Source organism: Hyaena hyaena, unplaced genomic scaffold (genome assembly GCF_003009895.1).
Source record: "Hyaena hyaena isolate Hyena2069 unplaced genomic scaffold, ASM300989v1 scaffold_986, whole genome shotgun sequence".
NCBI lineage: Eukaryota > Metazoa > Chordata > Mammalia > Carnivora > Hyaenidae > Hyaena > Hyaena hyaena.
Genome location: NW_024081620.1, coordinates 25,589 through 97,677, shown reverse-complemented (window position 1 = coordinate 97,677; position 72,089 = coordinate 25,589). Strand labels below are relative to the sequence as shown.

The 72,089-nt window shown below is 38.6% G+C and overlaps 2 pseudogenes; both read right to left on the bottom strand.

Moving 5' to 3' along the window:
• Window positions 1-14,923: 14,923 nt before the first annotated feature.
• On the bottom strand, window positions 14,924-41,262 carry LOC120223381 (annotated as a pseudogene).
• Window positions 41,263-42,595: 1,333 nt separating this feature from the next.
• LOC120223377 lies at window positions 42,596-50,227 on the bottom strand (annotated as a pseudogene).
• Between the last annotated feature and the right edge of the window lie 21,862 nt (window positions 50,228-72,089).

Sequence of the window (72,089 nt, the reverse complement as noted above, 5' to 3'; positions counted from 1 at the left end):
TCTGATGCAGGTGGCTACACTTTCTTAGTAGCTAATGGGCTAAGGCCAAAGCTCCTTAATATGGGACATCATCCATAGTCTTGACCTATTTGCCTCCTTATTTTTCAACATAGATCGTCCATTCTAGCCATTGTTTCTCAAGCATGCTTTACACTTTCTGACTCTATAGAACCTTTGATCCCGTTTCCCCATCTGGCTGAAATGCCCTTTCTTTCCTAACTGCCTCTCTAAACCTTAGCCATTCCTGAAGTTCTAATTCAGGTTTAGTCTCTTTCTCGGTGGCTTCTCTGACCCAACAGCCCATAGCCTTCACACTCCCAGAGTACTCATCAGCAACCTTGTCATGTTTATTGCATTAATATACTTCTTAGATCTGTTAGCTCAACCAGGCCATAAACTCAGTGTAGGGCCCATTCCTTTACTTTTTTGTATCTCCCAAGGGCCTTGCCCGAGCAGGCAGAAGAACAAAAGGAGGAGGCAGGAAAGAGTGTTTATGCTCATAATGGAGCATATTTCTTGTCCTTTATATTCTCATTTAGTAGAGCATAACAAATGCCCAAACAACTACTTTTCAATGAACAACACAGATTTGGTTCATAAATACAGGTTCCAAAAATACATTGAATATAAAAACCTCTTTGGCTCAGATTCTCCTGTCGCAGGAAGGTATTCAGTGATATACTACTGGATACTGGCTGCTATTTTAGTAAATATTTCAGGAATCAATTTATTCTGTGCTATGATTTTTAAATTTTTACCCAAGGTTGTATTTCATGTTTTGTTGCTCTTGAAGGAGTTTATCTGCATGCTGAAATAGTGTACTCCTAGGCTATTGGAAAAGAAACTCCACCACCAACGTATAGCTCGAGGTTGCATTGAGGTTTACTAATGATTATGACATTATACTTATCAAAGTTTAAGAGGAGCATTCCAGAGTCACTCTCTCATTAGCATGTTCACACAAGATAAGTATAATATCTACATTTTTTAAAGGAGGGCAAACAGGCAGAGGTTTAATAAGACATGGTCAGATGGGGCGCCTGGGTTGCTCAGTCAGTGAAACTTCCAACTCTTGATTTTGGTTCAGGTCATGATCTCACAGTTTGTGAGATTAAGTCCCATGTTAGGCTCTGTGCTACAGCAGGGAGCCTGCTTAGGATTCTCTGTCTCCCTCTCTCTCTCCGCCCCTTCCCCCCCTCAAAATAAATAAATAAACATTAAACAAAAGAAAAGAAAAAGCCATGATCAGGCAGTGAGATTAATCTTGCTGAAAATTGTGTTTATGGAGTCTTGGTTTTTCTATTTCTATTGTTTAGTATATTGAGTTTCAAACTGTTTTCCAGAGTCTTAGGGTTCTACAGAGTTACTCTGATGGCCACTGAGAGCTAGGGTCTGGTGGTTAGTGCTGATATTGTTGTAAGAGACAGAGAAGTTTTCAAATTCCATTTGGCTTCTGCCTTCATCCCAAAGGGTAGAACTCTGCATGGTAAGAGTGAATCCAATATCAAGATAAAAGTTGAGCCTGTGACCTTAAGTCTCTTGGCACAGTTTATATCCCAGGGGACTGATCATAGATGGGATTATAGCACTGGTGTTTAGAAATCTCTAAGGAATCGTGAAAATGGACTAGGTCTGTAAACAAACTGGGAGAGTAACAGATATTGTTCTGATTTTCAAAATGGAAGACGGTAGATTCTGTGAACTATAGACTCATAAACTCAACATTTTTTTTTTCATACGTGAACTCTACACCTAACGTGGGGCTTGAACTCACAACCCTAAGATCAAGGGTCACATGCTCTACCCACTGAGCCAGCCAGGTGCCCCAAGACTGATAAACTTAACTTCTTTTATTTCTGTTTTCAATGTCATTGACTTCCACTATTTATTTCCTTCTCTTTGCTTGCTTTGAGTTTTAGTTTCTTTCCTTTTTTTTTTTTTATTACTTGTTTTTGAGAGGGACAGTGTGAACAGAGGAGGGTAAGAGTGAGAGGGAAATAGAGGATCTGAAGTGGGCTTTGTGCTGTCAGCAGAGAGCCCCAACCATGCTGGGCTCAAACTCACAAACTGAGATCATGACCTGGGCCAAAATCAGACACTTTGAACCAACTGAGCCATCCAGGTGCCCCTGTTTTTAGTTTCTTAATTTAGGCCTTTATGTTATTGAGACTTTTTCTCTTTTTTTTCTAAATTTTAATTAATTTATTATTGTTTAAAATTTTTGACAGAGAGAAAGCAAGAGAGAGAGCACGAGTAGGGGAAGGGCAGAGAGAGAGAGAATCTTAAGCAGGCTCCACACCCAGAAAAGAGCCCAATCTCACAACTGACCATGAGATCATGACCTGAGCCAAAATCAAGAGTCAGAGGGCTTAACCAACTGAGCCACCCAGGTTCCCCTTCTCTTTTATAATATAAGCATTTAATCCTATAAATTTCTTGTTAGCACTTCTTTAGCTATATCCCTCAAAGTTTAATGTTTATTTTTATTTTCATTCAATTCAGTGTATTATTTTAATTTCTTTGAGACCTATTCTTTGCCTTAAGGATTATTTAGATTTTTATTTGTTTCCAAATGTTTGGAGATTTTCCTGTTATCTCTCTGTTATTGATTTTGTTTATCTTGGTATATGTTCCATGGACATGTGAAAAGAATGTGTGTCCTGCTATTGTGGACTGGTGTGTTCTATAAATGCCAATTAGACCCTGCTGGTTGATGGTATTGTTGAGTGCTCTATGCTTGCTGATTTTCTGCCTAGTTCTGTCAGTTTTTGAAACAAGAGTTTTGTAGTCTTCCATTACAATTTTTTGTCTGTTTCTCCTTTCATTCTGTCAGTATTTGCTTCATATATTTTGCAGTCTGCTGTTGGGGGCATAAATATTGGGAATGTGTTATGTCACCTTAGTGGACTGACACTTTTATTATGTAATGTCCTCTCTCTCTTTATCTCTGATAATTTTCATTGCTCTGGTCTACTTTATTTGATATTAATATAGCCACACTTGCTTTCCTTTGTTTAATATGTGCACGATGTAACTTTTTCTAGCCTTTTACTTCCAACATACATATATTCTGTTATTTGAAGTGAGTTTCTTTTATAAGCATATCACTGTGTCATATTTGGAAACTATTCTACTTTGTCTTTTAACTTGTGTATGTAGACTGTATACATTTAATGTAATTATTGATATGTTAGGGCTTATGTGTAGCATTTTTTGTTTTCTGTTCTGTTTTTCACTTTTGTGTTTATTTTTCCTTCGTTCTTTTGCTTTACTCATACCTTCTTTAGAATTCCATTTTGATTTATCTATGTTATTTTCCACCTTTATTGAGCCATAATTCACATATTAAACAATTTGGTCATTTTAAGTACACAATTCGATGGTTTTTAGTATATTAACTGTGTAATCTCACCACATATATAGTGAGAGAGCCTATTTTGGATATTTCATGGATGGAATCATATAATATGTGGTCTTTTGTGACTGCCTTTACTTAGCATGTTTTCAAGGTTCATCTATGTTGTAACTCATTCTTCTTATGATTGGCAACATTCCATTAGACCGAGATACAATACTTGTTTATCCCTTCATCATTTGATGGGTATTTGAGTTAATTCTGCTATTTGGCTATGACGAATCATGCTGCTATGAACTTTTCTGTGCAAGTTTTTGTGTGGATGTGTTTTCATTTCTCTTGGGCATATACCTAGGAGGAATAGAATTGCTTGGTCAAATGGTAACTCTATGCTTAACTTTCTGAGGAATTTCCAGATTGTTTTCCAAAGTGGCTGTACAGTTTGATATTCCCACCAGTAGTATATGAGGGTTATGGCTTTATATTCTCACCAAACTCAGTCTAATTATCCTTTTCCTTTTTGTGTAGCCATCCCAGTAGGTATGAAGTGGTACCTCATTGTGACTTTTATTTATATTTCCCTGATAATGAATGACATTGAACATTGTTTCTTGTGCTTATTGTCTGTATCTTTGGAGAAATGTCTGTTTAGATCACTTGCTGATTTTAAAAATTAGGTTGTCATTTTATTATTGTGTTTTAATTGTTGTTTATATATTCTAGGTATGAGTCCCTTATTAGGTTTATGATTTGTTAAAATGTTCTCCCTCTCTGTGAGCTGTCTCCACTTTCTTCATAGAGTTATAAGAAACAAAAGTTTCTTAAAAATTTTTATGAAGTTTAAATTACTTTTTTTTCTTTTGTTGCTTGCATTTTTGGCATCATATCTAAGATTCCACTGAAAAATCCAAGGTCATGAATATTTCCTTCTATTTCTAAGAGTTTTATAGTTTTGGCTCTTTAAAACATGTTTTTAAGTTTATTTTGAGAGCGAGAAAATGAGAGAGAGTATGTGAGCAAGGGGGTTGGGGCAGAGAGAGAGGGAGAGACAGAATCCCAAGCAGGCTCCTTACTGTCAGCACAGAGCCCAATGTGGGACTCGATCACACGACCCTGAGATCATGACCTGAGCTGTAATCAAGAGTCAGCCGCTTTAACCACCTGAGCCACCCAGGCACCTCTATGGTTTTGACTCTTATATTTAGGCCTTTGATTCATTTTGAATTTTTGTATGTTGTGTGTTATACAGATCCAACTCCATTTTTTTATATATGGCTATCAAGTTGTCCATGCACCATTTGTTGAAAAGACTGTTCTTTCCCACTGAATTATATTGGTAACTTTATTGAAAATCAACTGACCATAGATACATGGGCTTTTTTCTACATTCTCAATTATATTCCACCGATCTATGAATCTGTTCTTATGCCAGTACCATGCTGTCTTGATTACTGTTGTTTTGTAGTAGATTTTGAACTCAGGAAATTTTAAGTCCAATTTTTGTTCTTTTCTAAGATTATTTTGGCTATTATGGGTTCCCTGAGTTTCCATAGGAATTTTAGGATCGGTTTGTTAATGTCTACAAAATAGCCAGTTGATATTTTGATATAGGTTAAATGGAATCTTTAGGTCAATTGGGGGAGTACTACTATCTTAACAATATTATGTCTTCCAGTCTGTGATGACTAATTTTATGCATCAATTTGGCTAGGCCATAGTACCCAAATGTTTGGTCAAATATAAGTGTGGATGTTGCTGGGAATATATTTTTCGATGCCCTTCATAATGTAATGGACTTCATCTAATCAGTTGGAAGGTTTAAGAGAGAAAAGACTGACCTCCCCATAAGAAAGGATTCTGTCTGCCGACTGTCTTCACACTCAAGCATCACTTCTTCCCTGGGTGCCCGGCGAGTTTTGAATTTCTTTTATTAACTTTATTCCTAAATGTTGTGCTCTTTTTGATGGTATTATAAATGGAATTGTTTTAATTTCATTTTCATATTGTTTATTGCAAAAGTATAGAAAGACAACTGATTTTTACATATTTGTCTTCTATTTTGCAACTTTGCTTAACTTGTTTATTAATTCTTATAGTTTTTCAAAAGTGGATACTTTTGGGGGGGCACCTGGACGGCTCAGTTGGTTAAGTGTTGGGCTCTTGATCTCACAGCTCAGGTATACTTAAAAAAATGGGTTCTTTGGGGGTGCCTGGCTTGCTTATTCAGGAGAGCATGTGACTCATGATCATAGGGTTGTGAGTTCAAGCCCCACCCATGTTGGGTGTGGAGCCTACTAAAAAAAATGGATTGTTTAGGATTTTCTACATACTACATGATGTCATGTGCAAATAGAGATAGTTTTACTTCATCCTTTCCAATCTAGATATGTTTTGTTTCATTTTCTAGACTAGGTGTCCTGGTTAGAACTTCTGGTAAAAATTTTGAATAGAAGTGGTGAGAGCCGAGATTCTTGGCCTTGTTACTAGTTTTAGAGGGAAAACACCCATCTCTCACCGTTAAGTAGGATGTTACCTATAGAAGTTTTGTAGATGCTTTTTATCAGACTGAGGGTTTCTATTCATAGTTTGAGTATTACTGATATGAAAAGGTGCTGGAGTTTGTCAGATGTTTTATCTGCATCTATTGAGAAAATCCATGTGTTCTTTGTTTTTTAATTCTGTTTACATGATATATTATATTCATTGATTTTTTTCAAGTCAGTATACCCTCATGTTCATGGGATAAGTCCCAGCTAGCCGTGGTATAGAATTCTTTCTATATGTTGATGGATTTGGTTTGCTAATATTTTGTAGAAGATTTTTGAATCTATATTCTTAAGAGATATTGGTATGTAGACTTTTTTTTTCACATCATGTCATCATCTGATTTTAGTATCAGTGTAACAAGGGAGTCATAGAATGAATTGGGAAATGTTCCCTCTTCAATTTTGGGGGAAAAGTTTTCAAGAATCAACATGAATTCTTTAAGTATTTGGCACAATTTACCTGTAAAGTCACATGGTCCTGGGCTTTTCTTTGTTGGGAAGGGTTTGATTACTGATTCAATTTCTTGTTAAAAGTCTACCCATATTTTTTGTTTGTTATTGAATCAGTTTTGGTCATTTGTGTTTCCTAGAAATGTATCCATTTCATTTGTTATCTAATTTATTGACCTGCAACTTTTTTCTAATTGTTTTTATTTCTATAATGTCTCTTAGCTTGGGCTGCTCTAGCAAAGTACCACAGACTGGGTGGCTTATGAACAACGGACAGTTATTTCTCACAGTTCTGGAGGTGAGAAGTCTGAGATAAGGAGGCTGAGCACAGTTGAATTCTGGAGAGGCCCTCTTCTTGGTTGTGGACTGCTGACTTCTCATGGTGATCTCACATGGCAGCAGTGGTCAGGGAACCTCTCTGGGGTCTCTTTTATAGGGACACTCATTCCATTCATGAGAGCTCCCGATCACCCCACCTCCAAATACCATCATGTTGGGGATTAGGTCTCAGAATAGGAATCTGGAGGGGAACACAAACACAGTCTCTAGCAGCCCCCTTTTTTATTTCTGATTCTAGTAATTTGGGTCTTCTCTCTCTTTCTTGATCCGTCTAGCTAAAAGTTTGTCAATTTTGTTGATCTTGTCAGAGAACCAAATCTTGGCTTTATTGATTTTTCTTTATTGTTTTTCTATTTTCTATTTTACCTTTGATCTAATCTTTATTATTTTTTAAACCTCTGTTTGCTTTAGGTTTAGTTTGCTCTTCTTTTCCCAGTGCCTGAAGGTGGAAGGTTAGCTTATTGATCTGAGATCCTTCTTTAAAAAAAAAGAAAAAAGGCATTTATAGCTATAAAATCCTGTTAAGCACTGTTTTTACTGGATCATATAAGGTTTGGTATTTGTGTTATCATTTTCATTTATCTCAGAGTATTTTCTAATTTCCCTTATGATTTCTTATTTGACCTATTGATTATTTAGGAGTGTGGTGTTTAATTGTACATGTTTGTGAACATACCAAATTTACTTCTGTTAGGGATTTACAATTTTGTTCTATTGTAGTTGGAGAAGGTACTTTGTATGATTTCTGTTTCTTAAAGGTATTGACGCTTGTTTTATGGCCACCATGTGGTTTACTGTGGGGAATATTCCATGTGCACTTGAGAAGAATGTGTACCTTGCTGTTCTTGGGAGGCGTGTCCTATATATATCCATTAGGTATAGATATTTTGTACTGTTATTCAGTTCTTCTATTTCCTTGTTAATATTCTGTCTTGTTGTTCTCTCCATTATTGAAAATGCATTTTTTAGTCCCTAAGTATTATTGTAGAATTGATTGTTTATTAATTTCTGTCTGATTTTGCTTCATGTAATTTGGTGCTCTATAATTGGGTGTGTATGTTTATAATTGTTATAAAATCCTGATGGAGTGTCCCTTTTATCATTGTAAAATATCTCCCTTTCTCTCTAAAAGCACTTTTTCATTTTAAAGTATATTTTGTCCAATATTAGCAGAGCCATTCCAGCTTTCTTACTGTTGCTGTTTGCATGATAGAATTTTTCCCATCCTTTTACTGTCAGTCTATTTATGTTTTTTTTTAATGTTTTATTTATTTTTGAGAGAGAGATAGAGACAGCATAAGCAGTGGACGGTCAGAGAGAGAGGGAGACACAGAATATGAAGACAGGCTCCAGGATCTGAACTAGCTGTCAGCACAACGCCCGACGCAGAGCTCAAACCCACGAACCTTGAGATCATGACCTGAGCCGAAGTTGGACGCTTAAACAACTGAGCCACCCAGGCGCCCCTGTGTTTTTTTAATTAAAATTTTTTTGTTTTATTTTTTATATGCGAGAGAAAGAGACACAGAGCACAAGCAGGGGAGGGGCAGAGAGACAGAGACAGAATCTGAAGCAGGCTCCAGGCTTTGAGCTGTCAGCACAGAGCCTGACATGAGGCTTGAACTCATGAGCAGTGAGTTCATGACCTGAGCCGAAGTCAGTGGCTTAACTGATTGAGCCACCCAGGTGCTCCAGTCTATTTACATCTTTGAATGTTAAGTGTGCCCTATAGACAACACAGAGTTAGAGCTTGGTTTTTATCCATTTTGATAAACTCTGCCTTTTAATATGTTGTTATTGATGTGATTTTGTTTATACTATTTTTACTTTGTTTTCTATATGTCCCTTGCCTCTTTGTTACTCTCTCATGTACTGCTTTCTTTTACATAAGTGAATATTTTCTAATGTAAAATGTTAACTTCTTTAATTTTTTCCATGATAGTTTTGAATTATTTCCTTTGTGGTTCCTTTGTGGTCCCTTAGGCTTACCATATACATCTCATCAGAATCTGCTTTAGGGGGCGCCTGGGTAGTTCGGTTGGTTAAGTGTCTGACTTCGTTTCAGGTCATGATCTCAGGGTTCGTGGGTTCGAGCCCCGCATCGGGCTCTGTGCTGAGAGCTCAGAGCCTGGAGCCTGCTTCGGATTCTGTGTCTCCCTCTCTCTCTGCCCCTCCCTCACTCGTGCTCCATCTCTCTCTGTCTCAAAACTGAATAAACTACAAACAAAAAATTTAAAAAGAAAGAAAGAAAGAAAAAATTTAGAGAATCTGCTTCAGATGTATGCTAATTTGTTTCCAGCAAGGCATAGAAAGGTTACTCCTATGTAGCTCTATTCCCTGTTTCCTCATTTTGTGCTGTTATCATTACATGTATTATATATGTTAAAAGCACAACACAGTGTATAATTATTACTTCACACAATTTTATATATTTTAAAGAAACAGGATCAAGAGAAACTTGCATATATATGTTTAGCTTTTGTTATATTGACCTAATTTCCCATTTCTGGTTTCTTCATTTATCCCTGTTGATCCATGTTACCATGTAGTACAGTTCTGACCCCTACCACCTCCTCTGCGTTATTGGCAAACCTATTACGTTTCTATGTATTGTAGTCCCTTCAGTGCAATTATACGTGTATTTTGTTAATTATTTTTTAAATTGGTTAAGACAAGAAAGGGAAGAAACATGAATTTATACTGTCTTTTATAATGACATATATTGCCTTTACAAGTACTCTTTGCTTTTTTTTTTTTCTTTTTTATTTGAAGTACTGTTTGGGTCACTTGCTTTCAGCCTAGTATTTCTTGTAAGGTAGATCTGCTAAGCCACAAATTCTCTCATGTTGCGTTGATCAAGGAATGCCTTTATTTCACATTTATTATTCAGAGATAGCTTTGAGGGATATAAGATTCTTGGTTGATAGTTTTTTGTTATTATTTTGGCACTTTGAATAAGTTTTTATCCTGCCTTCTGGCCTCCATTGTTTCTGATGACAAGGCAGCTATTCATTTTATTGGAATTTCTTTATAAATGACTCTTTTTTTCTTGTTGCTCTCATGATTTTCTCCATGTCTTTTGGCTTTCAGCATTTTTATTATGATGTATCTTTTTGTGGATCTGGTTGCTTTTATTATATTTGAAATTCATTGAGCTTTTTAGATGTATAGACAAAAGTTTTTCATCACATTTGAAAATATTCGGCCATTATTTCTTTGAATATTTTTTCTGCTCCTTTGTCTCCTTCCTTCTGCATGTTGTATACTTTGCAGGGTCTCATATTTCTCTGAAGCTATTTTTTTAAATGTAATCTTTACACCCAGATTGTGAGGCTCAACCTCACAATCCTGAGATTGAATTACATGCTCTACCAAGCTAGTCAGGCTCCCTGACACTGCAGCTTTAATTTTCTTTTTTCCTCTGTGTTATTTTGATTTTTTGATTGCATAATATCTATATTTATACTTGCTCTTTCTTTCTTTCCTTCTTTTGTTCCCTCTTTCATTCTTTTTTTTTTTTTAATATTTTTATTTTTATTTCTAGGAGAGAGAGAGACAGCATGAGCAGGGGAGGGTCAGAGAGAGAGGGAGACACAGACTCCGAAACAGGCTCCAGGCTCTGAGCTGGCTGTCAGCACAGAGCCCGACGCGGGGCTCGAACCCACGAACCGCGAGATCATGACCTAAGCCAAAGTCGGACGCTTAGCCGACTAAGCCACCCAGGCGCCCCCCCTCTTTCATTCTTTACCTCTTTCCTTCCTTCCTTCTTAATTCTTTTGGCAGTTCAAATTAACTGTGGAGCACCTCTAGTAAATTTTTCTTTTAACTTACAATTCTTTAAGCTGCAGAATTTCCATTTGGTTCTCTTTTATCGTTTTAACCTTTTTTTAAAAGTATTTATTTATTTTGAGAGAGAGAGAGAGCGAGTTGGAGAGGGGCAGAGAGAGAGGGAGAGAGAGAGAATCCCAAGCAGGCTCCACACTGTCGTCACAGAGCCCCACGTGGGGCTCAACCTCACCCACCGTGAGATCATGATCTGAGCCAAAATTATGAGTCTGGTGCTTAACTGAGTGAACTGCCCAGGCGACTCTATAGTTTCTGCCCTCTTATTGACAGTCCCTATTTGATGAGACATTGTCACCATACCTTTACTTATGTAAGCATATTTTTGTAGTGCTTTGAATATGTTTCTCCTGGCCACTTTGAAATCTTTGTCCATTAAATATGATGTCTGTCTACTCTCAGTCAATTTCTGTGGACTGCTTTCCCCCCATCTGTGGGTCAGACTTTACTGTTTCTTTGCATGTCTTATAATTTTTTGTTGGAAATAGGACATTTTAGGTAACATAGCAACTCTGGTTACAGGTCCACATTCCACCCCACCTGTGTGTACGTGGGGGTGCTTGTTATACTTATTTGTTTGTTTCTGGCTAACTGGATCATTTATTTTAACTGGATCATTTTTAACAAAATGTACTTCCTCTCTATTGTATACACTTCTGATAGGCACTTCTCGAGGACACAGCATTGGGCATGTGCACAGTCACCTTAGAATGATAGTTGTTTGGCAGGGCTCTCTTTGTCTCTTTCCCTGAACACACCCAGCTATTAAGCTCCACTAATTGCTGGCTGATTGTTCTATTATTTTCAACAATGTCCTGGAAAATAAATTGCCACACAGACTGATTCAATTAAAATCAGATCCTTTGTGGGGACAGTTTTTTTTTTAACTCTTTTTTTTCTACAGTCTTGTCACTTCAAACTTTTTCTCTTTCCTTCCTCCCTTCTTCCCTTTGTTCTTGCCTCCCTTCCTCCTTCTAATTTTTTCCTCCAGCCTTACAGAGATATAATTGACATGTAACATTGTGTAAGTTTAAAAATGATAACCACAGCAGGGTTCATTAACACTTTGACCACTTCACATAATTATCAATTTTTGGTGCGGTGAGAACATTTAAGATTTATTCGCTCAGCAACTTTCAAATATATAATGTAGTGTCGTTCACTATAGTCTTCATGCTGTACATTAGATCTCCAGAACTTATCTTAAAATTGGAAGTGTGTACCCTTTGACCAACACGGTCACATTTCTCCCACCCTGAGGACCCTGGCAAAAACCATGCTACTCTATTGTATAAGTTTGGCTTTTTTAGATTTCACATGTAAGTGATATCATTCAGTATTTGTCTTTCTCTGACTTATTTCAGTTAGCATAATGCTTTCAAGGTCCAAATGTTGTTGCAAATGGCAGGCCTTCCTCCTGTCTCATAGCTGAATAATATTCCATCATGTGTGTCTGTGTGACACATCTTAGTCCATTCATCCTTAGGCACTTAGGCAGTTTCAGTGTCGTGATTATTGTGAATCATGGTGCAATGAACGTGGGAGTCCAGATACCTCTTTGAAATCCTAATTTCATTTCCTTTGGATATACACCCAGAAGTGAGATTGCTACATCATGTGGTAGTTCTATTTTTAAGTTTTTGAACAGTCTCCATATTTTTTCCATAGTGGCAGTACCAATTTACATTCCTACCAACAGTGCATGAGGGTTCTATTTTCTCCACATTCTTACCAACACTTGTTATCTCTTGTCTTTTTGATAATAGCCATTCTAACAGGTGGTTTTCATTTGCATTTCCCTCATGATTAGTAATGTTGAGCCCCTTTTCATGTACCTATTGGCCATTTGTGTATCTTTGGGAAAATGTCTATTCAGTTCCTCTGGCCATTTTTAATTGGATTCTTAAGTTTCTTTTTGCTATTGGATTTTATGAGTTCCTTACGTGTTTTGTATATTAATCCCTTATCAGATAGTTGGTTAGAGATATTTTCTTCTATTCCACAGGCTGCCTTTTCATTTTACTGATTGATTTTTATTATTTATTTTTTTGCATTGGAGAGCTTTTTAGTTTAACTCCTGCTTGATGATTTTTTTTTTTTTTTTGCTTTTGTTGCCTGTGCTTTTGGCATTGTATCCAAACAATCATTGTCAAGACCAATGTTAAGGAGCTTTATTTCTGTGTCTTTTTCTAGGAGTTATAAGGTTTCGGGTGTTATATTTATATCCTTAAAATATTTTGAGTGGGGGTGCCTGAGTGGCTCAGTCGGTTGAGTGTCCAATTCTTGGTTTCGGCTCAGGTCTTGATCTTGCAGTTCATGAGATGGAGCCCCACATCGGGCTCTGCTCTGACAGTGCAGAGCTTGCTTGAGATTCTCTCTCTCCCTCTGTCTCTGCCCCTCCCCAACTCATGCTACATCTCTCTCAAAATAAATAAACTAAAAATAAATATTTTGAGTTAATTTTTGTTAGTGGTATAAGACTGGGGCTCATTCTTTTGCATGTGATTATCCAGTTTTCCAAACATCATTTGTTAAAGAGACTATCATTTCCCCCTTGTCTATTCTTGGCTCCCTTTTCACATATTAGTTAACCATATATGAGAGGGTTTATTTTTGGGCTTTTAACTGTGTTCCGTTGGCGTATGTGCCTGGTTTTATGCCAGTACCATACTGTTTTGATTACTATAGCTTTGTAATGTAGTTTGAAATCAGGAATGTGATTTCTCCAGCTTTGTTCATTCTCAAAATTATTTTGGCTATTCAGGGTCTTTTGTGGTTCTACATGAGTTTTGGGATTGCTTGTTCTACTTCTGTGAAAAATGGCACTTGAATTTTGGTAGAGATTGCATTGAAATACATATGGCTTTGAGTAGGATGGAAATGTTAATATCCTTCTAACCTATAAACATGGGATATCTTTCCAATTATTTGTGTTTTCTTCAATTTCTTAAATCAATGTCTTACAGTTTTCGCAGTATAAATCTTCACTTCTTTGGTTAAATCTATTCCTAAGCTTTTCTTCTTTTGATAATATAAATGTGATTTTTAAAATTTCTTTTTCAGGCAGTTCATTTTTAGTGTACAGAAACTTGAGGAAAAGGAAGGTCTATTGTATTACCAATTTTTTTTACTCTTCCCATTATATTTTATTTCTTCCTAATGTTTCAAGATTCCTTCTCTTATTATTTACTTCCTGTTTCATTAATTTCCTTTAGCTATTCTTTTAGGATAGATCTGCTGGTGACACATTCTCTTAATTTCCCATCATCTAAGATAGTCTTGCTGTCTCCTTTTCCTTAAATAATATTTTCACTGGATATGGAATTCTGGGTTGATGTTTCTTTGCTTAGCATTTAAAAATAAATGTGTGCCACTTCCTTCTGGCCTCAAGGTAGAGTCACGATGGGAGTTGTGTAGAGAAGGGAGCATAGCACCCACCTCTTGGCTGTACTCATTCTCAACTTGTATTGAGAAATCTGCTGTAATTTGCATTAGTTTCCCCTGGAAAGTAAGATGTCATTTATTTCTTGCTACTCTCTAGATTTTCTTTGTTTCTAATTTTCAGGAGTTGGATTATAATGTACTGTGGCATGAATTTCTTTGGGTCTATCCCATTTATGATTTGCTCATCTTCTTGCATTTGTAGTTTTATGTCTTTTGCCGTATTTGGGGACTTTTCAGCCATTATTTCTTTTTACTTATTTGTTTGTTTTAAAGTAAGCTCTACACCCAACGTGTGGCTTGAACTCATGACCCCAAGATTAAGACTCACATACTCTACTGACTGAGCCAGCCAGGCACCCCTCAGCCATTATTTCTTTGAATACTACTTCAGTGTCATTCTTTCTTATAACTTGATAGGAATCTAATGGCATGGATGTTAGATCTTTTGTTATAGAACCTCAGGTCCCTAAGTATTTTTTTCCATCTATTTTTTTTCCTGTTTTTCAGAATGGGTAATTTTTTCTTCTTCTAATTCTTCTTCTTCTTCCTTCTTCCTTATTCTTCTTCTTTCTTCTTCTTCATTTCCAGTTGGTTTTACTAAATGGCAGTACCACATCACATACTACACCAGTTCAGGGTGAGAATTTTTTAATAAACGTTTTCTAATATTATAACTGCTTCCTTTCATATCATCCTACGTTCTACCCCAAATTGAAGGAAGAGCAGCTGGGTAGGCCCTAAGTTTCCTGGGGGAAATCCAAATTGATATGTTCCTCTTTGTAAGGTGATAGAATAGGAAGAACAAATTCTAGCCCCCAAAGAAAGGACAATCAAGCAATAAATATGTTGCTCCATCCTTATGAGGCCTGCCTGACCTTAAAAAGGAGCTACATCCTTAACACACAAGTGTTTTTCTCTGTGACAGTAGCTCCTCTTGTTTCTTGTATCAGAGAGCGCTGGGCTGCTCCTTGAGCTTCCACCCTCTCTCTAACACCAGCAGTAGTGAACTTGGTAGGGCATGGATGGCCTCCGTCATCTTGTTCATGTCATACTTCTTGATCACAATGCCCTGGTTGTGAAAAGCCTCCAGCAGCTCAGGTGATGACTCCTCTGGTATCAGCATCTTCCAGTGCTTCTCCCTGCACTCAGGAATCATCCACTTCATGACTGGTCTGCTGGTAGTGCAGGGACCTGGTAGAAATGGCCAGCTCTGAGGATGAGGCCCAGCCCAATCAGAGGCTCACAGTTTTCCAGTGCTTGGTGGAAGATGGGGTAGGGGTTGTGTTTGATGATGGCCTGTCGCTCTGTAACAGCATGGTACTTCTCAAAATGCTTCCTTTCACAGCCTTCAGAGTTTGCATTGTGAGGGATGTGGCCAGTACTTTGTTTCTGCCTCTCATTATTGTGTTGGAGAATTTACTGATCACTGGGTCTTCAAACATAGAGCTTGTTTTAGTTGCTGGGGCAGCTTTGATAAGCTGAGTCTTCCTGAGTTCCTGCTCATATTTATTAGAATGGGTAATTTCTACTGTCCTATCTACATCTACTCATTCTTTCCCTTAGCAACTCTGTTCTGCTGTTGGCAGTTTTTCATTTTGGTTTATATTTTCAATTCTAACATTTGATTTTTCTTTATGTCTTTTATTTCTTTGCTGGGACATTATATTTATTTGATGAGAACTCTAGGACTTTCTATATTTTCATTTTCCTCAAGCTTTTACATAATGTTTCATCAAAGCATCATGATGACTAAAATCCTTGTCACATAATTCTATTATTTGTATCTTCTTGTTTTCACCTGATGATTTTCTTTTCCTCATTCATATTGAGATTTTCCTGATTCTACGATGAATGATTATTTTTAGTGTGTCCTGGCAACTAGGGCTATTATGTTATGAGATTCTGGATCTTATTAAACTTTTGTAGGACTCCTTAGTCACCACACAAGAGTCAGAAGTGGTATGTTGCCTCATTACTGCCAATTTGGGATGGAAGTCGATGTTTTCTACTAAGCCACCTTTGACATTCCATAGGGAAGAGCCTCTTGTTATTTTGGGGCAGGGATAAAATTTCAAAACTTTACTAGGTCTCTGCTGATATCACCTTGGCTGGGAGGAGAACGAATGCCTCATTACTGCACCGGACATGGCCTCCACTGTCACCATGGAAATAGGGAGGGGGGGGCTCCTTACCATTGGGTCAAAATTTAAGTTCTGGCTATCTATTCTGCCTTTTTTGTCACCACCCCGGTATAGGAGAAGAGATGACTTGTTATGGCTTTGTAAATGTAGAAGTCTAGGTTTCCTACCTGTCTTGTTCTGTCATGGGTTGAGGTACAACCACAATTTTTATCCCATAGTGTTTGGCTGGAGTAAGGTGACTATTGTCTAAAAGTTTTCTGTCTTACTAGGCTGCCTTTATCTGCTAGAGAGAACAAACTTTACTTGAAGCATGTTTAGACTGCATTCATGGGTATATCCTCATTACAAGCTTCTAATGTACCCAATCTAGGATATATTAGGAAAAAGGGAAATCCAGGGAATTTAACACTATGCCATACCTTGAGTCTCAAGGTCCCTACCTGGCTTTTCTTCTCTCCACCTTTCAGAGCTATCTTATGTTTTATATACAATGTTCAGGTTGTTAATTATACTTAGTGAAAGGAATATGGAGAAGTACATTTCCTCTTCTTTCTTATCACAGAACCAGAAGTCCAGGGAATGATTAGATATAGCCACTTTAGGTACTGGAGATATTTTGATGCAGCTATTTTGATATAACATTAGAACAATCATGTTAAAATGCAAGAATACTTTTATTGCTAGGTAATAAATATTAGTAGGTAAGAGTCATTCCTGCTTCTCACTTCATCTATCCCTGACCTCCTTGGAAGTGGGAGCTCCTTTATCTCTTTTGAAGGAAAGTGGATCTTCCTAGGATTAATGGGCTTTCTATTGTTGGTGGGAGGTTGCAGAAGACGTTTTGTGTTGGATCTCATCCTCTGACTCCTCCTGAGGTCATACCCATTAACGGCTTTTATGATTATCTCTAGAGAAAAGATCCGGCACTTTATACCAAGGTGGAAATAGAAACAGAAATTGGTAGCCTGTAGCATCTGAGTTACCCTTGCAACAAACGAAGACTTAGGTCTTGTTCTTATCCTAAAGTAGTTTTTGTTAGAGTGGAAATAGACACAGTGATTAGCTTTGAGGTCAATAATAGTAAACTGTAGTCCAAGGCTACAAAAGTTACTGAAATGTAACTGGCAGACTTTATGACCACAACAAGGTAACCTAGGGATATATGGTTTGCTACTTTCCTGGAAATGCAATCATTTTTTTTTTATTGTTCATAGAATTTTCTCACCTTCTCTTTCAACATGAAATGATGGCTTTTGCCGTAAGCATCTTAACTCCTGTTGCTCAGGATTCTCAGTTGGAAAAGGGACAGAAAAGTAAACTCTACAACCCAACTTGGGCTCAAACTCACAAATGCAAGATCAAGAATCGCATACTCTACCAACTGCCCCAGCCAGGTGCCGCAATCTATAACCCCTTTGGATAATACTGTCAAAGGAATCAGACTACATGACTTCAACTGCTAGCTTCTCTGTTTGTTACCTGTGAGCCTTTGGTAAGTTATCTAACCTTTCAAAGCCTTAGTTTCTTCAGTGGTAAAGTAAACATCATCGTAGCAACTGCCTTTTAGAGTTGTTCTGAGATTTAGATGCAATAAAAATGATAACACTTAGAAAAACCTAGTCCATTGTAAACATTCAACACCTATTAGCTAAAATAATAATCATTTTTGAGGAGAATATTTCTGGTTATGTGCATGGGTCCTAACTGCTGACAATATTTAATTTCTTCTTTTTGTCCCCTCCTTTCTGACTTCCAAGTAAAGTGTGGAGTTGGGTAGTCCTTGAGCTTTTAGGGACTTCATAGTAGTACAAGTGCCTCAAATAAATTTTGGGGTCATTGTTATTGTGAGAACTCATGGGATTATAAGGTATTTGTCCAGAAGTTCTGATCATTTGACAATTGTGGGTAATAATTTTAGAAATCTAAACCAGCATTAAAAAAAATCAGACAAATTTACTTTTATTAGTAACTTATTTCATCTTTTTAAAATATAATTTATGGTCAAATTGGCTAACATACAGTATGTAAAGTGTGCTCTTGGTTTTTGGGGTAGATTCCCATGGTTCATTGCTTACATACAACACCCAGTGCTCATCCCAATGAGTGACAAATTAACTTTTGAAAATGTGGCTGAAATGAAGTGGTCATTCCCCTCTCATTTAAGTCTGGTTTGGGACTCTTGTGAGAATATAGACTGAGAACTAACTCTCTTGTTTTAGGCTGATATGTCTATACTTAATACTCAGGCATTTAAATAAAAATTTGAAAAGAAAAACAAAACAAAAAGCAGTCAGGCAATGTCTTACTACTCAAGATCTCCCTTCACGGAATATGGATATACATTTATTGTTATTAATAACTTACTACTAATAAATAAATAGTATCTAGAGTGACTTTTATCATTTTAAGTTTATGTCCAAATAAAGTATTAGTAGTTTGACCTTTCTTAGCCTCCTTAAAGGGATTATGATATTTGGTTATCTGAAGAATAAGGCCAAAAGATACAGTTAGAAAACATCATTCTTCATCTTAAATTTCTAGGAAACTATATAATAATCTATATGTTTAAAAGGTTGGAGTGGGGAGAGATGGAACAGATCAGAGACAAATATATTATAGTTTGCTAAATATTAACTTGAAACCTAGTTATTTTTATGCCAAATATAAAAAGTATATTTTTTTCATTTTAGAGAGAGAGAGCATGAGTGGGGGCAGGGGCAAAGAGAGAGAGATAGAGAGAATCCCAAGCATGGAGCCCAATGCAGAGCTCAATCCCTCCACCCTGGGATCATGATCTGACCCAAAATCAAGAGTCAAATGCTCAATTGACTGAGCCACCCAGGTGCCCCTCTTATGCCAAATTTATAGTCACTGATTAACATCTAAGGATTGTATAAAATGTTTCCTTCTATTTATTAATTCACTAAAATTTACTGAATGCCTACAATGTGTCAGGTATTTTGCTACATTCTGGCTATAACCTGAAAATGAGACGGACAAGGTTTTTGCCCTCATTGCACTTCAGTTTAGAAGACAAACAAGATTAAAAGGCAAACAAATAAATGAAGAAGGTTAATTCCAGGACAAGTGTTCCAAAATAAACAGTATGCTGTAATAAAGAATAAATAGAGGGAAACTGTTAGCATGATTTGGAAAGGCCTCCATGAAGGAAAAACAATTACACTGGGATTTGAGGAAAAGAATAAGCCAGTTATTTATAGATTTGAGGGAAAAGGGTTCCAGGAATTGAAATGCATGGCAAGAAGAATTTTGTATATTCTTACAACTGAGAGATCAGTAATACTTGAGTAAAGAGGATACTGGTAATGTTAATTCTTTAAATGCTTAATAGAATTTTCTAGTGAATATGTCTGGTCCTGGACTTTGTTGAGAGGTTTTGATTATTGGTTTGATCTTATCACAGGTCTATTCAGATTTTCTATTTCATCTTAAGTCAATTTAGTAGTATGGTAATTTATTGATGTAAAATTTCTCATAGTATTCATTTATAATTTATGTTATTTCTCTAAGGTTTGGAATAATATTGCCTCTAGTATTTCCGATGTTTATTATTTAGGTTTTCTTAGCCTAGGTAAAGGTTTGTCAATTTTATTGATCTGTTAAATAAACCAACTTTTTGTTTTATGATTCTCTGATTTTCTATTCTATATTTCATTGATCTCTGTTCTTTGTTATTTCTTCTGCTAGCTTTGAGTTTAGTTTACTTTTCTTTTTTCTAGTTCCTTAAGGCATAAATTTAAGTTACTGGTTTGAGAGATATCTCCTGTTTTAATGTATACCTTTGGAGGAATGGATTTTTCTCTGAGTACTGCTTTCTCAGCCTCCCATAAGTTTTGGAATGTTGTGTTATCATTTTCATTTCTATCAAAGTATTTTCTGATTTCCCTTACAATCTTTATCTTTTACTCTTTGATTGTTTAAAAGTGTGTTGTTTAATTTCCACACATTTGTGAACTTGCCAGTTTTCCTTGTTATTGATTTCTAGAGTCATTTTATTTATATCAGAGAAGAAAGTTTATGTGACTTCTATCTTTTTAAATTTATTGAGACTTGTTTTGTAGCCTAAAATATGGTCTGTCCTGAAGAATAGTCCATGTGCAATTGAGAAGGATGTGTATTCTGCTGTTGATGGGTGGAGTGTTCTGTATGCCTATTCGGTGTATGTAGTTTATATTGTTTAAATCCTCTATTTCCTTTCTGATACTGGATCTAGATGTCCATCCATTATTGACAGTAGAGTATTGGAAATCTACAACTGTTATTGTAGAAATATCAATTTCTCTCTTCACTTCTGTCAATGATTGTTTCACATGTTTTGAAGCTCTTTTGTTTGTGTGTATGTCTATGATTATTATATCTTCTTGATGAATTGACCCTTTTATCAATATACGATGTTATTTCTTTTGTCTCATAACAACTTTTGACCTAAAGTCTATTTAGTCTGCTATTATATTAGCTACTCAAGCTCTCTTTTGTTTACTGTTTGCATGGAATATATTTTTTTCATTCTTTTATTCTTTTTTTAAATGCTTATTTACTTTTGAGAGAGAGAGAGAAAGAGAGACAGAGTGTGAGCAGGGAAGGGGCAGAGAGAGAGGGAGACAGACTTTGAAGCAGTCTCCAGGCTCTGATCTGTCAATTCAGACGCTGGGGTCAAACTCAACAAACTGTGAGATCATGACCTGAGCTGAAGTTACACATTTAACTGACTGAACCACCCAGGTGCCCCATCTATTCTTTTATTTTAAACATATTTGTCTTTAGATCTAAAGTGAGTCTGTTGTAGATAGCATATAAATGAATTTTTTTTGTTTATTTATTTATTTTGAGAGAGAGAAAGAACATGTACGAGTGAGCGGGGAAGGGGCAGAGAGGGAGGAAGAGAGAGAATCCCAAACTGCCAGCACAGAACCCAACATGGAGCTAGATCCTACAAACTGTGAGATCATGACCTGAGCAGAAATCAAGAGTCAGACGCTCAACGAACAGCTACCAAGTCACCCCTAGATGAATCATTTTTTAAATCCATACTTCCAATTATCTTTTAAGAGGTGAATTTAACTCATTTACATTTAAACTGATTACTGATAAGGAAAAACTTATTTCTAAAAAAATAAAAATTGAAGAAAAAAACAAAAAATAGGACACACAAATGTTTTTTAAAATTATTTTAAAGAAAAGGCCTAATTCTGTCATTTTGCCAATTTCTATATTGCTTATATCATTTTTGTTCCTTAATTTCTTCAGTACTGTCACCTCTTAAAAAATGTTTCTTTATTGGGGTGCCTGAATGACTCAGTCAGTTGTGTCTGACTTGGGCTGGGATCATGATCTCACAGCTCGTGGTTTCAAGCCCCATGTTGGGCTCTGTGCTGACAGTTCAGAGCCTGGAGCCTGCTTGGATTCTGTATTTCCCTCTCTCTCTGCCCTTTCCCTGCTCGCACTCTGTCTCTCTCTGTCGCTCTCATAAATAAACATTAAGTAAAAAATTTTTTAAATGTTTATATTTATTTATTTTGGAGAGTGAGCAGAAGCAGGGTAGGGGCAGAGAGAGAGGGAGAAACAGAATCTGAAGCAGGCTCCAGGCTCTGAGCTGTCAGCACAGAGCCCAATGTGGGGTTCAAACCAACAAACCCTGAGATCATGACCGGAGCCAAAGTTAGACTCTTAACCGACTGAGCCACCCAGGTGCCCCCGCCCTCAGCCTTTTTTTCTGAGAGAGAGAGCATTTGCATGCATGCATGAGCAGGGGAGGAGCAGAGGAAGAGGGAGAGATAGAATCTTAAGTCCACTCCACACCCAGTTCAGAGCCCAATATGGGACTCACAACTGTGAGATCATAACCTGAAGTGAAATCAAGAGTTGGATGCATAACCAACTGAGCCACACAGGCACCCCAGTAGTGCCTCCTTTTGTGGTTTTTTTTTTGGGGGGTGTACCATTTTGATTCCCTTCTCATTTCATTTTTTGTATATATTTTAGTTATTATTTTTTTTATTATTGGTTATCCTAGGATTTGCAAAGTAGACAGTTGAGTGTAAAAATCTGGAGGAAGTCAGAGCTCGAGAAATAAATTTGAGGATAATTGGTGTATAGATGGTATTTAAAGCCTGGGACTGGATGAGGTCTTTTAGGAAGAGAATATAGCAGAGTAGAGCAGAAAATGCAGGTCCAACCCCTGAGAACTTGAAAGTCTATCCTCCCTATTGATATATATGTTTGTATTTATCCTTTACATCCCATGAATAGGTAGCATAACTGTCATTTGTATAGCTCAGTGGGTTTCATTTCTGAAGACATTAAGACCTGCTTTCTGTGTTAGCTGAGTGTTAGAACAAGATGAATCCTATTTTTGCAGTTCTAATGTTCTCTTTCAATTCCTTTTTCTGTCATATTTCAATTTATTATTTACCCATTGGAAAATCATTCAAAATCATTTAAACTTATTTTCTTTTCAGAGCTTCCACTGACCTTCTTAATTGTCTCTTTGGATACCATCCCTGTCTAGAACCACATACATCTTGTTCTTTGGCCACAGCTTGTACTCCTGACCTGACTTGACCAGCCTTCTCTCAAAAGCATGTCTTTTTTTTTTTCTTTAAGATGTTAATTTTTTCTTTTTTTCTTTTTTTTAATAGTTTATTGTTAAGTTGGTTTCCATATCACACCCAGTGCTCATCCCCACAAGTGCCCTCCTCTATGCCCATCACTCCCCTCCCCCGATGTTAATTTTTTCTTAACTAATGTCTATACTCAACATGGGGCTCTAACTTATAAGCAATCTCGAGATCAAGAGTTTCATGCTCCACCAACAAGCCAGGCAGGAGCCCCTCAAAAGCATGTCTTTAATCCTAAGGGTTGAAGGACTAGGAATGATTCGTATGGAGGAGAAATTCTGCATTCACAGTTTGTTGGGGAAGGCCAGGATTTTTATCTTTATATCTGAATGATACTGCATTCCGACCCTTAAAACATAGCTCTCTGTAGGAGGGAGATGGGTTAAGAATAACCATGGCATGCCTACACTGAAAATTTAAAAAATATGTAATAATAGAAGTTAATTGAACATAGTTTACCACTTGCTTTTTGCCTGATGTCTGATTCCTGGTATTTGCTCTACCAGGAATCTTTGCCTCCCCTATCAGTTTGTCACCTGGAAAACCGATCTCTCACTGTTTGACTCTTGATATCTGAGAATTGGAGCATTGACAAGTTGATATTCTGAAATCTCTGTTAGAAAAAGCAGAATTATGAAGGTGGGAAGCAGTCCCTGACAATGAAATAGAAGCATTTTCCAGCATACTTGCAGTATGGCAAGCAATGCGGATAACATGACCCCTAAACTTTGAATGAGGCCCTTCAAGAAAACTGAGTTTTCTTCAGACTTTTCTTCTCACTGCCTTCCATTTTTCCTGATTTACAGAAGCTGGAAAACATATTGGCCAAACTATAAAATTGAGTTCCTAATCACCTCACCATGGCAACCCCATCATTGCCTCGACATATGCTGTATGTAGTCTTTGTGAGAACCCAAGTGTCTGTTAAAGGAGCCCACACAAGTCTTCTGTGGGGTTTTAACAGCCTTCAAGAGAAGTTCCAGGTTGTTCTCAGGGTTAGAAGAGGCTTAGGCTACTAGTTTACTAGGAAAAAAGGCTCCTAGTTTACTAGGGAAAGGGTGGTAAATTAGTGATGGTATCCATACCAGGGCTTCTTAGCCTGGGTTTCATTGATGGTCAGTGGCAAGTCTGTAAACCTCCATCAATGGAATGCAAAATTTAGTGTGTATGCATATTTTTCTCCAGAGGAAAGAGAGAGGATTCATAGCATTTATTAGGCTTTCAGAAAATTATACAGCCTCCCTTGTACCATTGAGAGTCCTTGTGTTAACTGATCTGTTAGGTAAATCTGGGTTTTGTTGTATCTATTTTTTTAAAATAACTTTTAAAAAGTTTTTAAAAATTTACTTATTTATTTTGATAGAGATAGACAGAGAGAAGAGAGGATGAGTGGGTGACGGGCAGAGAGAGAGGGAAAGAAAGAATCCCAAGCAGGCTCTGTGCTGTCTGCATGGAGCCTGATGTGGGGCTTGAACCCACGAATTGCAAGATCATGAATTGAGCTGAAACCAAGATGCTTGGTTAACCAGATGCTTAACCTGCTGGGCCACCCAGGTGCCCCATGTTTTATCTGCTTTTTGAACTTCATTTAAAAAAAATGTGAAAATAAGGGTGCCTGAGTGGCTCAGTCGGTTAAGTGTCTGACTTTGGCTCAGGTCACGATCTCACGGTTCGTGGGTTCAAGCCCCGCATTGGGCTCTGTGCTGACAGCTGAGAGCCTGGAGCCTGCTTTGGATTCTGTGTCTCCCTCTCTCTCTGCCCCTCCCCTACTCATGCTCTGTCTCTGTCTCAAAAAGAAATAAACATTAAAAATTTTTTTAAAATAAAAAATTAAAAGTGTGAGAATAAGTGGGCTTAAAATGGGGATTTTTAAGAAAAATCAGAGTATCCTCAATTAGCATTAAAACTTATAACCTGCCTGCTACTCTATCACGTTGGTAACTGATGAATATACCCCAGCACTTCTTAACTGCCAGCCCATAAAATCAGCCATATTAAGTGGCATACAGTGTCCATTGGAAAGGGTGTTGCTGAGCTAAATGGTGGCTAGAGATACTCACTGCCATTGAAGGATTGGTGTAGCAATGACTCCAGACCAAATTATGAGGTAGGCATAAAAAATGAATGTTGCAGTGGTTTACTGTCAGGTGCTGTGCTGTATATTATCATCAACTAAACTTAAGTATTTTTACAACCATCCGGTGAGGTAAATATTGTCATCCTAATTCTATAAACTCAGACCAGTAAAATGACGTGCTCAAGGTCTTTTAGTCAATTAAGTGTCAGAGCTGCAACTGAATTCTCATTTCTGTCATTGCCTTTGATCTTATGAGAGCCTGGAACTATGGGTAGGGGAGCATCCCATGGAGTGTTTTAGCCAGATTCTGGCCTTTGAACCTGTTAAGTATTCACTGCCTCACCTTTAAGAGAGATGGGCAATCTGTGGTTCAGGATGACTCCGTGACTCCAGCAAGTACAAGTCCTATTGCTTGGGAGGCCACTGTTCCATCCCCTTGAGCAGCTCTAAGTCTCAATTCTGTTTGCAAGTTCTCTAAATAACACTGGCATCAGCCCACACTGAAGCCACCTCCTCAGGATTGTGAAGTGCTGTACAAACAGTTATGAGAGATCATTGTCTAAAGCCATATGAAAGGACTGGAATTTGTCTGGTGAACAAAAATTTTGCAATCATAACACCTTTTACTCCCACGGCAAGCAGAACTATTTCTTTGTGAAGGAAGCAGGCAAACATTTCATTTTCAGAATAATGATGATCTTTAAAGGGACACTGCCAGCAGTTTAGCTCTTGATTTCCTTCTTTTCACATGTAATGCCATCAGAGGAGAAAAGCAGACTTCTAGATGCATATTCTTCAAACCACTGAAAGGAGAATTTGTGTTCCTGTTACTTGAGTGGATCCATGTGAGCTTTAATGACAAGTTAACAAGTACAGTGTTTCAAAGTGTGGACCGAAGCACCCATGACATCAGGATGACATGAGTACTTATATATACTGCAGACTCCTCAACTCCATCCTAGACCCACTGACTCATAATCTTTTGGGCAGGGCATGAGGCCCAGGAAAATGCAATTTAGTCACCCCTTTGGAAATTCTTATGCACACTAAAGTCTGAAAACCACGGCGATGTAAGTGCAAACCCCATAATAATCCAAATTAGAGTCATTTGGCTACAATGCCTTGAAAGAAAGCCAAGTTAAATGCAGCTTTGCTGTAATGAATTCACATATGAAAAAGAGTTGAAAAAAATCTGTGGATCAGAGCTGTTGGGGAGGAAATATTTTTCCTCTACCCTTCTTGGTTTTTTTTGGCTGGTATAATAATCAAATTAACATATGACATGTTAATAAAAGAAGAGCAGATTAATTTATGTATATACAGGGACCTCAGAAAGACAGGGAGACTCAAGGACAAGCCAGGTAATTGAGGCTTATGTGCCACCTTGAGCTAAGGATTGGGACAGAGGCCTGGGGCTTCAAAGAGTAGGAGAGATCCACAGGCTGATAAGAAGAGCACATGTTTGGTAATTAGATGAGTGTCCTTTCCTCCAGATAGGTCATTCAGATACAAAAGTTATCTCTTGGTAATAAGCTCTCTTCCTGCACTGGGTTCTTTATCTAAATTCTTTTAGGTAGTTTAGGGAGAGGCAAAAGTTTTTCTTGGATCTGCTGGGTCTTAATTACCTTCAGCTCAAAACAGTCCACATGCCATAAAGTAGCACATTTTGGGGAGAGTTGTTCTGAACCTCTTCAAAGATTTACTGTGCTTAAGAGCTTGAAAGACTGGTAGACATATTCTGTTATACTCCAGAGGTCAGAACTAGAGTCATATCTTAAAGTAAGAAGGGGCAGACTTGGAAAGGCTGATGTAGGCAACTAGACTGGCATAACTGGGCTGAGGCAGGCAGACTCAGTTGGAGAGTCTAGGAGGAAGTTCACAGTGCCATAGGAAGAACAGATTACTCTCAGATGTGGAAACAGCATATGAGAGTCTAGGCCGGTAATCTACTCTGAGTGAGTATATGACTGTGTTTCTGTATCTATGAGATGGGATGAGGCATTGCAATGGAGAATTAAGGAATAGACTATGACAAAAGCCTGCTTACATCATCAGGACTTGGTTCGCTAATCAAAAAATCAGTTATGGAGTGCCTGGGATGGCTTAGTCAGTTAAGAATCTGACTTCAGCTCTGGACATGATCTTGCAGTTTGTGAGTTCCAGCCCCGCATTGGACTCTGCTGTCAGTATGGAGCCCACTTCAGAGCCTCTCTCTGTCCCTCCCCTGTTTGTGCGTGCACTCCCCCTCTCTCGCTCTATCCCCCTCTCTCTCTCTCTCAAAAATAAACATTAAACATAAAAAAAATTTAAAAATCAGTTACATCAGGAAATCTTAAAAGAAGATACACATTTGAATATTTCATTTTAAACTAAGACATTTCATTTATTCTCTATAAAATGAAATATCTCAAAGTATAGTAATATTAGCCACACTTCCTCTAGTCTTCCGTCTGAAGGTAGGAATTCTTAAATTTCCTGACGGTCCCGAACTTCAGAGCTGGAATTACTCACTTAGTAATTGAGTTGAGTGGTGAGGTGAGTTGAGTGGAGGATGAAAAAGTCCCTACCCCCCCTTTTTTTAGTGCAGAGCCAAACTCCTGTGGAGTTTTAGATGACAATTGTAGCTAGGAAACATACTCTGCCTTCTTTTTATTGCTTCACCCTCAAGAGGAAACAGTGTATCAATGGAGAAATCCAATTACAACTTCCTTTGCCATTTGTGGAATACAAAGGGACAGATTTCTCCCTAATTCATCTACGGAGACACACACTTATAAGAGTAAGCAAACTAGTGAGGGAGCAAGCAGTGTTTTTAAATTAAGGGGATTTACAATGGAACAGAATAGAAAACCCAGAAATAAACCCACCAACTATATAGTCAATTAATCTTTTACAAAGCAGGAAAGAATATCCAATCAGAAAAGGACAGTCTCTTCAACAAATGGTGTTTGGATCCAGTGAAGAAATGGGCAGAAGTTACGAACAGACACTTCTCCAAAGAGGACATCCAGATGGCCAACAGACACATGAAATGAGGCTCAGCATCCCTCCTCATCAGGGAAATACAAATCAAAACCACACTGAGATACCACCTCACACCAGCCAGAGTGGCTAAAATGAGCAAATTAGAGAACTCTAGATGCTGGCGTGGATGTGGAGAAACGGGCACCCTCCTACACTGTTGGTGGGAATGTCAACTGGTGTAGCCCCTCTGGAAAACAGTGTGGAGGTTCCTCAAAAAGTTAACAATAGAAGTCCCCTAGGACCCAGCAATAGCACTGCTAGGAACTTACCCAAGGGATACAGAAATGCTGATGCATAGGAGCACATGTACCCCAATGTTCATAGCAGCACTCTCCACAATAGCCAAAACATGGAAAGAGCCTAAGTGTCCATCAACAGATGAATGGATCAAGAAGATGTGGTTTATCTATACCATGGAATACTACATGGCAATGAGAAACAATGAAATCTGGCCACGTGTAGCAACATGGATGGACCTTGAGGGTGTTATGCTGAGCAAAATAAGTTAGGCAGAGGAGGACAGATACCATATGTTTGCACGTATAGGTGGATTAGGAGGAACTTAATGGAGGACCATGCGGGAGAAGAAGGGGAAAAATAGTTGGGGAGAGGGAGGGAGGCAAACCATGAGAGACTCTTGAATGTTGAGAAAAACTGAGGACTGATGGGGTGGGGGGAGGGGGGATGGGCATGGAGGAGGGCACTTCTGGGAGATGAGCACTGGGTGTTGTATGGAAACCAACTTGACAATAAACTATTAAAAAAATAAATAAATAAAAATAAACTTAATCAAATGGTGTTTGGGAAACTGGATAACAACATGCAAGAGAAAGAAACTGGACCACTTTCTTTTACCATACACAAAAGTAAATTCAACATGGATTAAAGATGTAAATGTGAGGCACACCTGGGTGGCTCAGATGGTTGAGTGTCTGACATTAGCTCAGGTCATTATCTTGCGGTTCATGAGTTTGAGCCTCACATTGAGCTTGCTGTTGTCAACCTGTCAGTGCAGAGCCCTCTTTTAGCCCTCTGTTCCTCCCTCTCTCTGCCTCTCCCCTGCTTATGCTCTTTCTCTCTCAAAAAAAAATTAAAAAAATTGTTAAATTTTATTTAATTTATTAAATTCTAATTTATTAAATTCAACACGTGAGACCTAAAATCATAAAAATCCTAGAAGTGGACATAAGCATGAACCTCTTTGACATCAGCTGTAGCAAATTATTTTTAGCTATGTCTCCTGAGGCAAGGGAAACAAAAGCAAAAGTAAACTATTGGGACTACATCAAAATAAAAAGCTTCTGCACAATGAAAGAAACAATCACCAAATCTAAAAGGCCACCTACTGACTGGGACAAAATATTTGCAAATGACATATCTGATAAAGGGTTAGTATCCAAAATATATAAAGAACTTATCAAACTCAACACCCAAAAAACTAATAATCCAATTAAAAATGGGCAGAAGACATGAACAGACAGTTCTCCAAAGAAGACATATAGATATCCAACAGACACATTAAAAAGATGTTTACCATCATTAACCATCTTGGAAATGCAAATCAAAACTAAAATGAGATATCACTGCACACCTGTCAGAATGGGTAAAATCAAGGCACCTGGGTGACTCAGTCAGTTAAACAGCCAACTTTGGCTCAGGTCATGATCTCGTGGTTTGTGAGTTTGAGCCCTGAGCTGTCAGCACAGAGCCTGGAGTCTGCTTCAGATTCTGTGTCTCCCTCTCTGACCCTTCCCAGCTCATGCGTTCTCTCTCTCTCTCTCTCAAAAATAAACATTAAAAAAAAAATAAAATTTTTTAAAAATCCTCTTAAAAAAAAGAATGGCTAAAATCAACCACAAAAGAAACAACAAGTGTTGGGGAGGATGTGGAGAAAATGAAATCCTCTTGTACTGTTGGTGGTAATGCAAACTGGTGCAGCCACTTTGGAAAACAGTACAGAGGTTCCTCAAAACAAACAAAAACAGAACTACCCTACGACCCAGGAACTGCAGTATTAGGTATTTACCCAAAGAATACAAAACCCCTAATTTGAAAGGATGCATCACCTTTATGTTTGTAGCAGCATTATTTACAATAGCCAAGATATGGAAGCAGCCTAAGTGTCCATTGATTGTTGAATGGATAAAAATGTGGCATATATATATATATATATATATATACAGTGGAATATTATTTAGCCATAAAAAAGAATGAAATCTCACCATTTGCAACATCATGGACAGAGCTAGAGAGTATAATGCTAAGCAAAATAAGTCAAAGAAAGACAAATACAATATGATTTCATTCATATGTGGAATTTAAGAAGTGAATTAAACAAACAAAGAAAAAGAAAAGAGAGCTCTCTTGGTCAAGAAACCAGTAATTATGGTAATTATGGAGATGAAACTGATGGTTACCTGAGGGGTGGGGGATGAAAGGATGGGTTAACTAGGTGATGGGGATTAAAGAGTATAAGTGTCCTGATGAGCACCAGGTGTTGTATGGAAGTAGTGAATCACTGTATTGTACATGTAAAACTAGTATAACACTATATGTTAACTAACTGGAATTAAATAAAAAATTTAAAAAAAATTAAGGATATTTGATTAGGAAACCACCAGATGTTACTCATTTTCCCTTAATGATGATAATGCAACTGTGAACAGAACTCAGTGAGCTTGGTCTACTTCGCTAAAAACAATAATCATAATTTCTTAGTATCCACTGTTTTGGGGAAAAGAACATTTGGATTTCTCATAATACAGAATTTGAACTCTTGTCTCTTTGACTCCAGAACCCAGTGAGTCTGGATTGAAGATCTAGCACTGGAGGGAACTGAAAAGGCATGAATATTGAGGGTAGATTAATAATTAAGTCTAGGTGTATTAAATTTTTCCCTTTTCTTCTTTTTTTAATGTTTATTTTTGAGAGAGTGAGCATGTACACAGGCACTGGGAAGGGGAAAGGGAGGAGGGGCGGGGGGGGGGCACAGAGGTTCCCTAGTGGGCTCTGTGCTGACAGCAGAAAGACTGATGTGGGGCTTGAATTCATGAACCGTGTGATCATGACCTGAGAAGTCAGACGGTTAACCAGTTAACTGATTGAACCACCCAGGTGCCCTTGGGCTAATGTTCTTATTTTTTTTTTTAATATTTTTTATTTATTTCTAGGAGAGAGAGAGACAGCGTGAGCAGAGGAGGGTCAGAGAGAGAGGGTGTCACAGACTGAAACAGGCTCCAGGCTCTGAGCTGGCAGTCAGCACAGAGCCCGATGCGGGGCTTGAACCCACGAACCGCGAGATCATGACCTAAGCGAAAGTCGGACGCTTAACCGACTAAGCCACCCAGGCGCCCCGGGCTAATGTTCTTATTAAAGATACCCCACAGAGGGATATCTTGAGAGAAGAGGTTCCTCACCCCTTCTGTCATGTGAGGATACAATGAGGAGTCTGCCATGCAGAAGAGGACTCTCACCCGACCTTGCTGGCACCCTGACCTCAGACTTTAGCCTCTAAAACCATGTTAAATAAATTCCAATAGCTTATAAGCTACCCAGTCTGTGATATTTTATTAGAGCAGGCTGAATGTTCTAAGACCGTTTCTTACAAATTCTATTTTTCTTTGGAATTAAAACTGGTCTTATATTTGGTTTAGTTTTCTAATGAACTGTCATAGTCTAGAGTTGTAAACTCAATACAAGAAGGCACAGGAATTATTTGTTGGTTCTATTTTGTCTTTTCTTGGGGATCAACCTCCTAGAGTTCCCCATCATGCCATTTCAGTATGGACTGGTTGCTGCTTACTTCTGCTATACAGCTGTCATCTTAGAGTTTCCCTCACCATCATAAAAAAAAAAACAAAAACCAAAAAGCAAAACTTGATTTCTGCACTGGCTCTGTTTTCTGGATTCCACTGTACCATCTTTTTTAGGTCATTCCCTTCTTTCTGCTGGAGCTCATCCTTTATTTTTTGAGATGTCACATGTCTCAAATATCTTTAGTCTTTCTTTACATTTGATTAATATAAATGAAGTATAGCATTTGAGGTTAAAAAAAAGTCATTTTCCCTCAGAATTTTGAAGACATTTGTCCTCTTTTACTTCTAGTGTTGCTGTTGAGGAGCTCAGTGTTATTCTTTTGTAATCCATTGTATGTTTCATATTCTTTCTCTGTGACTGCTTTGATTTTATTTATTTTTGAGAGAGAGAGAGTGAGAGAACGCGTGCATGTGCATGTGTGAGCGGGGGAGGGGCAGAGAAAGAGGGAGAGAGATTATCCCAAACAGGCCCTGTGAACCCATGAAACTGTGAGATCATGTTCTGAGCTGAATTCAATAATTGGATGCTTAACCGACTGAGCCACCAGGCGCTCCTCTCTTTGACAGCTTTTAGAATCTTCTATTCTAGGTGTTTCAAACTTTTACAATGATGTGCCTTGTTGAAATCATTGATTGTGCTAGGTCTTTTAAATCTGTGAAGACACCTCTCCACAATAGCTAAAACATGGAAAGAGCCTAAGTGTCCATCAACAGATGAATGGATCAAGAAGATGTGGTTTATCTATACCATGGAATACTACATGGCAATGAGAAACAATGCAATCTGGCCATGTGTAGCAACATGGATGGACCTTGAGGGTGTGATGCTGAGCGAAATAAGTCAGGCAGAGAAGGACAAATATCATATGTGTGCACGTATAGGAGGATTAGGAGGAACTTAACAGAGGACCAAGGGGGAGAAGAAGGGCGGAAATGGTGGGGGGAAAGGGAGAGAGGCAAACCATGAGAGACTCTTGAATGCTGACAAAAACTGAGGACTGATGGATGTGGGGGGGAGGAGGGATGGGCATGGAGGAGGACACTTGTGGGGATGAGCACTGGGTGTTATGTGGAAACTAATTTGACAATAAACTATTTATAAAAAAAAATAAATAAATCTGTGAAGACACGACCCTTAAATGTACAAATTTTCTTGACTTAAATATCCTTTTTATTTTCTGTCTTCCTTGAACGTACTGTTAATGTCTTGGAATGATTCTGTATTTTATTATCTCTCTCCTACTGTCTATCTTTTTGTTCTTTTGTTCTAATTTTTAGGAAAAATTTTCAACTTTCTCCAAGCCTGTATTTTTTATGTCATATATATATATATGCACACATATATATATGCACACATATACATATGCCCACATTTACATATACACATATTTATTAATATATATTTAACTTCTAAGACTTTTTTCTTGTTGCCTGAATTTTCCTTTTCTTACAGCATCTTTTTTTCTTGTTTCATAGATGCAATATCTCTCTAAAATTATTAATTACAGTTCTTAAAAATATTTCCTTATTTCTGTATTATCAGCTTCTTACAAAATTCTTTTGCTTGTTTTGATCTGTGTTTCATGTTAGAGGCTATCCTCAAATGTATGTTGGTTCATGACTATACATTCATATTTAAGAGTGAGGCATTTATGGGGCACCTGGCTGGCTCAGTTGAAGGTGTGTGCAACTCTTGATCTCAGGGTCATGAGTTCGAGCCCCATGCTGTGCATAGAGATTACTTAAATAAATAAAACAAACAAACAAAAAAAGAGTGAGACATTGAAATAAGTCAGGCAGAGAAGGACAAATACCATGTGTTTGCACGTATAGGAGGATTAGGAGGAACTTAACGGAGGAGCGTGGGGGCGGGGAGAGAGGCAAACCATGAGAGACTCTTGAATGCTGAGAACAAACTGAGGACTGATGAGTGTGGGGGGGGGAGGGGAGAGATAGGCATGGAGGAGGGCACTTGTGGGGATGAGCACTGGGTGTTATATGGAAACCAACTTGACAATAAACTATTTGTAAAAAATAAATAAATAAATAAAGGTAATTGAGAAGTACTTCTGACCATGACAAAATAATGGAATAGACTCTTGCCATAAATAACTAAAAATTTGTACAAAATATATGAAATGACTATTCTTCAGACTTTGAATTAGAAGCACTACAGATCTGTGATCTCTGACAGAGGGGAAACAAACCAGGTGGTCTTGATGATCTCAGCTTTCAACCTAGAGGCACTTTCCAGACCTTGGCACAGGGAGAGGGTACCTAAGCAAAGCTTGGAAATCTCTCTGAGTTGAGGAGTTGAACATTGTGGTTTGAGGAGTCTGAGATAGCTGGAATTTATAGTGCAAGGTACTTTGAAATTGACCATGGTTGGAAAATTTATGCGTTGGCCATCAGTGTATGCTACCAATCAGTGTTTGTTGTTGTTTGTTTATACCCATGCCCCCAAAGTGCCTGTTGGTAAATGCCAGGATGCCACTGGCAATATCCCTTGTCCATAAGTATAGTTTGACTTAGAGAAATGGGACAGAAGAGAGTCCAGAAATAGACCTACATATATATTTTCAATCAATTTCTTTTCCTTCTTCTTTTTTTTTTTTAATTAAGCTCTATGCCCAATGTAAGGCTCGAATTCACAACCCTGAGATCAAGAGTCCCATGTTCTACTGACTGAGACAGCAAGGCGCCCCATGTTCAATCAATTTTTGACAAAAAGCCAAGGCAATTAACTAGAGAAAGGATAGCTATTACAGTCAATGGTACCAGAACAACTGGATAACCATGGGGGGGTTGGAATGTTGGCTATTACCTCATATGTCACACAAAGTCTACTTTAAATTGATTATGGAACTAACATTAAAAAACTAAAACTGTAACATTTCTAAAAGAACCTGTGGGAGGAAATTTTTGCAGCTTTGCACTAAATATAAAAGAAAAAAAAACTTCTTTTCCTCAAGAAGAAAATTGGAAGGCAAGTCACAGGCAGGGAGAAATTATGTGCAATACATACATCTGATAAAGGGCTTTTATCCACAACATACGGAGAACTCTTACATCTCAATAATAAGACAAGTGATACAATATAAATGGAAAAAAAAAGATTTAAACACTCTTCAGAGAGACAAATATGAATAGCCAGTAAGTACATTAAAAGATGGTTAACATCATTAGTCACCAGAAAGATATAAACAAAAAACACAGTGAGATACCACTCTACACCTACTAGAATGGCTAAAATTTAAATGACTGACAATCCCAAGTTTGGGGGAAGGATATGGAACCATTAGGACTTTACACATTGCTGAGGGTTGTGTAAAATGGTACAGCTACTTTCAAAACAAGTTGGGTACTTTTTTATAAAGGTCAACATACTCTGAGGTGCCTGGCTGGCTCAGTTAGTAGAGTATATGACTCTTGATCTCAGGGTTGTAAGTTTGAGCCCCATATTAGGCATAGAGTTTACTTGAAAAAAATAAACCCAGAATACATTTTTAAAAAATCAACAAACTCTTACTATGTTACCCAGCATTTGGACTTTTACATCTATATTCTAAATAAAATAAAAACTATGTCCACCAAATAACTTTCACATGAATGTTCATAGTAGCTTTATTAAAATCCCATAATGGAAATCAACCAAAATGTATATCAACACTTATGGGGAAAAAATGTGGTATGTTAATAAACTGTAATGTTACTCCAGAATAAAAGGAACAAATTGGTACATGAGACGACATGAGTTAATTTCAAAACATTACATTAAGCAAAAGAAACCAGACACCAAAGAATACATATTATATAATTCCATTTAGATGAAATATTACAATAAGCAAAATTAATCTATAGTAACAGAAAGTAGATCAATGGTGTCAGAGACCAGGGATAGGGTAGAGGCTATAAGGAACTCTTTGTCATATGAAAATGTTCTTTACCTTGACTGTGGCATATACTAGTATACATAGTTGTCAAAACTCATTTAACTATATACCTAAGTGGGTGCATTTAGAGTTATACTCCAATAAAGTTGACTTTAAAAGAAAGCAATGCTAGCTTGAAGTTATTTATGGGTAAGTGGAATTTATCTTTTTGTGCACCTTTGGGTGACAAGTTGATTTTTTCCTTGGGGGACTACCAAATGTCAGTAGCTCTTTCCAAAACAAAATAGCTTTTATAGACTCAACTATTTTTTTGGTGCAGTAATGTATTATTGTTTTATATGTATTCTAATTACAGCTGATCCTTGAACAACACTTTTTTTCTGCACAGGTCCACTTATATGTAGATTTTTAAAAATAAATATATAGTACTGTAAATGTATTTTCCTTATGATTTTCTTAATAACATCTTGTTTTCTATAGATTACTTTTTTCTCTAGATTACTTTATTGTAAGAATACAGTTTATAACACATAATGTACAAAATAGGTGTTAATCAACTGTTTATGTGAATGGTAAGGCTTGCAGTTAAGGTTTTGGGGAATCAAATTATATGTGGATTTTCTTTCTTTTTTTTAAAAATTTTGTATTAAAAATGTTTTTAACATTTATTTATTATTGAGAAACAGAGAGAGACAGAGCATGAGCAGGGGAAGGGCAGAGAGAGAGGGAGACACAGAATCTGAAGCAGGCTCCAGGCCCTGAGCTATCAGCACAGAGCCCGACTTGGGGCTCGAACCCACAAACTGTGAGATCATGACCTTAGCTGAAGTCAGACACTTAACCAACTGAGCCACCCAGGTGCCCCTATACATGGATTTTCAATTGCATGGGGGTTCGCACCCCCTGACGCTTATGTTGTTCAAGGGTCAACTGTGTGTTTTATAATTATAAGCACAAGTGGTATACAACAGATTCAGGAACTAAAATCGTTGACTCTTAAGCATACGATTCAACTGGTAGAAACTAAAGTATGAGGAATCCGGCAGCATAGTCTATGAGCATGGGCATTCTACAGGCATTCGTATGTTTTGTAGAGGACTGAGAGCTTCACTTAACCTCACTAGTTAATTAAGTAGAGTTTGGTTAAGAGAGCTAAAAACTCTCAGCAGCCGTGGAGCAGTCTACAACAGATGAATCCAGCAGATCAGTATTGCAAGATTTTTGCCACTGGGCTAGAGATTCGAGGAAGGACCTTAATCCTGAGATAAGTGACTGGTGTTGGGGAAAAACAATTAAATATAAAATCTCTGCCAATCCAGTAAAATCTCTCCACAAAATGTAGAAAATAATGAAACAGTATTATTCTTAAAGGAAGATTAAAACAGACTGTGATGCATCACAGGTAATCTTTGAGAGATTGTAGAGGCAAAAAGAAATCTCACCCTATTTACATAGCCAGGCAGGTACAATCCATAATATACATGTTAATTGCCTTTAGCCAAAAGAAAAATAAAATTTCCCATATCTTTTGACAAGCAGGAAGTTACAGCTTGCGGCTAAACTGCCACAGACCAAGGAAATGGGGCACAACCCTTCTTAATTTCAATTTTCAAAGAGATGGCTCTTTGGCCCCCAAGAATAGTATTTCTGGGATGCATAACTGGAAGGAAGCTTATTTACTATTTAAATAGATGTACATACCTCTCAAAGAGGCAGAGATAGCATTTATAATCTCAAGTTTTCTGAAGGAAATGCTAAAAGAAGAGGGAGAAAAGTTCTTTTATTGCATTAGGAAAAATTAAAAATTCTTTAGATTTGTATATAATCTTATAATTTCCCCTTTGTTACTCTTTTTTAATAAATCTATAGTTTTCTAATTCTCAACATAGCCATTTCTACCTTTCTCTAGCAAGTCAATATCTAGCAAGTCCATAGTATAATACAGAACAAAGCAACTATCTGATTACAATAGGGTGAATTTTAAAAACTAGTGTATGTTTTGCTTTGAAAAAAATGTTGAAGTATATCTTATCAGTGGTAATTGATTAAAGCAGATTCTTGATTAAGACAAAAGTGCACAATATTCTCCTTTGTCATTAATTTTACAAACTCTTGTTATGTCTTTATAGTTTGTACTTTCAAATAATTACTTGAAAAAGTTAACTAGAGTATTAATTTATAATTTTTTATGATATCACATCCAATCCAAGCCTAAGCAGTAGTTTAACTCTGGAGCTTGATAATCTAATTTTTAAATTTTTTGTTAAAACTAAATTTCTCCTTTAAAATCAAATCAATCAATCAGTCAATCAATAAGACTGTGCCTTTTCATCAGTCACATAGGTAACATTACAATTGAAGGATAAACTAGGCCATTTAGTAATTATTCCATCCTCCCAAATAATTTCTCCCAGATGTAAAACAAAGACTCTAATGGCCATTATCTAGCATCAAAGCCCTATTATAAGGCACTCATTGCAAGGTACAGATTGAACTTTGTAGGGGAGGAAAAGTACTTTTCCCTCTACCCTTCTAGGTTCTTGGCTGAGACCCCCTGTAGTAAAAGACAGATTAATAAGAGAAAACAAACAGATGTTTAATAACATATATATATCACCTTTATACATGGGAGATACTCAGGAACTGAGTAATTCCCTGAAATGGCCCAAGACATCACCTTATGTACTATCTCTAGCTAAAGACAAAAGAAGATATTGAAGGTGGGGGAAACCAGATATGGGAGGTTATCATGAAAAACAGAGTAAATGAGGTTATGGTTGCTATGCAGATTTAAATCACTACCTTTTCCACTGATAAGAATTTTTAGAGATTTAGTCATCCTCTTCTTCCTGGAACAGAGAGGGAGACAGCTTTACAAATGGAGAATTCCCTTATATGTAAGTGTTTTGTACAAAAGGGTAACTGGTTTTTAGAGCTTTTCCCATGTCTGCTATTTCTTTCTCAAAAATAACCAGTGAAAGATAATCTTTATGTCAAGGAGGCATATTTTGGGGTGGCAAATTCTGCTCCCCTTCCACTTCCAGCTTTTATTTTTTTAATTTATTTTTTTATTTTTTTAATTTTTTAAAATTTATTTCTAGGAGAGAGAGAGAGAGACAGCATGAGCAGGGGAGGGTCAGAGAGAGAGAGGGTGATACAGACTCTGAAATAGGCTCCAGGCTCTGAGCTGGCAGTCAGCACAGAGCCTGACGCGGGGCTCGAACCCACAAACCGCGAGATCATGACCTAAGCGAAANAGGGTCAGAGAGAGAGGGAGTCACAGACTGAAACAGGCTCCAGGCTCTGAGCTGGCAGTCAGCACAGAGCCTGACGCGGGGCTCGAACCCACAAACCGCGAGATCATGACCTAAGCGAAAGTCGGATGCTTAACCGACTAAGCTACCCAGGCGCCCCCACTTCCAGCTTTTAGTGTACATGGATCTGGTCATTTTAAGTCTTGAAGACGGGCCTTTTTTCACCTCCATCCAAATCCCAAATCAGTAGTTATCCACATATATTTAATTAACTATTATAATACTACAACAGGTATGTTTATCTGTCTATACTAGGACTAGAAAAAATTTGTAGCCCAAAGTGGTTAACAGTCACATTAGATCTATCTTCTGTAGTTTTTACCCATAAATGCCAGATTTCTGTTTTTCTATTAATCAGGTCCTTTTCATACCACCCTTCTTATCAAACTAGTTAACAAAACATTTTTTTTCTGTGTGTCAAATCTGGGTCATGAGTATCTAAATGCATATTAGTTTTACTCTGATATTATTAAAGAAAAACAATAATGAATATGGTCCTATTTTTATTCTGCCAGTAATCAGATTGTTGAATGTATAAGCCCAGACTGTGTCCATACCGGGAGTGTAATTTAGAGCTGATCAGAAATGTGTGACTTTAGGAACCATTACTGAGAGTAAAGGGGAAAAAAAAAAGTAATGTAACAAGTAATATGTTTGATTGCTAGTAAAGTGTATTTCTTATAGTAACTTAAATAACTACTACTGTGAGTAAGACACCAAGGCATTCTTCTGAGAACTATAAACTTAATTATGAACTTAAGTTCATTAGAATACCCCCTTTCAGCTGAGTTCAGTACCAATCTCAGTCACCGAGGATAATTTAAGTTTCCAATCCCTTATGAGAACCACAGTCTCATCCTCCTGAGGAGCTGGCTTCACAAGGGAAGCATGAATCCATCTGGTTATCTTTTGCTTTGAGAGCCATAGGGGTGATCAGCAGCACTTCAAATGGTCCCTCCATGTGGTAACTCCTCATCTTCCCTGCAGAACACTTTTATGTAAAATAAATTGCCCAGTTTGATGGGGCAGGAGCCCGGGGAGAACAGACTTCTTCCACTAGGTCCCTCCAGGCCCTTCTGGCTTTGTCTCAGGGTTTCTAGGGAAGAGAGAAGCCATGTTAAGTATTGAACATGATTATGAGAGAATTCAGTTAAACAGACACAGGAAGTGATTTCAGAGACAAATTCACCCTGCTGATGTAGGGGAGGAAAATTTACTTCTACCCTTCAACATTCTTCCAGCTGGCCTAAGAATTAAATTGGCATGAGACAGATTAACAGAAGAAAAAAACCTGAAGTTTAATTACATGTGCTAAGGGGCCCAATAATGAACTTGAAACCCAAAGAAATCACCAAGGCAGGCAGTTTTTATTCTTTTTAGACAAAAAGACAAATCTGTGAGGAATTGATAGCACAAAGAAAACGTAACTTTGGGAGCTTCACTTAGGAAAGAATTCCAAACAGAATTTGGGCTGTGGTAGTAAATTAGTAAAAAGTAACAAGGGTTGTTTATACAGCCTTCTTGGCTCTAAATTTCTTATTTGTGGTGATACTGATGTCTCTTTACCTCCTAGTACAGGAAAGGCACCTTTCATGTGGGAGATTTATTTCTTGCTTTGTGGAGACACAGGAGGGGTCAGAGAGTTCTTTTTGCACTGGCTATCTCTTAATAACATTTATTTAAAATCAATATACTGGGGCACCTGGGTGGCTCAGTTGGTTGAGCATCTGACTTCGGATTCAGTCATGACCTTGTGGTTCATGTGTTCAAGCCCTGCATTGGGCTTGCTGCAGTCAGTGCAGAGCCCACTTTGGATCCTCTGTCCGCTTCTCTCTTTGTGCCTCCCCTGTTTGTACTCTCTGTCTCAAAAATAAACATATAAATAAATACATACATAAATAAAATGATCAGTATGCCAAAATGGCACATTTTGGGGTGGCCTGTCCTTAGCCCCTCTACTGCCAAACAAATTCAGAGAGAGATAACATTATCGTTTTCAAGAATCCCTCTAATTTGTGACAAAGCTGGTGGTAACTCTGTAGGTCACTTTAACCCAATAGATTGCTGAATCTTAGCCAATCAGTTTAAGAGTTCGAGTCATCTATTGTACTTGCAGTATGATAGATTTTAGGAATCCACAAACATTTGCATAACTCCTGGACAACAGTGGACATAAAATGATTTCCTCTACCTGATTCTTCAGGGTCCCAAAAGTGGGGATTATGTGCATTAAGAGAGCCTTTATCATTGCCTGAACATCTGCTTTTGAAGAGGGAAAGACTAGGCCATTCAGACATCATACACACCACAACTAGACAGAAATCTCTTACCTTCCATAGGCATTAATCGTATGAAATCTAACTGCCTTCAGGTTCCTGGTCATGTTGGTCAGAGATGACTTTTTGCACCTACCTTGGACGTGGTCTTTAACGAATTTTGACAAAAAATAAAACTCTTTAATATATTGTGAATAATTTCATCTATTTGATAGGTGTAGTAAGTCTGGTGCCTTTAAAAATCCCTGTTAGATGATTTTGACAACATAACAATAAACTAATCAAGGAATTACTCCTGTGGTATAGGAATTATTTTGTTAGGTAATTTTTGTAGTCCAGTCAAATTACTTTTAGCTCCCCCCATTTCAGTCCATTTGTTCATTTCTCTTCATGAAGCTTATTTTTGAAGATGAACAAAGGTTTCAGTTATTAAAAGTGAGGCCTCTAAGTTTAGAATCTGTCATGTTTTTACAGCAGCTTTTGAAGTTATTTCAGCAAAATCATCGCCTTTAGAAATTTTGTCATTCTGCCCCGTGTGAGTTCAACAGTGGATACTGATAATCTGAGTAGGCAGTTGTAAAGCTTCTAACAAACGAGCTTTTAATTCTTCAGGAGATGTCTTAGTCCTCACTGAAGTCAACAATCCCCTATTTTCCTAAATTTGCTTTGTTGCATGACAGACACCAAACACATGTTTATCATCAGTATATATATTTGCTTTATGTTCAGAGTAAAGAATTTCAGACTCTAGTAACTGCTACTAATTTATCTTCTTTACCTAACTTAATCCCAGATAAAATACAAGCTTCCAAGATGTTATGATCAGTCACCAAAACATAGAAAGCCTTGAGTTGGCCACTTTTGTCCGAAGCATATGACCCATCAGGAAATATTAATGGAATCTGCATTTTAAAAAGGATTATCAGATAAATCAGACTGGAGCCTCATGTTTTATTACAGTTTTACAATCATGATCATCTATTCAGTTTCCTAATCTGATAAACAAGTAGCAGGTTTAGGAATTGCATCTTCCAATCATAGTATTAGGATTGTTCCTAGGCAGTCTGACAGTCTACCAACAAATGCTGGCTCTTATATTCTTGTGAGATATGTATCACCACATGTGGGATACTCAAGTACATCAAGTGACCCAATGGAAGGGCTTGAGCCTTTTCAATAAGTGTGGTGGCATCCAGATTGGTCTATAGTTTAATCCCAGCTTTAGAAGTTGAAATTCTAGTAGCACCTTTATTTTTAGTACAAAACAAATGGAAAGGGTGGCTTTAAGCCTTTTTGAAGCCAAAGTATCAGTTTTACATTACTCGAATTACTAGGAAGTCATCTACACGTTGAATAATTATAGATCTTACTGATGGGACAGATTTCTCTGTTTTCCTGTAAATGACTAGAGAAAATAGTAAGGGAGTCTCCCAAACCCTTTCAGAATTCTTTAACTTCATAAGACTTACTTATAACTCCTTCATAAGTAAATGGAAACAAGAATATAGACTCATCCACTGGAAGAAAAGCAAAAAGAAAAAAAAAGAAAAAAGGGCAATACAGATCAATGACAGTGAACAACTTTGCAGACAATGGTACTAAAGTCTGAATAGTTGCAGAGTTAGGAACTATGTAGGTTAAGGAACAGAAAATTTATTTCCTTCTCTAAGATACTATACAGATATACATAGTAGTCAACCATCTGCATCAAATTTATCTTCCTTTTTTACTAAAGTATGCAACTATTATGGGGTGAATCCACCTTCAAAATTGTGCCTCCTTTCTTTGCTGAATTTTGTTTTTTTATTTTTATTTTTAAATTTAAAAATTTTTCCTCCTAATTTTAAAATATAACGAGTTTTATTCCTTCAAATTGAGCTCTAAACAAAAGATATTGTTTTACACATGGCCATGGCTTATCCTTTTGGTAAGCTAATTTTACTGGTTTTCTATTTCAAATTAAACTAGTATCATTATTGCTAAATAATGGCCTAAAGTGATGCATCAACTTGTCTCAGCCCTGGCACATAATAACCAAATCAGGTGACTTTTTCCAAGGGAGCCCAGCAAAGCACTTCATCTGGAGCACTGATTATGATAGCTTTTATTTGCACAGCACAGTTGCTCCCCGTAGGTTTATAAGAGAGTCATGAGAACATAAGAAAACATGTTCCTCAGTCAGGGGAAAAATCTGAATGGGACCACTGAGGAAAAGGAACAATGAGAAGCCTGACATGAAATAGCAACAACTTGTATTGCTGTAGCACCCAGATGCAAAATGAGAAATTTCCAAATTAACTGCAGAATAAGGAGCACTGGTATCTACCAGAAAAAGTAAGAATAGGTTAACCTGAGAGAAAGTTATTGAAGCATGTTATTCTCTAGTTCCCACCCCTAAGATTCCCCCAATCTGAACATTTTTGAACCATTTGCCAATTATTTCCTAGCTGAAGGTTTTGTCCTTCTGGGTTCTCTTTTTTTTTTTATTAAAAAATTTTTTTTTAATGTTTATTTAGTTTTGAGAGAGAGAGCGACACAGCGTGTGAGCAGGGGAGGGTCAGAGAGAGAGAGGGAGACACCGAGAATCTGAAGCAGGCTCCAGGCTCTCAGCTGTCAGCACACAGCCTGATGCGGGGCTCGAATCCACAAACTACAAGATCATGCCCTGAGCTGAAGTTGGACACTTAACTGACTGAGCCACCCAGGGGCCCCAAGAAAGAAGTCTTTAAATGACTAATAATGAGATGCCTGGCTGGTTCATTCAGTGGAGCATGTGACACTTGACATTGGGGTTGTAAATTTCAGTGCCATTTTGGGTGTAGAGATTACTTAAAAATAAAATCTTTTTAAAAAACGACTAATATCAGCTTGTGAGAAGGCAAGTGGATTACCTGGAAGACCTGGAAAGCTTCTCAATGGGATCAGCTTCACAGGTGATCTGAATAGGAAGGGCAGGTTCTCCTTACACACGTATACCCTGGAGATATTGTGGGTTTGGTTCAGAACTCTGCAATAAAGGAAATATCACAATAAAGTGAGTCAAATAAGATCTTTGGCTTCCCAGTGCATATAAAAGTTATGTTTACAATATATTATAGTCTATTAAGTGCATGATAGCATTGTGTCTAAAAAAAAAAACATACATACCTTAGTTTTAAAATACTTTACTGCTAGAACACGCTAACCATCATCTGAGCTTTCAGTGAGTTGGAATTTCTTCTGATCACAGATCACCATAAAAAATCCAGTATTTCAAATTTTTCATTAATATGGGAATTACCAAAATGTGACACAGATACAAAGTGAGCAAATGATGCTGGAAAAATGGCACCAATAGGCTTGTTCAAAGCAGGGTTGCTGCAAGCCTTCAATTTGTAAAATACGCAGTATCTGTGAAGCACAATAAATAAAGCAAACCACAATAAAATGAGGTATGCCTATTGAGACAAAAATATAGAATTATATGGCACTTTGGTTTTTTTTCCCATGTTGATATTTATCAAGCCTAACACCATTTTATAGTTTTTCCATATGGCCAATGAAACCACTCTCTTCTGTTGCCTTCATACAGTGACCTAGTCTTTTATCCAAATTCCTGATTATTTCTTGATCCCATTTCTTTATCATACTTGCCTTCCTAGCTGCATGTTGTGTGTTCAATAAGCAACTTGTAGAGGTGGATTCCAGGGTTGGGACATGAAATAGAATCAGGCTAGGACACCAGGGATGCAAGCATGTGCCCTCAAACAGGGCAAATGATTAATTACCAGCTGGAGAAGTTGTGCCCTTGTCTTTCCTTGCAGGGAAATCTACTAGTGAAGGGAATCACCATCTAAAAGATCATTGCTGGGGCGCCTGGGAGGCTCAGTGGGTTAGGCATCCGACTCTTGGTTTCGGCTTCAGTCATGATCTCACTGATTCATGAGTTCAAGCCCTACATTGGGGTCTGCATTGACAGCATGGATCCTGCTTGGGATTTTCTCTCTCCCTCTCTCTGCCCCTCCCTTGCTCATGCTGTCTCTCAAGATAAATAAATAAACAAACATTAAAAAATTTTTTAAAAAATAAAAGACCATTGCTTCCTTCTCAGGAGTCAATTTGATGTAGGGAAAGATTAAGAGATGCAGCAGGAGTGTGTACAACAAAGAGGGCGGTTCTGTGAAAGAGAACGTGCTTTCATTTTTCATTTTTCTCTTTCATGGTTCTCAGTCTTTCTTTCTGTTTGTCAAATCACTTTCTACATTGTCCTCAGTTGACAGTCATCCAGTGAATACCACTAATTCATATGCTTGGAATGAGGTGCTTCTAAGAACCCCTGCAAATATGTTCATTTGTCCAAATCAAAGAAACCATTCCCACCACTGTAAGACCGGATTCTTCTACGTATGCCCATTCCAAATGTGACAGAGAGATATGAGCATTTTCAGAGAAAGCCCCACAGGCAACACTTCTGGCTTTCTATATTTTTCTACCATCAAAGCTAATGGTGATCCTGATGGTATTTTAGAGCTGGGATCACCAATGCTTACTCAATAAAAAAATCTTGAATTTGGAGAGGGTAGTTCATCTGGTTACTATTCTAAAACAGTGGAGAGCAAGAAAGGACACTTTTCTTAATTTAGGGTTTCTTACTTGATGGTTGTATGTTCACAAGAGTTTTAGCTGATCCACCCAATTCAGGAATTGCCAGCTGAATCCTTATTACCAAATTGTTGGGAAAATATAATTCAATATAACATTTCCTGCCAACCCAATAAAACTTCTCCATAAAGTGTAAACAAGGATGAACTAGTTTTATTATTGAATAAGCATTAAACCAGACCGCAATGTGTATCACAGGCAATCTGCTAAAGAGATTGTATTGACCAAAAAAAAAAAACAAAAAAAAAAAAACCCCACAACAACAAAAACAACCCCACAACCTCTTACCCTTTCGTATACATGCTAACCCATGTTGGTGTTCATTTTCGAAGAGATGGCTCTTTGGCCACCCAGCAGTGATGTTTCCAGGTTGCAAAACTGTAAGAGGGTTGGGTGCCTGGGTGGCCCAGTTGGTTGAGCATCTGACTTTGGGTCAGGTCATGGTCTAGTGGTTCAGCGGTTCAAGTCCTGTATTAGGGTCTGCACTGATGGTGCAGAGCCTGCTTTTGGGATTCTCTCTCCCTCTCTGTCTCTGCCCCCCACTTGCTCTCTCTTTCTCTTTCAAAATAATAAATAAACTAAAAAAAAACCTTAGAGGCTTATTTAGCTTTGAAAAACATTTACATGCATTTATTTTTTTTTTTTATTTTTTTTTTTTACAAATAGTTTATTGTCAAATTAGTTTCTACATAACACTCAGTGCTCATCCCCAAAGTGCCCTCCTCCATGCCCATCCCCCCCTCCCCCCCACATCCATCAGTCCTCAGTTTTTGTCAGCATTCAAGAGTCTCTCATGGTTTGCCTCTCTCCCTTTCCCCCACCATTTCCGCCCTTCTTCTCCCCCTTGTTCCTCCGTCAAGTTCCTCCTAATCCTCCTATACGTGCAAACATATGATATTTGTCCTTCTCTGCCTGACTTATTTCGCTCAGCATAACACCCTCAAGGTCCATCCATGTTGCTACACATGGCCAGATTTCATTGTTTCTCATTGCCATGTAGTATTCCATGGTATAGATAAACCACATCTTCTTGATCCATTCATCTGTTGATGGACACTTAGGCTCTTTCCATGTTTTAGCTATTGTGGAGAGTGCTGCTATGAACATTGGGGTACATGTGCTCCTATGCCTCAGCATTTCTGTATCCCTTGGGTAAATTCCTAGCAGTGCTATTGCTGGGTCATAAGGGAGTTCTATTGTTAGTTTCCTGAGGAACCTCCACACTGTTTTCCAGAGGGGCTGTACCAGTTTACATTCCCACCAACAGTGTAGGAGGGTGCCCGTTTCTCCACATCCTCGCCAGCATCTAGAGTTCTCTGATTTGCTCATTTTAGCCACTCTGACTGGCGTGAGGTGGTATCTCAGTGTGGTTTTGATTTGTATTTCCCTGATGAGGAGGGATGCTGAGCATCGTTTCATGTGTCTGTTGGCCATCTGGATGTCCTCTTTGGAGAAGTGTCTGTTCATGTCTTCTGCCCATTTCTTCACTGGGTTGTTTGTTTTTCGGGCGTGGAGTTTGGTGAGTTCCTTATAGATTCTGGATATTAACCCTTTATCTGATATGTCATTTGCAACTATCTTTTCCCATTCCGTTGGTTGCCTATTAATTTTCTGGGTTGTTTCCTTGGCTGTGCAGAAGCTTTTAATCTTGATGAGGTCCCAACAGTTTATTTTTGCTCTCGATTCCCTTGCTTTTGGGGATGTGTCAAGTAAGAAGTTGCTGTGGTGGAGGTCAAGGAGGCTGTTTCCTGCTTTCTCAGGAGAGGGAGAATCTTAAGCAGACTCCACACCCAGTGAGGAGCCCAATGTGGGTCCCGATCTCATGACTCTGAGATCATGACCTGAGCTGAAATCAAGAGTCAGATGCTCAACCGACTGAGCCACCCAGGCACCCCTAAGTCTTTCATTTTATATAGCTCATCAGAGCAATTCCTAGCTACAAAATTGGATACTGCCTGATTTACTTTTGCTCAAATAAACCCTTACAAAAGTTTAATATGCATCAGTTTATCTTTCTTTTAAGATTTTAATTTTTTTTTAATAATTTCTGTACCTAGTGTGGGGCCTGAACTCACAACCCTGAGATGAGTCACATGAGTCATATGCTCTTCCAACTGAGCCAGCCAGACACCCCTCCTTAGTTTATCTTTTAACACAGCAAAAGGGGCAATGCCCCATTATAAATGGTACATTAGGTCAGGGTTGGAGTAGCAAGAGGGATGGGTTTGATAGATTAGGGCTAGAACTACTTAGATACTTCTGGTTTGTATGGCTTCTAAAATCCGGGGCAGGGCTCAGCCTGCAGATAGTTTGGGTCACAGAGCCTCAGCTCCATTAAAGAAAAAGGAATTTGGGCCTAGAAACAAGATTAGAAGTTATAGAGAAATAGATTTGTGTATAAGGGCATAATTGGTTTTTTTTTTTTTTGTTTATTTGAGAAAGAGCACAAGCAAGGGAGGGGCAGAGAGATAGGGAGAGATGAGAGAGAGAATCTTAAGCACTCTTCATGCTTAGTGAGGAGCCAGACTCAGGGCTTGATCCCACAACCACGAGACCATGACCTGAGCAGAAACTAAGAGTCAGGCTCAACCACCTCAGCCACCTGGGCACCCCAAGGCATTATTGTTTCTCACAACCATATTGAAATTTACTCCTTTTAAGCCAGTTAACAAAATACATCACAAGACAAACTAAGCATGTTTAACAAAAACAACACTTTTAGGAGTAGAATGCTTTTCAGGATATTTTTCAGGAAATAATATTGCAAATGGTCACTTCTGGGTCCACTTTACCACAGTAGAAGAACAAAGTTGTTAAAGCATAGAAAGCTATGCTCAACTGAGCCACTTTTCTGCACAGTAGTAAAGTACTTGAAATCATTCCTGAGATCAAGTTTAAGACCATTTTAAGAGACAAGACTTTAAGTGTTTTAGAGCCACCCCTGTAAGAGGTCCTTTCCTGCCCCAAATAGTCAGAGCTTAATTAGAAGGTTGATAATACTTAAGTTTTTTTTCCTTCTCATATCTTCTGTTCAAAATGTTATTATCATTGGTAATACAATTTGTGTCTTGTCTGTTCTGGATGATATGGTCCAAAATGTAGGGTCTGAGAAGACAGAGCCTACACTCATGGAGGAAGGGGGGTGTGGCCCTCTGGGTACAGACCATATACTATGACTCGCTTCCCTTAGTTTTATAAGTGGAGGGCTCTTAGTTCCTTGATTTTCAGTGAATTGGGGTAAAGAGTGTAAATTACAATAGTGATGAGGGTGTGTACTTCCAAGTGAACTACCCTATTGAAATGGTATAGGTCCTGGAGGAAGATATTTCATATAAGGTAGCATCTGGGCAATAATATGTCTATGGAGAAGCCTATGGAGAAGTCATTGGTAGACCTGAAGCTTGGCTGTGAATCAAGTCAGAAGTACCTGCAACCTGGGAAGGATGTGGCATTTGATGGCTTGTTGGTGGTAGAGGTGAGAGTATGTACAGAACGTTGCTCTGAGGCATAATATAATCAGAGTTTAATACCACTGATTGACCCTGATATTCAGGATGATGGTGAGCTCATGTATAGAAACAGGAGGTGGCGGTTCTCAAGTATCTGAATTTGAGTCATTGTGAATAGGAACAGTTGTTAAGTTGTTTCCTTGTTCAAATAGAATGGTTTCCTGACTCACTGAAGGAGGATGAGGTGAAGCTGTGTACAATGAATTCTACTGGAGGAGCACAGAGATCTTCTCATGGCTGATTATATGGCTTGTGCAGTGCATGTTGGAAAGGAGGTGGTGGTATAATACTCTGCTCTGGAATACGGTTCATATTCATATGTTTGTGTGTCAACCTTATAAAACAATCAGAGATTTCATGTGGTAATGGGGCAAGATGTAGGATGAACATTTTCAAGTTATACACTGGCAGCAGGCTTTTCAGCTCTCATAACGCGGTGGATGATATGAGCCTCTAAATCTCTTTGAGACGAGTATGTTCTCTTGTATCCTTGAACAGTACTGCACATGGAAAGAGAACCTTGTGTATGTTCCTCAATTCCCTCCACAAGATTACTACAGCCTGGACACATCTGCTCGCCTTGTTTCTCATGTAAAATAGCGCAGGCATAGCCAAAAGCATGCTTGCATGGAATCATTGGCCCGTAGATTTTAATCGGTAATTTGTATTTGTCACAGAAATGAACTAGGGTATCATACTTTTCACCTAAGACGTTTATCTGAAAGTCCCCCAAAATAGCTTCATTAGATCTTGGCATATTTCCAAACAATTCGCCCTCTCCCCCACCTCCCCTTAGAGTCATGCCGTCCTTCCTGGCTATGATGGCGCCCCCTAGTGTGCTCCATGATTTGGTTGGCAAGGCGCAAGGCTGACGGAAGTTAACCCCACTGACCCTGAGAGTGCATGCGCACTGCACTACCATCTTTAGCACGTGAGGCGAGGCCGAATCGCAAGTGGGTTGCTTCAACTTGGAGCTCGTCTTATAGTACCCCCATTCCAGTAAGGGAGTCGGGCAGGAGAAAGAGCAAGTGGAGCAAGTGTTTCAGACCTGAGTTTGGTTAGGCTGTTTGTTTTATGCTTCGAGAAAAAGTAGTGCATAACTGGGAAAAGAGGCTAATCTGGAATGGGGAAGGGGTGGGGAGAAAGCCTACAGGCTCAGTAATATCTGAAGGCAGCAGCTTACCCTTAAAGGTTTGTTGGGTTTGTTTGTTTGTTGTTTTTGTTTTTGGTAATGCAAGTGCTTTCCTTTTTGAGGAGAAAGCCCACCCATTGTATGAAATGTTCAAATAGAGACTGGATAGCTTCTTGTCAAAATGCTGTAGCTATGACTTCTCAAACTTTCCTGCCTTCTTACCCCTAATCATAGAGAAAAGTAAATGTAACTGTGAGGGTGAGGGGGCAAAGTTCTAAGTACTTCTGAAAGCAAGATATTTCTTTGAATAGATGTGCTTTACCTTAAAATTATATGAAGATAACTTCTTGCTTTAGCATATGGGTTCATTTTAATAAAACTATTGCTTTTTTAAAAAATATTTTTATTTATTTCTAGGAGAGAGAGAGAGAGACAGCGTGAGAAGGGGAGGGTCAGAGAGAGAGGGAGACACAGACTCTGAAATAGGCTCCAGGCTCTGAGCTGGCAGTCAGCACAGAGCCCGACGCGGGGCTCGAACCCACGAACCGCGAGATCATGACCTAAGCGAAAGTCGGACGCTTAACCGACTAAGCCACCCAGGCGCCCCATAAAACTATTGCTTTTAATTACTTACTTAAATTACCGAAACCTCTCTCAGATCCTAAAGTCTTTGAGTGATATCCCAGGAAGCTGTGCCAGGCAGGATACATACCAAATTCTGGTACATTTGGTGTAGCTCCCCTCAGTGTTATTATGCTAGTTTATGGTACACTGCACGGAGTAACTTCTTTATTGAGTACAAGGTCACCCAGTGGGACTTAGAAATGCTTTTTATACTGAATCCTTTATAATGGTGTTTGTCTATAAGAATATTTATCTGCGAATAAAAGTTCAAAGTTAAAAGCCCTAACAAATTAGGGCAATGATTAGTCACATTATAAAATGCTTGCCCATATACCCAAATGTCTAATTTTGGTTCTTTAAATATTACATCCTTGAGGTATAATTGATATACATTTATAGAGCATTAACAACTTGGAGGAGAGACTTAAGTGAAATAAAAGAATCAAGAGTAAATAATCAGGTTACTCAAAGATGAATGTAAAGCATATGATAAATGATCATATTCGTTTATGGAAAGATAAGGCTGGATTTACTGAAATGCCATTTGTGGCCATGTTTTGGGGACTTACATCCATTGTAAAGTGAGGCTTACCCTCACTGTGATAACTTCATTCCATACTGTCCGGAAGACTTGTGCTCATTTTCATTTACGAGGCAACTTTGTAAAGGAAGCGATGAACTACTATGACCAAATATGCCAAACACATGATTAAAAAATAATTACAGGGTAGGTCAGAGCAGGAAATTGCCCTCATTAAGCAGATTATCCATCTTTGATGAAACACCAGTGTATAGTCAAAGCTGACCTTTGCCAAACAAAAAGACAAAGTCAGCAGGGATGTAGCATCAGGTCGAAAATGGGACAGAGAAAAGAAGAAACGCCATAAAAACATTTTTGATAGTCTCTATGTAGATACTGGATTGCTAAAGATTACAGCTAGATCAGAATATTTTTTGCAGTTATACTCCATGATTGATGCTGGGGGTTTGGAGAAACTCTGAAATAATGGGGAGTTGGCAGATTTTCACATTTGCTGACATACTTCATAAAAGAAAAAATATATAGCCACATGGGACATTTTATCAGAAAGAGTGAGCAATAGAAGTAGGGTTAAAAAGAATAAGGGACAAGCCCCCCTTTTAGTGTTGGAAATGATTGTGAAGCTTATAAGTGGCTAAAGAAGGAACCCTCTTTATCCATTTCATTGTGGATGAGCTCCTGAAAAGTTGCATGTAAGTAGGTACCAGTTTTCTCATCGTGACCTCTGATGACTATTTTGTCTTTAGTTAAAGTTTGTCACCTGTGGACAGGTGACACCTGTGGGTTATTGTGATCTGAGCTTTTGATCTCATGGACTCCTACAAAATATCTAATGTCATAGAAATATGTAAGTGTACAAGGGAACCTTGTGACTCAGTATATCCCCTTTCTGACTGCTTGGAATGAAGTGGTTTTCAAACCTTCTCTATAATCAGAAGGGTACCTGTACTCTGAGTGAAGTTGGAGTTGGGGAGCCCAGAGTCTTACCTCCTTAACACTGTCCAGCTTTGGCACTCCTTTTACCAGTGGAACACAGTTTGAATACCACTCCTCTAATATATATATTTATATTTGAGAGAAAGAGTTCAGGTGAGTGGGGGAGGGGCAAAGAGAGACTCTCATGCAGGCTTGGCATTGTCAGCACAGAGCCCTATGTGGGCCTTGAACACACAAACCATAAGATCATGACCTGAGCTGAACTCAAGAGTCAGACGCTCAACTGACTGAGGTGCCCCTCAAATATTTTCTTCCTTTTAAAAAAATTTATCATTTCTTTTTTAAATTGTTTATTTTTGAGAGAGAGTGAGTGAGAGAGAGAGAGAGTCTACATGCATGTGGAGGAGGGCATGGAGAATGGGAGACAGAATTTGAAGTGGGCTTTGCGCTGACAGCAGAGAGCCTGATGTGGGGCTTGAACTCATGGGCCATGAGATCATGACCTAAGCCAAAGTCAGACGCTTAACCCACTGAGCCACCCAGGGCCCCTATTTTCTTTTCTTTTCTTTTTTTTTTTTAATGTTTTATTTATTTCTGAAAGAGAGAGAGAGAGAGAGCAAGGAGGGGAGGGTCAGAGAGAGAGGGCAAAACAGAATCTGAAACAGGCTCCAGGCTCCAAGCTGGCCATCAGTACAGAGCCCAACGTGGGGCTCGAAGCCATGAACTGTGAGATCATGACCTGAGCCGAAGTCAGTGCTTAACTGACTGAGCCACCCAGGTGCTCCTCTATTTTCTAAGCTGTTATATAAAATAGATGAGCATTCATCTATCACCTGGATTTAGAAATAGAACACTGGTGTGCCTGAGTGGCTCAGTCAGTTAAACATCTGACTCTTGGTTTTGGTTCAGGTCATGATCTCATGGTTTTGTGGGCTCGAGCCCCGCATCTGGCTCTGTGCTTACAGCTCAGAGCCTGGAGCCTGCTTCAGATTCTCTGTCTCCTTCTCTCTCTGCCCCTCCCCCACTCATGCTCTGTCTCTCAAAAATAGATAAATGTTAAAAAAAATTAAAAAAAAAGAAATAGAGCACTTATCAGTGCATATGAAAACTCTGCTGCACGCCTCACTTGTTATCATCCTCACAAGAGGAAAGCACTGAATAGTGTATTCATTGTTCTCTTGGTATTTTCACTTAAAAAAATCATGCACACACACACACATACACACACACATCTTTATACAAAATAGTAGTTATTTCTGCATCTTTCTCACTTTGTAGGTATGGGATAACATTGCAACTTTCTTTATTCCCTGAACATTATATCTCTGAGTTATTTTCATGTTAATGCACATATTTTATAAGTTATCAGTACTGCATTTCATTGTCTGACTCTATTATAATTTAAACATTCTCCTATTGATGAATATTTGGTTTGTTCTTAGGGTTTGCAATTATAAGTGCTGCTTTGAAACATTCTTGTACATGTTTCTTGTACCTGTTCAAGAGTTTCTCTAGAGTATGTGTATAGGATTGAAGTACTGGATCATAGAGAATGAGCATATTCAACTTTTCCAGTGTGCATTTTAATTTATCAGTGGATTATAAAAGTTTTTGTTGCTCACCTTCACCAATACTTGTTATTAACAGACTCTTAATTTATTACAAATTTAGTGGTTGGAAAATTTATGTTTTTTATTCTTTTTTTTTAAAGTTTATTTATTTTGAGAGAGGGGGAGGGAGGGGCAGAGAGATAAGGAGAGAGAGAGAATCCCAAGGAGGCTCTGCATAGTCAGCACAGAGCCAGATGCAGGGCTCAAAATCCGGAGCTGTGAGATCATGACCTGAGCCAAAGTCAGAGTTGGATGCCTAATCGACTGAACCCCTAGATATTTTTATTTTTAGGGGCTCCTGGTGGCTCAGTCAATTGAACATTTGACTCTTGATTTTCTCAGGTAATGGTCTCACAGTTCATGGGAACTAGCACTGCGTCAGGCTCTGCACTGACAGCATGAAGCCTGCTTGGGATTCTTTCTCCCTCTCTCTCTGACCCTCCCCCACTTGTTTGTGCACCCATACTTTCTCTCTCAAAATAATAATAAAACTTTAAAAAGAAAGATTGTTTTATTTTTATTTTTAAGTAATCTCTACACCCATCATGGGGCTGGACCTCACGATCCAGAGATCAACAGTCACAAGCTCTGCCAACTGAGCCAGCAAGGTGCCCCCAAATTTATGTTTTTATGTTGTATTTTTCTGATTACAAGTGAGGTTGAGCAGTTTTTCTTTTTTTTTTTTGACATTTATAATTCCTCTTTTGTCAGATAATTGTTTGTATCATTGGACCATTATTGACAATTCATATTTTTCTTTATTGATTTGTAGGAGTTTGTTATAGATCTAATGCTAATTCTTTGCTAGTTATATGACTTGCAGTTGTCTTCTCTAACTTTGTAAGCTGCCTTTTAATTTCTTTATGGTAACTTGTGGTAAATGGAAGTTCTCATTTGTGTGAGAGTGTGTGTGTGTGTGTGTGTGTGTGTGTGGTTTTTATTTATTTACTTTCTCTCTACACCCAATGTGGGGCTTGAACTTATGACCCTGAGATCAAGAGTCACATGCTGTACTGAATGAGCCAACCAGGTGCCTCAGAAGTTCTCAATTTTGACTTATTAGGCTTATCAGTCTTATTCTTTATGATTAGTGCTTTTCTGATATGCTTAAAATGCTTTCCCTACCCTGAGATCATAAAGGATATTTACCTTTACCATTTTTGTTTTCTTTGGACTTTCAAATGGAGTCATCTTTAATTGATCTGCAATTGATTTTGTATATTGTAATGCCAGGATATGTTTTTTTTTTTCTTCCACATAAAAAGCCAGGTGGGGTGGGGGATGTCTGGGTGGCTCAGTTGGTTGAGTGTCTGACTCTTGATTTTGGCTCGGGTCATGATCTTGTGGTTCATGGGTTCAAGTCCCAAGTCGAGCTTTGTGCTGACACTGAGGAGCCTGCTTGGGATTCTCTTTCCCTCTCTCTGCTCCTCCCCCCACCCCTGTGCTGTTCTCTCTCTCAAAATAAATAAATAAAAACTTTAAAAAAGTAGTCATGTGGGGAACTTGAGTGGCTCAGTCGGGTAAGTTTCCAGCTCTTGGTTTCGGCTCAGGTCATGATTTTACAGTTTGTGAGTTCGAGCCTCCCACTGGACTCTGCACGTGTTTGGGATTTTCTCTCTCTCCCTCTCTCTCTCCACCTCCTGCATTCTCTCTCTCTCTCTGTCTCTGTCTCTCTGTCTCAAAATAAATAAATGAACTTTAAAAAAATAGTCATGTGAAACTGACTAAAGGTAACCTCATTTAAAATGGAGTTGGGAGGCCAGGAGGTGGGGCTCTCACAATTAACACTTTTAGGAAGAGGTATACCTTACATTCCTGCTAGGAAGAGTTCTATATAGTACTTTACTACTCCAGAAGCGGGAGGAAAGATTTTCTTTTGGCCTGGGAACAGCCTACCCAATGAGAAACTCTCACAACTCAGGCAATGAAAAGCTATTATACTTAAAACGGCTAGTGTAGTCCAATGGACCTTTTGTTCATAACAGCGCCTCCCAACTTATCCCCTTTCCTCTGTAAAAGAATGTTGCTTGCCTTTAGAGTACCTGGCTGGCTCAGTCTGTGGAGTATGCTGTTCTTGATCTCAGAGTCATGAGTTCAAGTTCCACATAGGGGGTAGAGATTACTTAAAGAAAATATGAACAAACATAAAAAAGAAAAAAGTTTTGCTCTCTTTTGTTCTCTGGACTTACTTATGGTTTTACCTTAGCTTGTGTGTCCTGAGTTGCAATTCTCTGCTATTCCCAAATAAAACCATTTTGCTGGTAAAATAACTGACAGTTTTATGTTTTAAGGTTAACAGTCAGTTATCCTAGAGCAATTTATTAAATAATGCATTCTTTCCCTTCTAATTTTCAATGGATAACTCTGTCATATGTCAGATTTTCATATATATAAAAGTCTCTTTCTGGATTCTATATTCTATTCCACTGGTCTATTTTCTTATTTCATCATAATTACTGTGGCTTTATAAAGTTTTAGTGTTTTTCAGAGGGGAGCAATTCTCCCCAAAATACTTTCCAGGATCACCTTGGCCTATTCTTGGCCATTTGCTTTGTCAAGATATTTTAGGTTGTATGGTATTAGATGCATGAAGGAGTTCTTTTGAAGTCAGCTATTTTCAAAGACGAGAAGAGCTGCTGCCTAAATTTACTGGTGTCACTGTTGGTACTCTGGGAGATGAGGTACAGGGTTAACATAATTTTTGTTTCCTTTTAGGTATTTCTTTTTTCTTTTTATGTTTTTATTTAAGTTCTAGTTAGTTAACATATAGTGTAATATCAGTTTCAGGAATAGAATTTAGTGATTCGTCACTTACATATAACACCCAGTGTGTTTCTTTTACTTTTAAAACTAACTGCTTTGGGATATTACTGTTTCTTTGGATGGGCAGTATAGCACTGTGATAAAAAGCATGGCCTCTGCTGACAGGCATACTTCCGGTTCAATTTTTGTTCTGCCTCTTATTACCTCTGTGACCTTAGGCATATTACTTAATTTTTCTGAGACTTACTATTTTCTTTTCAAACTCTAAATGGTAATGGTAAGGGGCGCTTGGGTGGCTCAGTCAGCTAAGCATTCGACCTTAGCTCAGGTCATGATCTCACCGTTTGTGGTTTTGAGCTTTGGGCTCTGTGCTGACAGCTCAGAGCCTGGAGCCTGCTTCGGATTCTGTGTCTCCCTCTCTCTCTGCCCCTCCCCCACTCACTCTCTGTCTCTCTGCCTCTCTCACTCTCTCAAAAATAAATAAACATTAAAAATTTTTTTAAAATAAATGGTGATGGTAATAATAATAATAAAAAAATAACATAATTATTATTTACCTAATGTGTTAGTTTTTTTATTGCTGCATTGCAAATTGCCACAAGTTTACTGCCTTAAAACAACACAAATTTATTATCATACAGTTTGTGGGTCAGAAGTCTGATGAGGCTCTCACTAGACTAAAATCAAGCTTTCAGCAGGCCTATGCTCCTTCTTGGAGGCTTTCGGGGAGATTCTGTTTCCTTGCGTTTTCAGATTGTTGGCAGAATTCAGTTCCTTGCAGCTGTTGGCCCAAGATCCCTGTTTGCTTGTTGGCTGTTAGCTAAGGGCCAATCTCAGCTTAGGTCACCTGCACTGTTTGGCTCATGACTCCTTTCCTCCATCTTCAAAGTCAACAATGGTGGGTTGATGCCTTCTCTTCAAGTCTTTCTTGCCTCTTTTTCCATCATATCACTCTTTGTCTGTCTGTGTGTTTGTCTTCCTCTTTTCTCTCCTTACTCCAGGTTCGAAAAGTTTACTACTTTTAAGGGCTCATATGATTATATTTTACCCACTCAGATGATCCAGGATAACCTCCCCATTTCAAGGCCCTTAATTTTAATCAATTCTGCACATGGCTCTTTGCCATGCAAAGTAACATATTCATAGGTCCTGAGGATTCAGATGTGGACATCTTTTGGGTGGGAGGGAAGACTACATTATTATGCTCTTTTGTCTACCACACCTGATTCTTGTGAGGAGTGCAGGAGCTAATGTATGTAGACAACTCAATATAGATTTGACATGTAGTAAACACTCAATAAGTATTCATTAATATTTAGACTGTCTATTACTGGCAAAATGGGTTTTCCCCTTTACTATTTTTTGTTTGTTTTTGTTTTGTGGTATATTTATGTGAACTTCTCATATAATCTCTCTATAAAAAGCTATGTAGGAAACCTGGGTGGCTCAGTCGGTTAAGCATCTGACTCTTGGTTTCAGCTCAGGTCGTGATCTCAGGGTTTCTTGTAAGTTCGGGCCCCACGTCGGGCTCTAAGCTGACAGTGTGGAGGCTGCTTGGGATTCTCTGTCTCCCTCTCTGTCTGCCTCTCCCCACTTGCACTTGTCTCTCTCAAAATAATTAAGCTTAAAAAAAACTATGTAATATTTCAAGCATACAGACTTACATAATTTTTTTTAATATTTATTTGTTTTTGAGAGAGACAGAGATGGAGACAGAGAATGAGGGGGTGGGGAGGGCCAGAGAGAGAGGGAGACACAGAATCCAAAGCAGGCTCTAGGCTCTGAGCTGTCAGCACAGCTGCGGGGCTCAAACCTATGAACTGTGAGAACAGGACCTGAGCCGAAGTCAGACACTTAACTGACTGAGCCACCCAGGCATCCCAGACTTACATAATTTTTGACAAAATTGGTACCCTACATAGCTGCAGTCATTTAAATTGTGCTTCCACCAAAAAAAAAAAAAAATCAAGTCCTAATTCCTGGTGCCTGTGAGTGTGACTTTATTTGGAATAGGGGCTTAATAGTTACAATTCAATTACATTGATGCCCCACTGCTTTAGGGTGGGCCTCATATCCAGTGACTGTTATCTTCATAAAGGAAAGGAGAGGGTGATTTTGACACAGAGTCACAGTAGAGAAACACAAGGGGAAAAGGCCATATGATAATAGAGGCAGAGAGTGGAGTGAAGCAGCCAAGGATGGCTGGAAACCACCAGAAGCTAGGAAGAGGCCAGGAAGGATTCTTCCCTCGAGCCTTCAGAAGGAGCATGGCCTTGATTTTGGATATCTAGCTTCCAGCGCTGTGAGGGAATGAATTTCTGTTTTTGTAAGCCACCTAGTTTATGGTATTTTGTTATGGCGGTTTAGGAGGCTGGCTAATCCAACAGCTTATCATGTTTTCTCAAATTGGTTTTTATTTGAAGTCACATATTAAACATCGTCTTGTTTATTTTCAGTATATAAGATACCTACCTTCAAATATATGCCCCAAGATACAGGCATACTGTAAGAAAGACTTGTTTGCTGGAGCCCTTAATACTAGAATTAAGATCCTTTAGTAGAAGTTTTCAGGAAACTGACTTTTTTAATTCAGTATATAAAAGAGAGCTTTCAGTTACAATAAAAGCATAGTAATAAGAGCTGTCCTAAAAGTCAGACTCTAGACCTTTGGTTGAGGTAGTAGAACTACTTTTTATATGAATGTTTAAGATAAAAATTCATTTTAAAGAGTTAGATATTGTCATGGTAAACCAGGAAGAAAATTGTTTACATTGTAATAGAAAAGTCTGAACTGGTATTTGCTTACTTAGATGTATATAAGAAAAATACAAAAAGCTCTTACTAACATTTTCTGCAGAAAATTCAAACAATTGGTTGATCAGGAACAAAATTTAGTCAATTGATTATCTAGTCTATAAGACTACCTCTTAATCAATTGATAGAAAAATTTTTGGAGGCACCTGGGTAGCTCAGTCGGTTGAGCATCGACTCTTGGTTTAGGCTTAGGTCATGATCTCGCGGTTCATGAGTTCAAGCCATGTGTCTGGCTCTGTGCTGACAGAGTGGAGCCTGCTTGGTATTCTCTTTTTTTCTTCTCTCCTGCCCCTCTCCAGTTCGCTTGTTCTCTCTCAAAATAAATTAATAAACTTAAAAAAAAATTTTTTTTAAAAAGAGAGTGAATCCTCTCATATTCATTAAGGGCTCCCTGTGTGATCTAAGAGGTATAGATGATGCCATCACTGCCCTAGTTGATTTTATACTGTTGCTGGGTTATGTAGCAGACAGGTGCTGGGTGCATTTCCAGGGTCCATTCTCTTCCTCATAATATTCACCTTTGCCTCATGATATCCTTCCCATTCCCTCACAAGCCACTTGCTTCAGGCTACCCAATCAGGGTGAATTTTAGTGCTTTTCTTTGGAATGCTGGTAAGAAGTTCTGTGTATCCCTCTGGATATTAATAAAAAAAAATATGGTCTTGAATATGGCTGGCAGCTATGTTATCACCAGGATAGAATCCAGTTTTAGGATAAAGCTTACACTGAGGATGGCAAAACAGAAAGATGTAATGAAATTGAGTCCTCAAAGGTATTCACTGAATTACTGGATTAAATATATATCTGGACAATTTAGTTAAGTGAGAAAATAAATCCTCTTTTTGTTTAAAGCTAGTTTGCATTGTTTTTTGTGGGTTTATTTTTCTAGCATAAAGTCTTATCTAATATGTTCATAAATCAACAGAAAAATGGTCAATGACAGTATATAATCAAGTGCTAGATACACTGAATACAAACCACCAGCAGCGTTAGCATTACTGGAGAACTTGATAGAAATGCACAGTTTCAGTCCCTGGCCCCAGACTTACTGGCCTGGTGTGTCTGTGGGTGGCTTCCAGTAACCTGTATTTTAACATGACCTGCAGAGGATTCTGATGCTGACTGAAGTTTGAGAAACTGTACCCTCGAAGCTGAGAACAGAAAGGAAGACTTCACAGGGAAGGTGAGACGAACTAAATTCAAGAGCAAGATGGACTTTGGAAAAGAAGACTCATGAACCAGAACGAATAAAGACACCGAGGTAGGAATGGATCTTAATCAATGGGGCATTATCTAAGTGATTGTGACTCATAAAATAGTAAAGGATTAAAATTGCAGGATCTTAGGGTATCCGAGAGTTGGCAGCTGAGACTGAGTTTTTATTTTTTGTCCTGTTACTCTCATTTCTCCTGAACTCATTGAAAGCCTGAACCACAGAATGCAATATTGGTATTCTCCATTGTAGGCTATATATGTTGAAATCAACCTGTTTGTCATCTGGCCATAGAATATTAAGAGCATTAAGTCACAGGAGGAGAATGGTCTGGTCCTATTTGTATTTGTGTCAGGTAGACAAAGAAACCTCCTTCCTAGACTTCAAAATTTGAAGGGAGTTACTTTTATCTTCTTGTCAAAATCTGACACTAGTAGGTCCATACCAGCAGTGAGAATTTAACCTGCCGTGGCCTTCTGAGATACTGAGTGGAATTCCTTGTCTTCCTTCTCCTTTCTTTCCATATTTTGTTGGAGAAGTTTCCACCTTAAATATTGATGTCACAGCCAAGGTTGTACATCACCCGCCCACACTGCCTGCTCTATTTGATAATGTGTGCTTGGATGGAACTGTTTACATTCTACCCTTTTCCCTAAAGCGCTATAAGCCATGCATAATGATGCGGCCTGTGGAATTATGGAATGGGAACTGACTTTGGCTCAGAGAGAATGCTGGAAAATGAGAGACAAGCATTTTCAAGCTAACATGCTATTGACTACACAAAATCAAACACGAGACCTTAAAGTCTAACTCTTTTCCAAACTTGTCTAGATCAGAGTTTATGGTGGTAGTGGGTAGGTGTGTAAGTGACCGTGGGGTTGAGGGAGGAGAGGAAGGGTTTTATTTTAACCTAAAGATGCAAATAACTTTTCCTTATTGATAGCCAGCTTTTTTGCTAAGGAGTGCCAGAACAGTGAATAAGCATTTCTAAAGCAGAGGCACTGCTCAGTGTATTTAGTCATTATTTAATTAGTCTCGATAATGGGGCTTCATTTTAGAGAGAATTTAATTTAATGGTCTTGATATTGAATGACCTTGGTATGGCAAAGACACTTGTCTCTGTGTGTGTGTGTGTGTGTGTGTGTGTATGTGTGTGTGTAAAATGCAAATAATGGAAGTGGCTTTGGAATTGGGCCAAAAACTCCTTAGCTAAGTAAAGTAAAGTAACCAGGCTAAGGTTACTTTAAATCTGCTTGCTTTGCAGGTCAGATTGAAGGATGCCTGAGACAAGCAATAAATTCTTCCCCTCCGCCACTTAGGGAGGACAAATCAGCCGGTGAATCACCTCTTGTTTGTTCAGATAGACTGACCCATCATTTGACTTGCTTTGAGGGTCCAAAGTTTAATTTTTTTCCTTTCTTGGGGGAGAAGGGAGTGACTGTGGGAAGTGAGTGTTCAAATCATGGGCCACTAGTGAGTTACAAGCGTTAGAGAAGTCAGTCATTTTGACCTCACTGCTTGTAGGATCCACTTGGAGCTATGCTAGCTTATTCTCTGGTGGGGACAGTTTCTGCAGGCAGATGGGTTTCCATGGGCAGGGGTGGGTGGAGACTTGGATTTCTAATGCTTACTTTGGGAAAGGTGGTGCTTTGATAACCTTCACACAGGACTGATAATTGTTGCAAGTTGTCCCGTTTCTTCTATCTTTGGGCTGTGAGGCTGTGGCTGTTATGAAGATGAATATGTATATTGCTTCCCTTCCTTCCTCTGGAGGTTTCGAGCTCTGGTATGTTTCTAATGGACCCTTTTAAATGCTGTACTTCTAGGTTCATTTTCAATCATGAAATGCATTGCTGGCCTTCAGTGTGAGTTGTTTGAAGCTAAAGGAAGATATATAGTCTGACAAACCCTGCTGTGCCTTTTGTTGAAGTATTTAACAACAGATAAGGCCCTGTTGCAGCCAACATACTCCGGAGACAATGGACAGGTATGTATTGCACATCTAAGTATTAGACATGGCAGGATAAAAAGCAAGATAAGATAATAAGATAATAATAAGATAATAACCAAGATAAAAACCAAGATGTTAAACATCTCGATTAGGTCTGCATGCAGCTGGTTTAATGACTTTGTTATTTTGGGGGAGGAAAAATTACTTCTAGTCTCTCAAGAGTCTACTGGCTGGTCTAAGAATCAAGTTGACATGAAAACAGATAAACAGGAGGAAATCAGATTTAATTTGATAGCTCCTAGAAATCCACATAAACATGAGATAGCCACATTCTTAAGACAGTCAGACAAAATGAGGTATGTGTCGTCCTGAACTAAGGAGAAGGGGATAGTGTTCTAGGGCTTCAAATGGAAGGAAAGCCATTCAAAGGAAGACGGAAAAAGTGGAAATATTTGGTAAACAAATGATTGCCGGACCACAGAGAAGCGATGGGACATAAGAGAAGAATTTTAACAAACAAGTTTTGTTAGGTGCCTGTATGTCTCCAACCCCTATTTCATGTTAAAATTTCTTTCTTTCCTTTTTTTTTTTTTTTAGTGTGTGTTTATTTTTCAGAGGGAGAGAGAGAGAGAGAGAGAGAGAGTGAGCGCATGAGTAGGAGAGGGTCACAGAGAGAGGGAGACACAGAATCCAAAGCAGGCTCCGGGCTCTGAGCTGTCAGCACAGAGCCCAACACGGGGCTTGAACCCACGAACTGCCAGATCATGGCCTGAGCCGAAGTTGGACGCTTAACCGACTGAGCCACCCAGGCACCCCTCACGTTATAACTGTATGGTGACTGCTGTCTTCCTGGAATAGCTTATCCACCCAGATTCTTTTAGGCAGTTATGGAGAGGTCACAATTTCTTTCTGAGTCTTTTAGGCTTTGATTGTTTTCAGCTCAAAATAATCTACATGCCAAGTGGCACATCTTAAAGTGACTCTTTCTAAACCCCTACATTATTGTTTTTTTCATGAAATTTACTGTTTTTTTTCTTTTTGTTTCTCTTTTGGTTAGTATGAAATACTCTTAGACTGCAGTTCTGCCTCTATATTTAACAGTGTGCCTTTGGGTAAGTTTTACCCTCTTAGTTAACTCAACTGTAAAGTGGAGGTACCACTTGATCTTCCTTACTCATAGTGTCGCTCACAATCTCAGTTTAAGTCTAAGGTAGCGTTACCCCACTAATTGGACATGTCTGGGTACATCAAGAAGGACTATGAGATAGATTTTTCAGGAGTCATTTGTTATAAAGGGCCATAGAGTCTCTTGGAAAAGAACTAAGCAAAAAAGACTTCAGGCACACGAACTTGCCACGGGAGTACTACTGGGAAACCACAGTAAAGAGATAGCAGTGTCTTGATAATAAGAGCCCAAAGCAAAATGAGAATTGGAGCATTTCAGTCTAAGCAACAGATCAGAACAGCCAGTATTAGAAGTTTAGGGAAACGTAGGAGATGAAAACTACCTTTAGGAAGAATAAGCGAAGAGTTGTGGCCAGAGAGACAATGACAGGCATTGCAAGACTGGGTTCCAGGGTCCTTCTAATGATTAGGAGAGAGGTAGTGTTTATTACTATTCCTGGACTGGGAGGTTTAGTCTTAGTCATGGATGGTACTCTAGTTTCCCATTTTCTCTTCAGTAATTCAGAGACTTTGATATGAAAAAGACCTTGATATGAAACTGATAGATGTGCACAAGTTCCTAAGGTAAACAGGCATCTGTTAGTTTACTCCTTTCCCAGAAGTTGTGTTTAGGGTATAGGGACAGAATGGTGACTGACTGGCTAATCAGGGCTCATTGGTTATGGGCAGAGACAAATGGAGCCAACAGGGAATCTATTTATTTGTTTATTTATTTTTGACATTTTATTTTATTTATTTTTTTCATATTTGGGGGAATCCACTTATACTTAGCTCTCCTCTGTACTGTGTTCTTTTTATTTTTTTATTTTTTAAAATATATTTTTCTTAGAGCATGTTTTTTTAAAAGTGTGTTTATTTTTTAAAAATAATCTCTCTACCCAACACAGGACTTGAACCCACGACCCTGAGATCAAGAGTCAAATGGCTCTTGTGACTGTGCCAGCCAGGTGCCAGGTGCCAGGTGCCCCCTGTGATTTTTTTTTCCTTTTCATTTCCAACCCTTTAGTGGAGGTCTGTTAGTGACCTCCTCACACCCACTGTGTTCCTTATAGAAGCATGCATGTGAGCAAGGAACTCACTGGTGATCCACAGGCTGAGATGTGCCGGAGTCCTGCTCTGGCTGGGTCCAGGGGTCCCTGAGGGATGGACCGTGTCAGCAAGAGTGAGAGAGCCACAAGAATCTTTCTGATCCCCAGGCAGGCATCTCTGCTCTGACTGGGGCTCAACTTTATTTTATAATTAAGTGTTTGGGGGATGGCACAGAAGTGGCATTTGCCTTAGACAATGATTTCTGCTAACAAATTTCTTTGATATGTAAGAATTTCCCAGAACAGGGGCACCTGGGTGGCTCAGTCCGTTAAGCGTCCGACTTTGGCTCAGGTCATGATCTCACGTTTCGTGGGTTCGAGCCCTACGTCGGGCTCTGTGCTGACAGCTGGCTCAGAGCCTGGAGCCTGTTTCAGATTCTGTGTCTCCCTCTCCCTCTGACCTTCCCTTGCTCACACTGTCTCTTTCTCTCTCTCTCAGAAATATATAAAAAACATTTAAAAAAATTAAAAAAAAATTCCCAGAACATAGATTTGTAGAAGACTCATGCATAACCTTTATCAATTGTGATTGAGGTAGGTGATTTAGATGCTTATCCTATGGGGAAGGAAGGTATCTTTAGCATACAATGCAATGTTTTTAGCATAGCAAAGGCAAAGTTAGTTCTTTGTGAGCAGGGGGTCAATCGCCTTTTTGCTTAAAGGGAAGTATTAAGAAAAACAGGTTTTTCAGGAAATAAAATGTTTGTTCCCATAATCACAAAAGAAGAAGTTCCTCCAATAGGTTCTTTCACAAGGTGCAAACAGCATATCAAGGCCAGAATAAGTCACTCCAAATACCAATCAACAAGGTGCCTTGGGGGTTAGTGCTCAAATAGAAACAATTGAGTGGGAGTGGATATGGTCGCCATCTGACCATAAGAGTCCATGCAACGTACCTTAACCTCACAAGGAGTTATTTCTCAACTTACGAGTTCAGAAATGGCTCCCAACAGAGATGTGAGGTCGTTGAATCAGAATGACCTAAGAGAGGGGCCCCTAGGTGGCTAAGTTGTTAAGCTTCCAACGCTTGATTTCGCCTCAGGTCATGATCTCACAGTTCTTGAGATTGAGCCTCAGGTCAAGCCCTGTGTTGGCCTCTCCATGACAGCATGGAGCCTGCTTGGGATTCTCTCTCTCCCTCTCCCTTTGCCCCTCCCCTGCTTGCACACACACGCGTGCTCTCTCTCTCTCTCTTTCAAAATAAATAAATAAACTTTAAAAAAATTAAAAAAAAAAAGATGCCTAGGTGGCTCAGTTAGTTGAGTGTCCGACTCTTAGTTTCGGCTCAGGTCATGATCTCACAGTTTCATGTGTTCAAGCCCCTGCATCGGGCTCTGCACTGACAGTGCAGAACTTGCATGGGATTCTCTGTCTCTCCCTCTCTCTGCCCCTCCCTGACTCATGCTGTCTCTCTCTCAAAACAAAAAACAAAAAATAAAAAAACAAAAAACCCCGAGAATGACCTATGAGAATGTAGTGGTGAGGTCTGGTGATTTTACTTTAGCCTGGTTTTGTGGTGGGGCTAGGAAGTTGACCTAATCCGCAAGGGGTCCTGAGTGTGGCATATGCCACATGGATGGGAGCCTCTCTGTGGCAAGGAAGTCAGCTTTTGCTTTTAAGATAACTGAGGTACCTGAGAACAGGCTTCTGCTTCCCACAGGAAGATGAGTATGAGGAGGCAGGTAGGTATTAACCTGATTGGAGAGGAGGGTATAGAAAGTTTGACCACACATCACAGTCTGCCAGGGATAAACTCAATATGTGCCTATAGTTCTAGTATAATTGTTAAGAGAACCTTTTTTTCACTCTTCAGTTCTTCTGGTTTGAAAGGTAAATTATATGGCAAGGAGCTCTGGCGAGGTTTTCCTGTCCTATTGAATTCCTCAGCTGCTCTGCTGGCTGGCCCTGCAACTGGCCATTACTGCACTTTTCCTGAGGCATCTGAAAGTCTCCTCTGTTCCTCTTCCATTAGGCCCTTCTTCCATCTGCTCCCCTATCCCTCTCCCTTTTCGCATCCTGGGCTCATGAGAAATTCTTTGTTTGTGGCTCTTTTTTGACCTTGGGGATGATGTAGCCTGAGTCTGCCTTGTACCAAGCTGCAGTGACCCTGGTGCTGGATTCATTTTTGTCCTTTTGCCATTTTTGAATTTGATGGCAAATGTGCAAACACGAGGAATTGCCTCTGTTCCACTGGGGAGTTAGTCTTGCACTTCAGTTACATATTGTCTCTAAAGTCAAGGCTTGGTGAAATTCAGTACTGACCACCTGCTACCGTGGTCCTGGCCTCAGGGATGGTTAACCCTGAGCATTTTTTCCTCCTCAAAACAGTGTGTACCACTATCCCGGAAGGAAATGTAGAAAAATAAAAATAGAAAATAAAAGTTACTTGGAGAACATTTGCTTTTGAGGACTTCACATCATTCAGTTTTTATATCTCTAGGGTTTGAAGACAGTTAAACACACGAGAAATTTTATAGGTTTATCAGGGCACTGATGTCATCTGGGGAAACGTACTTCACTTATGCATCATGTATGAAAAACAGAATCAGACACAAATCACAGAGAAATGTAGTTAATGTTTTATGAGTTCATAAATCTGGAGCTGTGACTAACACTGGGACCTCCAATGGAAACCTCCAGCCTTATAATTCAGCAGCTCCAAGGATTAATTTCATCACACAGAGCTTGGGCCGGGAGCTAAAATACATCCACATGCAAATCTAGGCCATGGAGGATACCTGAATGCATTTCTGCATGGAGATTTGAGAATGTGCATTGGTGAAATAACCTCGGAAACCTTTTGAGTTGTCACTTAGTAGTTGCACATAAAGTGTGTGGTATCCAGTTCCATAAACATTCATTTAAATCAATCTTCAGTGTTTAATTATAGGAGAACTAGTCCTGTAAAATTTAATTGTGATTGAGTCATTATCTCATGTGATTATGTAAACTGGTGTCCCTATTTTATAGATGAGCAAATTGAGGTCAAACCATGTTAAACTGCTTAAGGTCACGAAGACATGAAGTTGTAGAATTGGGCTTTCTGATCCCATGGCCATTTCTTCTCCTTAACATCACCCTATGTATAACAAGGGTTCCACAAAACTCATCCATCTTTACTTGCTGCTGTACACATATGAGCTTCATCGATAGTGACAGACACACCTAGCAAGATACAGGGCTGTGGATGCTTGTGGGAGGGTGACCCCATGTAATACATGTTGTGTTCAGTAGGAAAGAATTTGGTTAGAGTTGGAGCTTCCTGTCAACTACACATCAGCACTCGGGGAAAAGTTAGGCTCCTGTTTTCTATCTAATGGTCTGGTTTTCACAACCACAGTGGATTTCTGGCAGCCAAGGCTGAACTTATGTGGATGCAGACTTGACCACCCTTGTGGTGTGTGTGAGTTAAAGGGATTAGGGAGCCTGGCTTCTCCTCAAAAGCAGTAGAGGTTTATTATTATTATTATTTTTAGTGTTTATTTATTTTTGAGAGAGCACAAGCCGGGGAGGGTTCGGAGAGAGGGAGACAGAGGATCTGAAGTTGGACTCTGTGCTGACAGCAGTGAGCCCGATGTGGGGCTCAAACTTATGAACCAGGAAATCATGATCTGAACCAAAGTCGGATGCTCAACTGACTGAGCCACCCAAGTGCCCCAGAGGTTTATTCTTAATTTTATTTATTTCTACTGAGATTTTTTTTAACCTTTAATTTTAAGATAATTCTGGACCATAGGAAGTTATAAAAATAGTAGAGTCCCATATACTCTTCACTCTTTCTCTGAAGTTAGTATCTTACATATAGTGGCAATATCAAAACCAGGAACTTGGCATTGGTAAAATAATGTTAGACTACAAGACTTACTCAAAAATTTTGAAGATTATATTTTTAATTTATTTTGAGAGAGAGAGAGCAAGCAGGGGAGGAGCAGAGAGAGGGGACAGAATATCAAGCAGGGTCTGTGCTGCGAGCTCAGAGCCTGATGTGGGGGCTCGAACCCACAGATCCTGAGATCATGACCTGAGCCGAAGTCAAGAGTTGGATGCTTAACTGACTTGAACATCCCAGGCTCCCCAAGCCTTATTCAAATTTTGCTAGTTTTTACCTACATATGCATGCACATGTGTGTGTGTGTGTGTGTGTGTGTGTGTGTGTGTGTACTTTGTCATTTTATCTCTAGGTTGTTCTTTTAGTTTATGGCTCTCATCCCTATTGCAGTACAGACTCCACCACCTTGGAGAGATGGTGTGTTGTGACAGAAAGAACAAGGGCTTTGGAACCTGACAAGCTTGAGTATAAATCCTAATGCTGCTATTTTTTAGCTATATGAATGTGATTTTGGGCAAATCATTTAATCTCTCTGGGCCTCAGTTTTCCCCTCTGTGAAACAGAGATAATGGTTCCTAATTCACATTTAATAATGGGTACATATACAAATACATACATACGTATGTACATATACCCATAAACAGGACAACATTTGTAAAGTGCTTGACCCAGCAAACATGCAAATATTTCCCTTCCTCATTTTTTCTTCCGTGAGTGAGGTAGCACTTTTAGGCTATTTTCAGTTCTGTATACTGGAGTCTTTCCTGAGAAGAGCAGGTTTAAATGGGAAGAGGTAAGAAATGCATGAAAGTATTGTGAGTAGTGGCACCAATGAAAGATTTCACCAATTTTCTTTTTTTTTTTTTAATTTTTTTTAATGTTTTATTTATTTCTAGGAGAGAGAGAGAGAGAGAGAGACAGCGTGAGCAGGAGAGGGTCAGAGAGAGAAGGAGTCACAGACTCTGAAACAGGCTCCAGGCTCTGAGCTGACAGCACAGAGCCTGACGCAGGGCTCGAACCCATGAACCGCGAGATCATGACCCAAGCGAAAGTTGGACGCTTAACCGACTAAGCCACCCAGGCGCCCCAAGATTTCACCAATTTTCTAATTTTACCTGGTGCCATTCCTGTTCTAGGTGTTCTGTGCATTGTTCCTCTAGAACATGAATGTTTGTAATATACCTACCCCTGTACTTTTGCATCTGCCATAAATTAATAATCTAAAAATATATTTTTAAAATATTTATTTATTTTGAAAGAGAACGTGTGCTCAAGTAAGGGAGGGGCAGAGAGAGAGAGAGAGAGAGAGAGAGAGAGAGAGAGAATCCCAAGCAGGCTCTGTGCTGTCAGTGCCAAGCCCCACACGGGGCTTGATCTCCTGAACCATGAGATCATGACTTGAGCTTAAATCAAAAGATGGACGCTTAACTGACTGAGCCACCCAGGCAACCCAGTAATCTAAAATATTTAATAAACATCATAATCATCATTTCATTTCTGTCTTATCCAGAAAATTCTATCATTAACCATTTTACCATGAACTCAAGTCACTGTGCTGTCTTGAGGGGAAGTCTTGAGGGATTGGTGATATAAAAGTCATAGTTTTCTATAGATTTGACTATTAAACAATTAGTCACTAAAGGATGTGGAGGTTAGCCTGGATGTACAATAAGGGTGCGAATGTTGTGTTTTTCTTCAGTGGAGGGGGTGACCACAAAGATGGAGCAAACTCTTAAGACTGGGAACCTGATTTTTTTTTATATGAAAGGAGAGGAGGGATGCTACTGATTTTTAAAAAAATACGTAAGGTTTGATTCCTTTCATTTATGTTTTTAAAAATTAATCTTATTGGGGTGCCTGGGTGGCTCCGTTGGTTAAATGTCTATCTCTTGTATTCCCCTGAGGTCATGATCTCACAGTTTGTGAGATTGAGCCCTGGGTCAGACTCTGTGCTGACAGCATTGAGCCTGCTTAGGATACTCTCTCTCTCTCTCTCTCTCTCTCTTTCTCTGTCTGTCTTTCTGTCTCTCTCTCTTTGTCTTTCTGTCTCTCTCTCTTTCTCTGTCTCTTTCTCTGCCCCTCCCTCATCCTCTCAAAATAAATAAATAAACTTAAAAAATAAAAGTCAGGATTTATTAACCTTTTCAAAGAACTGGTATTTGCTTTTGTTGATTCTTTTTATATTTTTTTTCTGTTTCCATTGACATTTGTATTTTATTTTACTTCTGCTTGCATTGGATTTAATTTTTTTCTAGTCTTAAGAAAATTTTTTTATGTTTATTTATTTTTGAGAGAGAGAGAGAGAGAGAGGATGAGCAGAGGAGGGGCAGAGAGAGGGAGACACAGAATCCAAAGCAGGCTTCAGGCTCTAAGGTGTCAGCACACAGCCCAACGCAGGGCTTGAACTCACAAACCGCAAGATCATGATCTGAGCTAAAGTCTGACGCTTAAATGACTGAGCCATTCAGGCGCCCCTTTTTTCTAGTCTTACGGTGAAGTTTACATCATTGATTTAATTTTCTTCTCTAATTATAATCATTCAAAGCTATAAATTTCACCTAAACATGCTTTAGCTGCATCCCGCACATTTTGATATGTGTGTTTTTGTTTAAGGAGTTATTTAGAAGTTTGTTGTTTAATACCCAAATATTTTAGGATTTCCCTGATTTTGAGTCTGTGTGTTGTTAGTTCTATGTTAGTACCTTTTCAGTCAGAAAAGATACTATAAATAATTTCAATGGCTTTTAAAAAATGGAGGATTAATTTTTGATCCAGAATATAGCCTAATTTGATAAATGTTCCCCATGCAGCTTTGTGTTTGTTGAGTGGAGTGTTCAGGGGTGAGCAAATTTTCAATTTTAAAAGATAATACCTAATTGTTTTCTAAAGCAGTTTTTTTTTAGGGACACCTGGGTGGCTCAAATGTTGGTTGGTTAAGTGTCTGACTCTTAATTTTGGCTCAGGTTATGATCTCGTGGTTTGTGAGATTGAGCCCCATATCGAGCTCTGTGCTGATGGCCTGGAGCCTGCTTGGGATTCTCTCTTTCCCTCTCTCTCTGCCCCTTTCTGCACTTTCTCTTTCAAAAATAAACAAATAA